The sequence below is a fragment of the Nicotiana tabacum genome, chromosome 22, assembly GCF_000715075.1.
Source record: "Nicotiana tabacum cultivar K326 chromosome 22, ASM71507v2, whole genome shotgun sequence".
In the NCBI taxonomy this organism is placed as follows: domain Eukaryota; kingdom Viridiplantae; phylum Streptophyta; class Magnoliopsida; order Solanales; family Solanaceae; genus Nicotiana; species Nicotiana tabacum.
The window spans coordinates 211,993,575-212,065,663 of record NC_134101.1 but is presented as its reverse complement, the minus strand read 5'-3'; the positions used below and the strand labels follow the sequence as shown (position 1 = coordinate 212,065,663).

The 72,089-nt window shown below is 37.2% G+C and overlaps 2 protein-coding genes and 1 pseudogene across 3 annotated transcripts; 2 read left to right on the top strand and 1 right to left on the bottom strand.

Moving 5' to 3' along the window:
• Window positions 1-41,247: 41,247 nt before the first annotated feature.
• On the top strand, window positions 41,248-62,799 carry LOC107804010 (beta-amyrin 28-monooxygenase CYP716A378-like). The gene is made up of 4 exons (XM_016627816.2): window positions 41,248-41,845; window positions 49,153-49,611; window positions 60,919-61,106; window positions 62,379-62,799. Exons 1-4 carry the CDS (start codon window positions 41,350-41,352, stop codon window positions 62,676-62,678), a joined length of 1,443 nt encoding a protein of 480 aa, XP_016483302.1. The 5' UTR covers window positions 41,248-41,349; the 3' UTR covers window positions 62,679-62,799.
• On the top strand, window positions 49,659-53,600 carry LOC107804011 (uncharacterized). Of its 2 annotated transcripts, XR_001652148.2 has the most exons (6): window positions 49,659-51,656; window positions 51,737-51,865; window positions 51,954-52,259; window positions 52,444-52,615; window positions 52,694-52,885; window positions 52,959-53,598. XR_001652148.2 is itself a non-coding variant. In XM_016627817.2 (5 exons), the coding sequence occupies exons 1-5, from the start codon at window positions 51,158-51,160 to the stop codon at window positions 52,776-52,778; spliced, it is 1,191 nt and encodes a 396-aa protein (XP_016483303.1). In that variant the 5' UTR covers window positions 49,659-51,157; the 3' UTR covers window positions 52,779-53,600. The 2 variants fall into 2 exon arrangements, 1 of the variants encoding a protein (XP_016483303.1); XM_016627817.2 differs by having other exon boundaries at window positions 52,694-53,600.
• Window positions 62,800-63,231: 432 nt separating the features above from the next.
• LOC107804012 (beta-amyrin 28-monooxygenase-like) lies at window positions 63,232-68,121 on the bottom strand (annotated as a pseudogene).
• Window positions 68,122-72,089: the final 3,968 nt, after the last annotated feature.

The window sequence follows — 72,089 nt, the reverse complement described above, 5'->3', positions numbered from 1 at the left end:
ACAAACCAACCAACCTTCTGCTATGAATATAACAAAATGAAGCCATCACATTAGCGTTAATGCATTTAACATAAGATAATCTCACTTTATGTGCAATGCACCTAGCCATAGTTATCAGTTCTAAAATAACTTCGAGGGTACAAAGGTAAATTGGTATCATCCCAATTTGTTCATTTCAACCTCTCTTTTCTTTGCTTTTCTAGCACTTGCTTGTTCATTTTCCTTCCTTTTTCCCCTTCTAATTATCACTCTTTTCTTTCCACTCATTTCTCACATCCCATAATTTCACTTTTTTTTTTCTTTTTTTTTCCTTTTTTTTAATAATAAAAATAATGATTCGATCGAACCCTATGTAGGTTGCCTACGTATCATGACCCCGCATGAATTAGATCTTTGCGTAGTTCTGGAAGAACGAGAATAAAGTATACAAACTAACAGTCTCTTTTTTTTTTATCTTAACGATTACTCTGAAGAGAAAAGAGAAAAAAAAGGAGCAAATCCCCCCTTTTTTTGTGAATTTTCTAGACTTAACGTTCTATGACATATTCTAAACTCAAGCTTAATGGGCATGTTTTTATTTATCCCTTTGAAACAAATACTCTATTAAGAAAATATCATAGAAGAGAAAAATATTTTTGATTCTTCTTTTTTTTTATGAAGAAAATCTAAAGAATAAACCACAGAAAATTGTTTTGAATTTTCATTTGATATCTTGACGCAAGATTTCGAAACAAGCAATAAAAATATTTTTGGATTTCAATTTTGATTGCCTAAAAGAGAAACTCTGAAAATAAACTAAAGATAAAGTATGTTGTCTTTTTTTCTTCTATGTACAATATCCTAAAGTTCTAATAAAAATAAAAAGAATTTTGTTTTCATTTTTTACTAATTTCAAAAGAAAATCTTTTTGAATTTTGGAATTAACACCTTAAAGAAAGCTTTTAAAGAAATACTAAAAGAAAATTCTCTTTTTTTTTGAATTTTGGTCCTAATATACTTAAAGGAAACATAAAAACAACTCATTTTAAGTCCTAAATATTAATTGCCTAAAGGAAAAACAGCCTCAATTTTTTTGTTTTTTCCATTTCTAGAATTAGTAATCTAAAGAAAACTTATAACAGAAATGCAAGATCTCTTCTTTTTGGATTTTTGAGTTACATCACATTTTTTCAAATATAAAGCAGAAAATACAATAACAAAAGACTTGACATTACTGTACAAAACTAGAAAGTAAAAGACGACATAAAATGAAGAACAGACTCAAAACATAAAAATAAAACAAACTCCTTCAGCAACTCCTGACTGAGCGATCCTGACTGGACGGTCACGGGGTGTCTGTCATGCTCAAACTCCGGTAAATAAATCCACACCTGTATGAGAAAACTTTAAACCAACACTATGTGAGACAATAACACTCCCTACTGGACACATGCAAGACATGATTGAGGCTATTTTTGCAAAATGATTTATTTGGCCAAAAGGTGGCTAGAAGTGCAAAATTTGGCTAAGACCTCGCAAAGCCAAGAACCTAAGATTTACTAGAAAGACCGGACCCTATGTGGGTTGCCACGCATCACGCCCCGAAAGACGAGAATCAGGTATGCGTAGTTCGGGCAGATTGGATATGAGCGAAAATTAAAAAAACAACTAATTTAGAGAAAATATATTTTTTGTCTTTTCCTTGAAAAGGATGAAACATGCAAAATCTTTTTTTGATTTTTTTTTCCTTTTTTTTTTGGAAAATGATGGAAAAATGCAAAATCTTTATGGATTTTTCATATATCTTTTTTTTGGTCTTTTTCTTGAAACAGTGTGAAAGAAAATTATAACTAGGCCCCACTTGCTTCATTACACACTTCACCCTCTCTCTTTTATTTTCACCCTCAATTATCATAGGTCCGGCAAATGTTCTTTTTACCCTTAAAAAATAAAACATGTAGCACATAAGATGCATCAAGATGGTCTGTTATTTTGGGTACACGTGTCCTAGACAGACCCAACCCATGTGTTGAGTCCCCATAAGTCAAATGCACATGATGCAAACAAGTGTTCCTACTAGGGATCCGGCATGAGGCTATATTATACTAGGTTTGAAAACCTGGGTTTATTGTTCTAGACCTGGCTTACCCGAGCGGACAGCTCGAGCCGAGGGGGCAGCGTACCGGGAATACAGAAGCTTCACCGGCTTTGCAACTTGCCGAACCTCGTTCTAAAATTGGAATGACTCTAACAGAAGAGAAGTCACACGAAGTGCACACTTCCCAGATGATTTAGAAGACTCAGAGAGAGGAGGGATTCGTAGCAATTTTATATACAGTTCACCAATATCAAAGTGGTAAAAATTAACATTTAGCACATTAGGCCCAAACATGTGAATAAAACCAGATAATAAATAAAGCCAATATAACATTTATTCTAAGCTCAAATTCTTGAACCCTGAACCGGAGATTCTGGGTTCGTTCCCCAGCGGAGTCGCCAGAGCTGTCACACCTCCTTTTTACCTACACCCCCGGAAGGGTATAAAGGAGTTTTTTCAATTTAAGTGACAATCGAAATGGGATTATTTATTTATTAAAAATTCAGAGTCGCCACTTGGGATAATTTATGGTGTCCCAAGTTACCGGTTCAAATCCCAAATCGAGGAAAAGATTGACACTGTATTACAGTCCGCAAACCAGAAATTCGGGTAAGGAATTCTGTTAACCCGGGAGAAGGTGTTAGGCATTCCCGAGTTCCGTGGTTCTAGCACGGTCGCTCAATTGTTATAGTTGGCCTATTATTTGATTTTAAAACACTTTTGAACCTATGTGCATTTTAACTTTAAACCGCTTTTAATTATTTTAAGGAAGATTTCAACGCCATTTAAAATATATCTTTGGACCGCGCCACATGAAATTCACCCGCAATCCGAAACACATCTTATTCAACGTTGTTAAAATTTGGATTTGGGTCACATGAAATTCACACCCGAGTTTAAGGAAGTCAATTATTAAAATAACGCGCCTAAAATGACTACGCGGTTGCAATTTGTGAGGGCCATGGAATTTTAACTAAACGGCACGCCTCGAATTCTAATGATCAATACAAGATTAATTAAATGAGGGTCATGCAATTATCATTTTTGTTTGGCATAGCACACCTCAATTCTAAATTAAAAGGATTAATCAAACTAAAATTTGGAGGGCCATAACTATAATTATTTTTCTAATGTGGCTTGCCCCAATTCATTTTAAGGAAACTAGTTGAAGGAAAGGCATTGAAGGGGTACTAATTACTGAAAATCGAGTCTACTTGGTAGCTGATCCTGCGTCAAATGACTAAGCTATTAAACGAGAATTGTTCCAACAAAGATGCCCACGCAAGGACGAATGATGGATTTAGCAAAATTAAACAAATTCAAGTCCATGAAATACACAAGTCTTTTTATGAATGCCTTCTAAGACTTGGCCTGGGAGGAGCCCATTTTTAAATGGACGAGAAGATCCAAAAAACGTGTGACAAACTGCCAAGTCTGTCATGAGCTTCCTCAATTGGGCCAACATTAGGCCCAGTTCTATGAATCCCCACATTCGCTTGACCAAATAAAGCCAATCAGTTGAAAACTATAGGAAGACAAGGAATTAAACTAATGAAATTATTTATGAACTTCAACTAATTAAACAAACTCAACAATTTCTGTCACCTAGTAATCCAAGAGAACATCACCACCCCAAGAAAAATCAAAATTCAATTAAGAAATAGTTTGAAAAATTCATTGGCGCATAACCAAGATCCAGCATGCTTTTCATACAAATCTTTTCATACCAAACAATGAATGTGCTGACTCAATACCATTTTGTTCAGTTTTATTATTTAACATGAACCACTACTAATTTCAAACCCATGCATGAAGTGATTAACCTACCAACCGAACAGGACCAAATAAGACGCAAAATTCAAGGCTTAATAGTTCCAAATGAGACAAGCATCAGGACCATTCTTGCTTTTACTCTTGTGACCCAAACACAGCAGTAGGCCTCATTGCTTGAAAATCAACACAACACTACCCTACAGCCCATAGACTTGTCCCTAATACTATCCATATCTCAATAGAAATGAATGTTATACAACAGAAAATGAAGATTGTAGCTTGAAACAGAGATAAGATTTAACTTTAGCGTTGCAGTTTCCATAATCAAAAGGGTGAACAAGTCAACTATACTACAAGAGATTTAAACATTATACTCCCATCCAGACAAACGAACTTCAGCTAACTTACAAACCCAAACTTGCTAAATTATGACACCGGGCTATCTTATAAATGAGATTAAAACAAGAAATATAAATGAACAACCAAAACATGTAAAGAAGGCATAAACTACATAGCAATCACAAGATTTTTGAAAGACAAAAACTGAATTTCAACATTTATCATTAGTCTTCCATGTCGAACATATATTTGCACTTCACATGCGATTCAGGATGCAAGAAGTACCTGGAAGTAAACGAAATAAGAAAAATGAAGAATCAGCAGTAATAGCAGCAGGAAATCAGCGACAGTTTTCAACCAGTTTCAAACCCAGAAAAATGAAATAACAGCCCAGGAAAACAGCTTTAATCCAAGCAAATGAACCCGACTTGATTTCAACTCATTTCAACTATCAACTATCCAGAATTTGTTTCAGGCCTAAGGAAACTTCAGAAATCACCAATAACTCAATGAAACAGTGTTATTCTTTAGAGTTCTCAGAATGTTCTCTTAACTCTTCTCAGTATTTTAGAGTCTTAGAATCTATGTATTTCAGAGTACCAGACTGTTCTCCTCCCTTTTTCAGTATTTTTAGAATCTCAGAATGTTCTCCTCCTTTAACTCTCTGTATTCTTCAGCCTTTTATAGGCAACCAATTAGTGCAATCCCCATTACGAGTGTCCCTTCCCTATTTTACTTATCCCCACTGACTTAGTTTCTAAATTAATCAATTAGTGTCATTTCCATTACCAATCCCCTTTTCCATTTTAATTATCTCCACTAGCCTAGTGCCTTTAATTAATTCAGTAATGCAATTTCTACCCGACCACTACTGAGAAGCTAAACACTTGAATTAAACTTACACTAATCAATTCTTATCGACAAGAAATTAATTAAATTATCAGATTAATGTTAGTTAAATCGACTAAATGATTAACAAGATATGACTGATAATACCATTAAGGAAACGAATAACATATTCACAATCAACAAAACCCATGGATGGAAGCTATTTTAAACCTACGGATTGGTCGAGTTTCAACTGAAATAGACCAGAAAAAGAAAAAAAGATGAGGAAGGATGAACAAGAGAATATTACTAATCGAGAATAAATAATAAACTCGGAAAACTTACCGGTCGGGCTCGAACTTGGAATTGGCACTCTGAATCAACCCAAAATAATACCAAACGTTTGTTCTTGGTGGAGAACAAACGAGCGTCATTATTTTGTGATGAAACAGGCTTCAATAAGCCCAGAAATCCAACAAAATGACCTTTCATGCACTGGTCAGAATTTAAGGTTCTAAGGCTCGAACTCAGATTCGATATTCGAAGAGTTCTAGGTGGATTCGAAGGAAATTGAGCGGGTATTTGGATTGAGGGGGTTTGGGGGTTCCGGGGTGTAAATTTGGCGGTGAACGGAGCCGGTGTCGCCACCCTAGGGAGGTGAGGGTATGGTGGCGGCTGGTCTCTAGGGTTTGGGTGAGGGAGATGAGAGATGAGATGGGGGGTTCTGAGAGGGGCGGGGTCTGTTTGGAGATTTATATACTGGGGTGGAATTGGATCCAGGCCGTTCGATCAAACGAGATCAACGGCTTGGATCATCTGACTAAATGGAACGACGACGTTTTAGACACCTTTGAGACCAGATCGGTCTCTGAAAAACGGGTCGAGGCCGGATACGGGCGATGGGGCACGTTCTAAACCGTTGGATGAACGATCTTTAACGACTCAGATTAAAGCATGTCCAAACGACGTCGTTTGGTTTAGTATGATGATGGCCTGGGTTTTGGGGCGAGTTTGGACCAGTTTTGATTGGGTTTTGAGGATAATTTTGGGCCTGTAGATTTAGGTTTGAAGAACAGCCCAAACTTTGATTTCTCACTTCTTTCCTCTTTCTTTCAAATTAATTCCCTCTTTTTCTTGTTTTATTTTTTCCAAAATTAAAATCCTAAATTAAGTTATAAAACCAAAATTAATCGTAAAAATACTAATTAATGCTAAGTGATAATTATCACGAATAATTAAATACTAAATTAAAAGAAAATCACACAATTTGACTAAAAATACAAAAAATATGTTATTATTTTTTGATTTTTTATTTTTTAAAACACCTAATTAATAATTAATCCAAAAAATGTAAAATCAAATCCTAAATGCAGATACTATATTTTTGTATTTTTTAATGCGTTAATAAAAAACATGTACACAAACATATGCAAATAATCAGGAAAATAGCATAATAATTCCTAAAAATAACACATAATTAAAGAAAAGACTTAATTTTGGGAATTCTTTTGGAGTAATTCGTGTGAGGCAAAAATCACGTGCTCACAATTGTCCTTAACTTTTGAGCTTGTTAGTCTAAGTTCAGGACCAAGTGTCCTTAACTTTTGAACTTATAACTATAAGTTCAGGACCAATCGTCCTTAACTTTTGAGATTGTTAGTCTAACTTCAGGACCTATTGTCCTTAACTTTTGAGCTTGTTAGTCTAAGTTCAGGACCTATTTTCCTTAACTTTTGAGCTTGTTAGTCTAAGTTCAGGACTTCAGGATCTATTATCCTTAACTTTTGAACTTGCAACTATAAGTTCAGGACCTATTGTCCATAACTTTTGAGCTTGTTAGTCTAAGTTCAGGACCAAGTGTCCTTAACTTTTGAACTTGTAACTCTAAGTTCAGGACCAAGTATCCTTAACTTTTGAACTTGGAACTCGAAGTTCAGGACTATCTATCCTTAATATCTGTGCTTGTAACTCTAAGTTAAGGACTAAATACAAAATAACATATATGGCGATAGTGTCTTTTAAGAATTTCAATTTGTAAACAAAGAAGATGGGTTTACGTGCAGTTGTTGGGAGAAAAGAAGATAAATTGAGTTCTAATTAAGTAATAAGTCTGGAATATGGTGCCTAAACAAAGTGCAGCTGTTGACTATTAATTGTGATAGGTTGGGAGAAGATAAAGATGAAGAATCTGAAAATGGCGTTTATTAAGAATAATATTCCTCATTTATTGAACGAATAGGAATGGAAGAAAGAAAGTGAAAAAGGAATAAGTAGACGAGTTCAGAAAGAATCTGAAAATGGCGTATTTCTGTTTGGGAAGAAAAGGGTAACACTGTCTTTTCATAGTAATTTTAATAGAATAGTGGCTACTTTTGCTCAGCATTAAAAATACTGGATAAAAAGTAAATACCACTTTAAAAAGTGGCTAGCCCACACAATTTTTACTTATTTTTATGGGATTGGGCTTTTTATCGAACGAGTTGGGGTGGGGGAAGTGCATGGTTAGCCACTAATAATACATGTATTTACTTTTAAGCCACTGTTTAAAATATCTTTAGTCTTTAGCTATTGTTTTTTTAATAAACTTTAAATACCTGGATGAAAATACCCTTTTTCTCACGTCCTTAACTTTTGAACTTAACTTCAGGACTACATGTCCTTAACTTTTGAACTTGTAACTCTAAGTTCAGGACTTCAGGTCTACATGTCCTTAACTTTTGAACTTGGAACTCTAAGTTCATGACTTCAGGTCTACATGTCCTTAACTTTTGAACTTGGAACTCTAAGTTCAGGACTTCAGGACTATATGTCCTTAACTTTTGAACTTAACTTCAAGACTTCAGGACTACATGTCCTTAACTTTTGAACTTGTAACTCTAAGTTCAGGACTTCGGGACCTATTGTCCTTAACTTTTGAGCTTGTTAGTCTAAGTTCAGGACCTATTGTCCTTAACTTTTGGGCTTCTTATCCTAAGTTCAAGACATATTGTCCTTAGCTTTTGAGCTTGTTAGTCTAAGTTTAAGACTTCAGGACCTATTGTCCTTAACTTTTGAGTTTGTTAGTCTAAGTTCAGGACTTCAGGACCTATCGTCCTTAACTCTTGAGCTTGTTAGTCTAAGTTCATGACTTATTGTCCTTAACTTTTGGGCTTCTTAGCCTAAGTTTAGTACCTATTGTCCTTAACTTTTGAACTTGTAACTATAAGTTCAGGACCTATTGTCCTTAACTTTTGAGCTTGTAAGTCTAAGTTCTGGACCAAGTGTCCTTAACTTTTGAAATCTTAGTTTCCATGGCAATAATTCCAAGATCTTTGGTTAACATGTAGAGACTTAGATATCTGTAATTAGAATAAAAAAAAAGTGAAAACTCAAATTGGTGAATTCTCGTTCAAATGGTCTAACACATTTTGTTGTGACCTTGCACATTTGCTTTTTTCTTTAAATGTCAATAAAAATGATATTCTGATAGAAAGCAAAGCATAATGAAAAAAAAAGGTAAAAATGTCTCGTGGAAAGAAAACGAAATTGAAAGTAGGATATCTCCTGGAAAGAAAATGAAAAACGAGTGGGTATCGAACTTGAAAGAGAAGCGAGGGTTTGGGAAGAAAAGCAATGGAAGAAAGGGTAAAAATATCTTTTCATATTAATTTTAATAGAGTAGTGGCTATTTTTGCTCAACATTAAAATTGCTGGATAAAAAATAAATATAACCTTAAATAGTGGCTACCCCACGCCATTTCTACGCCTACATTCTGGTATTTAGTGGGCCGGATTAGGTGGACGGGGCCGTGGGTGCGGGACTAGTCATGGTTGGGTTAAAAAAAAACTTTTTCTTTGTGAATTCAATTTTAATTGAATACTTGAGCTTGAAAAATAATTCTAAGGCTAAAAGTCTTTTATATTGAATAGAAATATAAACTTAGAATTGTTGAGTGTTAATTTGTAACTTTATGTTTTAAATTTAATACTTGCAAATTACATAGTATGATTTAGATACTAAAATTATATAACTCTAAAGGCCTTCTTCGGTTGGAATTGGAATAGCTTCTCCGAATTCTTCGGCGCTCTTACCGCTTCCTGCTGATTGGATGTCGGCATAATGTGCTTCCTCTTCTTTATTAATTTCTAAGTGGCCAAAATGTTTTCTATCCTTTTTGATTCGATCTCTAAGTAAAACCATAATTTTTAAAACATCTCACGCCAATTAATGTCTATGCTCTCCAATTTAAAACCTTCCAACACTAAAGCGTTTTCCAAAGCTAGAGATGATATTTGAATAGTCAATACATTCTGAGTCAACCTTACTCGCATAGGAAATTATCTTTGATGCACCCTCTAATAATTCAGCATATCTCCACGTCCGTTTTTGTCGTAAATAGTAGTTTCACGTTCTTGTAGAATATAAACATCAAATTCGTTAATTTCTGAAGAGCGCGACCCACTGAGCAACCTTTCTATAAGTAATGCATCACTAACATTGCTGGTAGAAAAAGTCATTTTTTAAAAGTATTAATTTTAGAAGAAGAAAAATGTGGAGCAGATGGTGAAGCAGTGGTTGGCAAGTGCAATTTGGCTTGATGGTACTAATATAAATATCCTTATTTAGTGCATCAGTAATTTCTAAGCATTCATAAATTATTTAAATACGTCTTCGTAAGTTTTTACTTTTATAATAAGGTTTAATGCAATTGCAATTAAGAAAATAGGAAATGTAGAAAAAATAACAATAATAACAGCAACAACAATAAATTCAGTATGTTCCCGTATGTTCCCAACAGGTGGAGTCGGGGGAGGGTAGTTTGTACGCAGACCTTACCCCTACCTAATCCAGGTAGAGAGGTGTTTCCAATAGATCCTCGGCTCGGAAAGGGTGAGAAGAAGAAGAAGAAAAGCAAGAAAGGAAGAGAGAAGAAAAGGAGGGAGATAAATGATAAGTAGTACTAGAGGCGAATTTAGGATTTCTAGTATATGAGTGTATTACTAAAAAGGAGGAAAAAATCTATCTTGTAGGATTTGATCTCTATGCCTCTTGGACAATAACTCAACATTCAACCAAGTGCATCATTCAATCTTCTTGGAGCATGTGTGCCAACAGTTAATATTATACTAATTTCAAAAATATGTATATAAAATATTTAATTTTACGGAGAGACCATGGGTTCACGTGCCCCATAATTAAACCTATAAATCCGCCCCTGAGTAGTACCGAATGATTGCAATAGGGGATACAATAACTGAGGCGAACAAAACCACATAATGTAGTAAAAATCTAAGAATATGAAGGGACATGCGTGCTACTATAACTATGGATGAACAACTAAGAAACTACCCACTAACATTCTACCCTAATCCTCGACCTACACACCCTCCTATCAAGGGTCATGTCTTCAATGAGCTGAAGCAACACCATGTCCTCCTGTCCAATCACCTCCCCATTACTTGGGAAAAAAGAAAAAACATACTTTCTAAATTTTTAAATCATGACATCAGCACATCTTTGTATTTTGGTTTCTTATTATATTCAACAAATGTCCCATATATATATATAGATAGATATAAAAGTCCCCTTAAACTTGTTCGGAAAATTGAATTGCATACTGCAACTTTACGGATATTTATTTACCCCATATTCTTGTTTAATATGGAATAAATACCACCCCAAATGTGAACGTAACAAAAAAAAAATCTAAAGGCTCGTAATTTTTTTTTTTTTAAAAAAAGATGGTGGGCCCACTAATATGTGTACTATTCAATAAAAATAATAGATAAAAAAAAATAAAGATGGCACCCTAGTCCTTTCTCCTTCTGCTGAGTCCTTTCTTTCCTCTCCTTCTTCCCCATCCTCTCAAGCTCGCCATATCTGCTCCTCAATCCTCATTTTCTTTTTTCTTCTTTTTTTAATTTTTTCCTTTCTTCTTCTAGATAAATCGAGAGCTAGCAAAAATAGCATTTTTCTAAATTGAAATCCTCAAGACTTGTTAGCAAATGATCTCTATTTTTCTTGACCAAATACAATAATTATTTTTTTAATCCTTTATCTGGTATCACAAAGAACGAGAACAGCAATACATGTAAATCGATTGACCATTACACATCTAATGGTATTTGGGCAAAAATTATCGAACTTTGTCCATATTAGAACTGGAGTTAAAATGAAAAATATCCTTTAATATTTCACCGAGAACAAGAACAAACTACAGAAACATAAATCAAGAAAATGAAAATGAAAATGGAATCTTTTTCCCGGATGCCATTTTCGTGCTTGTTGATTTTAGGGAGTAATTAGTGTGTGAAAATATAAGTAAAGGAAAAAAAAAGAATCACGAATAAACAAAAAAAACGAAAAAGAATAAAAATAAAAAATATAAATTTTGTTTACCTAAAAATGTAATAAGTTTATAAATAACTTTCCAATTGTCATTTAAGAGCTCGTTTGGACATAAATTTTTTTTTCCTTTTTTCCAAAAAAATTTTTCTTTTTTCCGAAATCATCGTTTGTTCATAAAATTTCCAATTTTCATTTGAAGATGCATTTTGGAAATTTTCGAAAATTTGAAAAACTCCAAAAAACTGTATTTCAAAATTCACTCACAAAACTTCAAAACAACCCAAAATTATATCCATGTCCAAACATAAATATAAATTTCAAATACCATTTTCACTTGGAAAAAAATCTCCCCCTATTTTGAAATTTTACAATTTTTATGTCCAAACGCCCACTAAAAGATGATCACTAGGATTAGCATTATGGGTATTAAAAACTAATTATGAAAGCCTTCTATTTTCGTAAGCAACTATTAACTATTCATACAAAGAATTTCATCTTGTTTTGAATTTCAGTGAAATTTTCCTACAAGGCAGGTTACAATCATGGCACCTTTGCTTAAATTCTTTAGGTCCCGCTAGTTTTGGAGATTTAAAAATATAATAGATAACAAGTTAGATTTTATGAAGAGTAGAGCTAAATAAATCTAGGTTATTCTTTACAGTTTACAACTAAGTTATAAATATTATATGCACATCTAATGTGAAAAATATCAGGAAAATGTCAAATCCATTTAGTTTTTTAATAGCACTAATATTACTAAAGCATTATATGAAGAAATAGTAATAACTTTATCACTAATTGCATAATATTCCCTCTATTTTAATTTATGTGGCTTAATTTGGAGTACGAGAGTGAAAATTCTTAATATGACCATGAAATTAGACATAAATTTTTCAAATTTATTAAAATAAAAAATTTACATATTTAGAAACTACATATAAAGTAATATAAGTCATAATACTTTATATTTTAAAATAATTATAAATTATTTAAGAAACTTGTGGTCAAATATGAATCTCGTAGACTTCCCAATTAGTGATGCAGACACATCAATCGGAAAGATAGAGTAATCAACAATTTCAAAAATATTTTTGAAAGTAAATGTTCCATTATGTCTTTCATCAATATATGTATACATTAAAATGCATTTTTTCATTACTCAATTTTTATCTATCAAACGACATGTAACAATTAAGTAGTCAGGCCTATTAGTACTATGACCTATGTCTGAAGCGATAACAACTTTATAATCCATGGGCACCGGTGTATGTTCTTTGAATATTTAGGAGAAAATGACACTTCAAAGCCATGGGCGAAGCCACCTTTAGCAAAGGGTGGTCAACTGATCATCCTTCGCCGAAATATTATGAAAAATTACACTGTGTATATAAGTAAAATATTAATTTTAGATATATAAAACCTATATTGAACACCCTTTGTGAGAATTGTTTTTCTACTTCTTTCAAGTTTGAACACCCTTGGAAACATTTCTGGCTTCGCCACTGTTCAAAGCCCCATTTAAAGTTTTAAAGACTAAAATGCTCTCAGTCTTTAAAAATAACGTGACTTGCCCCAAAGTTACGCGAAATTTCTGCATTTTTTTTTGAATTTCTTGCAAAATCGCGAATTCTCGCTTCTAAATCTTCATTAGGTTTCAATTTCGTTTCTCCTCCTCTAAAATTTGGCTTTGTCAAGCTTTAATTTCGAGAAAAAAATGTTGAAGTCTTATGGGTAGAAAATAAATTCTTAAGCGTGCAAGATCTTTCCATCCAATTCCACCTTCACCACAGGTTTCTAATATTGATATGGATGTCTAAAATCAGTCATTTATAATGGCCAAGTCTTATATGAAAGAGGCTCCAACCATCCATGCAAATAGAGAATCATCTTCGACAAATGGATCTCAACCAATTAGTTTGGGAAGAACGTATTCTCAAAGGGCTAAGACACGAGATATTGATGGTTCTCCAAGTTCTAAACAACAACAAATCGATGTTTCTCAAACTGATCTGAAAACCCACTTAAGTGGTCATGCAAATGGAGAATCATCTTCAACAAATGGTTCTTCAGCAAAGTCAAATGGATCTGGAGAAGATAGTTTGAGAAGAATGCGTTCTAAAAGTGCTAAGGAACGTGAAATCGGTGGTTCTCCAAGTTCTAAGCAACGAAAACTCGATGTTTCTCAAACTGATTTGAGGCCTACAAAAAAGAGGAAGGTTTTTGTGGTATTCGTCAGAAAATATGCCAAACCCCCTTCAAAGGTAAATATTTGAAGGTATTCGAAGTTTTATGTATGTTCGCGCTTACTTTTTAAGAGCTAGTTCCTCTAATATGTACCATGTGATATAATTATATATGTGCGTCTATTTAAATTCAGCGTAATGCAAGCGATAAGTCGAAACTTGGTATTTATATTTGAGATTGTTAGCGATTTGAGAAGAAAATTATCAACAACACAAGTTAGGCTTTTTAGGTCAACTTGTTTTGGGTATTTGTTGGATTTGCCTAGAATAGAAATACAATAGCAGTTGATATATTCTTTGTTGACGATGGAGGTTGAAAAAGAAAATGAGGCTGAAATGCAGTTTGTTGTAAATGGAGTTAAGCGACGTTTTGATTTGTCCGAGTTTGCTTGTGTAACTTGATTAAAATGTACCTGTGATATAGGGATCCCTACTCGTCCTAAAGGAAAGAAGAACCATTTGATTGAAAAGTACTTTGCGGATTACCCTTCTCTTGCTAAGAAATACCTTTTGGATTATTTTCTTAATAAAACATTTGAGTCTGATGAAGATGTTGTGAAGGTGGCAGTGCTCTATGTGATAAACCCCTTCCTCTTATTTATTTATTTATTTATTAAGAACACCAAATTAGTTGATATGAATTACTTTGACTTGGTTGAGAAAGGTGATTATAACAGTTATCCATGAGGAAGAGCTGTATACAAGGCTACCTTGGAATCAATATCTAGCATTTTGGATAAGCAAGGCACAATATTATCGAATTTCTGGGTTTCCTCTGGCTATTCAGATATGGTTCTATGAACGTTGGAGATATATGCATAATAGTGTCATTGTTTCAGTGTGGGAATAAATCTCCACGAATTCTTAGATGGAAGGTCACAAGGTAGCTAAAGTTTGAGGAATTATATGAGAAAGTGTATGATTTTTCTTCCGACAAGGTAAATTAGTTTCTTGTTTTTAGGTATTTCAGTTAATAGTGATATATCATGTGATGTACTCATTTATATTTATGGTATATCAAGTCACTGGTATAACTATGACTTTTTCCTATGTAAAATAGTATACCATTAGTAGATACTTCTTTTTTACTAATGTATTAAATGTTTGTTTCAGTTAATAGTGGTATATCATGTGATATACTCATTTGTATTTCTGGTATACCAAGTCACTGGTATAACTGTGACTATTTCTTATGTAAAATAGTGTATCATCAGTAAATACTTTTTCTTAAAACTAACTTATTAGATGTTTGTTTATGTAGTTGAATTTAAGGAATATATCTCTGATGACTTGGAGAATGACACGACAGATAATGTTGATCAGAAAAACCCTAGTTCAAATGATGACTTTATTGATAATCCACCTGAGAGCTCAAAAGGCAGGCAAATGGCATGTGAAAGGCAAGGGAAAACTGCAGTTAACTTGGACAATAAGATGACAGATAATGACTTTATCAATCCTCTACCTCAAACATAAAAAATGCAAAGCAAAGTTGTAAATGACTTGGAGAAGGAGGAGGTAGAGAATATTCATGACAAACGTCATAGTTCATGAAATATCTTTGTCGACCCTCCACTTGAAAAAATAAAAAAAATAGTATTAAGTTAAAAATGTCTTGCCTGTAGGTATAATTGGGATATTCAGTTTAAGATTTTGGTAGATGTCCAAGTGGAATTGAAGAAAGAAGTATTGTCATTAAAGAAGGAATATAAAGATGAACTAGTGGTTTTAAAGAATAATCTTGCCGAAAAATTTATGGAGGTGTTCGATGCCATTGATTCGATTAAGAAGAGCAATTCAGAGGTATACTAGTATTCCTTGTTATATTGTTTTTCTATTTTTGGTAGCTCTAAAGTTAATAAGACTTTTTTGAAATTACTGATGTAGCGCCAATACAATAGAGATGCCGAAAAAGATGAAGATGGTGATACTAATCAGGATGCAGTCGATGAAAACAAAGAGAAAGAAGGTATATATGGCACACCCCAACCTTGGGAGGTGTAACCGGTACGCGACGCTCGAAGGATCATGCAAACCAACATTCATACTTAACCTTTTAAGTCATAAAAATTGGGCCAACGAGGCCTTTAAGCAGCAATACTAGAAATTAAGATGAACACAACTGACTAGGAAAGGAATGTTAATATTTATACAACTTTACAATTGTTATCAACATGGTCATAACCTACCCTTCAACACAACCAAACACTAGTCTGTAAGCCTCTAAGAGTACCAAGAGAATATACATATACACAACTTGTTTGGGCCCCACCGTATCCAAAATGATTAGAACACATGCTTTAGTACCTATCGACTTTTGTACAGCTATTGCATAGAAGTGGAGAGAGATAACCAACAACTGAAACACGACCCTATTGAGGAAGAGCATCCCAATTGTACCTGAACTCAAGAGATCTTGGTTGTACCCGACCACAAAGAGGCTCAGTGGTGTTTTATAGCATATTATTCTGTGGTCGGCCTTACAGAAAGCTCAGTCGTATCCGGACACACAAGGGCTCAGTAGTTTATCATATTGTGTCTCCTCATACCCAAATGATCAGTGATTGTACAATAGGTGACGTACCCAGTTTCGTCTATAACACTGCTCAGTACAGTAAAATAGATATATTTACATATAAGTGCAATGCAAAATCAATTCCAAGAGAACATTAAGTTTAGACTTAGAATGAATTATATGTTCTGATCTCAGAGTACCAACTGGGAACATATTAGACTTTGAGAGAAATGCTATCGACAATAATGTATAAGAACAGGGACAACGTAATTGAGAGGGGCTCAGAACAATCAAATCCTTACAATACATGAATCCTTAGAGGAAGAGAGTGAGAGAGAGATAGAGAGAGAAACTTACACCCGATCATGACAAGAAAAAAAGTTGCCTTACATACCTAGTTGCAGAACTAGCTACGCTTTTATGATGGTTACTCTGCCTCCAACAAATCTCCAGAATCAATACAACAAGATAATAAAACCTGGTTTCTGGTGTTTTACCTTAACTTGTTGGCAATTTGTACACTGAGCAACGTATTCAACAATGCTCCTCTTCATATCGTTCCACCAGTATAGTTGTCGAAGATCGTGGTACATCTTGGTTTATCCTGGATGAATAGTATATCGGGACCGATCAATCTCTTCCATGATCTACTCTCGAAGTCCTCCGACATCGGTCACTCATATTCGTTCTTTATATCTAAGGACCCTATCCTCAGATAAATCAAACACGTGTTTCCTTTAAGAGGAAATTCTTTCTCTTATTTTTACCAAGGCTGGGTCTTCGAATCCTCATGCCTTCACTTTATCTACTAATGGGGATTCAATAACATTTTGAACTATGTCTCCTTTGTTATCGGCATCGATCAATCGTACACTTAAGTTAGCCAACCGTTACAAATCTTTAGCCATTTTCAAATTAGGATTTTCCACGTGTCGTAGAATGCCCATGGATTTCCGACTTAATGCATCAGCCACGACGTTTGCCTTCCCAAGGTGGTACAAAATATCAACATCGTAATCTTTCAACAACTTGAGCCATATCCACTATCTCAGATTTAATTCTTTCTTCTTAAATCTGTACCGCAAGCGCTTGTGATCGGTGAATATGTCATCATGAACTCCATACAAATAGTGGCGCCATATTTTCAAGACAAATATAACAGTTTCTAGCTCCAAGTCATGAGTGGGGTAGTTCTACTCGTGTTTCCTTAAAGCGACAACTTTCCCGTGTTACATTAGAACGCTATCCAATCCCATTTTAGAGGCATCACAATATATAACGTACCTCTCGGGTCATTTAGGGAGAGTTAGAACTAGCGTCGAGGTCAACCTATCCTTTAGATCTTGGAAGATCTTTTCATAAATGTTGGTCCATCGAAATTTAGTTGCCTTGTGCGTCAACTTTGTTAGTGGAGCAACTATGGATGAAATTTTTTCATAAACCTTCGGTAGTAACCGGCTAAGCCCAAGAAGTTGCGTACCTCAGTAGGAGTTATAGGCCTTGTCCAATTCTTAACTACTTCAACCTTTTGATTATCAACTTTGATACCCTCACTCGACACCACATGCCCAAGAAAAACCACCAATTTCAACAAGAAACTCACACTTTGAAAGCTTGGCGTACAACTTGTGATTCCAGAGCATGTGTAGGACCTTTCATAAATGCTCTGTGTGTTTTTCTTCAGATCGAGAATATACCAAAATATCATCTATGAACATGATCACAAAGATATCCAAAAATGGCCTAAATACTCGGTTCATCAGATCCATAAAGGTAGCATGTGCAATGGTTAGGCCAAAGGACTAACAAGAAATTTATAATGGTCGTATCTGCTCTGAAAGACTATCTTCGGAACATATTCTTCCTTGATTCTTAACCGATGATACCCAAATCTGAGATCGATCTTCGAAAAATATTTGGCGTCTTGCAATTGATAGAATAAATCATCGATCCTTGGAAGAGGATACTTGTTCTTAATGGTGACCTTATTCAGCTGTCAATAATGAATGCACATTCTCAATGAACCATCTTTCTTTTGAACAAATAATACTGGGGCTCCCCACGGGGAAGTACTGGGTTAGATAGAACCCTTATCCAAAAGATCCTTTAGTTGAGCTTTCAGTTCCTTCAACTCGATAGGAGCCATCCTATATGAAGGGATAGATATCGATTGGGTATCGGGTGGCACATCAATAGAAAAATCGATTTCTCTCTTGGAGGGATACTCGGGAGCTCGTTAGGGAACACATCGGAAAACTCACTAACAACTGGAATCGACCGAAGGATTGGAGGCTTCACCTCCGCATCCCGTACCCACACCAGATGATAAAAACATCCCTGCATGATCATCCTTCAAGCCTTAATGTAAGAGATAAACTTCCTTTTTAGCGTTGCAACATCACCCTTCCATTCGATAACGGGCCTACCTAGAAAGTTAAAGCGAACAACTTTCTTCCAACAATCTACTGTTGCATAGCAATAGGCTAGCCACTCCATGCACATCAATTTCTATCATTTCTAATTCACTAAAATTATCTAAGGTATGGTGATCATGAATTATCACATTACAACCTTGATATACCCTCTTAACTACCATGGACTCGACCATGGGCGTGGACACTTCAAATGGTTGTCGTAATAATTCAGGTTCTTTGTCATATTTTCCAGCAATAAATGGAGTAATATATGACAAGGTAGAACCTAGATCTATCAAAGCATACCCGTTAGTAGAGAATACAGATAGTATACATGTGACCATGTCTAGTGATGACTCTAGGTTCTATCACCCTGACAATGCATAAATGTGGTTCTGTTGTCCGCCTGAGCTAGTCACTCCACCTCTACCTCTTCCCATCGGTGGTTGCATACCTTGCTTACGAGGATGTACTGTTGATGAAGAAGCTGTTGTTGATCCTGTTGGCAGTATCACGCCACCCATATTTATCTCTGGGCAAAAGCGCATGATATGATCGGGCTTCTTACAAGAATAACACATATCTGAACACTGTCAGCAATGCCCAAAATGATTCCAACCATATCGGTCACAATGCAGTACTGGGGGCCTCATCTTACTAGGGTCTCTACCTTATTTGTGGGCTTTGTCCTCGAGGATACTGACCCTGATCGAAGTAGGTGATCTGATTACGACACTGAACCTGGAATGATGACGTCGCACTATCCATCAATTGAGATGGATGCCGAGGAAATAGAGGTATAAACTCACCTCGTGACTCTCCCATATCACATGTAGACTGAGCTCTCTTATACTAGCCTCGATCATGCTCTCGAGTATCTCATTGTTGCCTCTTACGATCCTTCAAGTTCTGTGCATAGGCTTATACACGCGCAATATCCATAATCGGATTGAAATAAGCTATGGTACATTCATTTATCAGATGTGGTCCCAAACTGCCCACAAATCGATGCACCTGATCTCTCATCTCAACCACCACCGAGGGAGAATACTTATTCAAGGAGTTAAATAGCATGCTATACTCCTGGACACTCATATTAACTTGCTCCAACAGTAAGATTTTATCTTATCTTGCTCGATGGATCTCAACAGGCAAATACTGCTGCAAGAATGCCTCAAAAAAGTCCCATCATCCTGCTGCTAGGGAAAGAGATCCCCTAGACTGTTCCCAAGTCTCATACCAAATCACGGTTATATCCCGCAATCTGTAAGAGGCAAGCTCTACAGACTCTGTATCAATGACATGCATAACTCGTCGGGTCCACTGCATTTGATCTAGAAAATTCTAGGGATCTTTACTTGGATTTGTTCCTGTGAATATTAGGAATCCAAATTTATGAAATCTCAAACCCTCGTACTGTCTACTCTATCTAAGGTACTGTGGTCCTCTCATTAGGCCTGAGAGGCCACTAATCGAGTCAAAAACTGTACTACAATTCTCATATCCAAATCCTGCTCAGAAAGAACCGAGGGAGGAGTATGAGGAATATTAGTTTCCCTATGCTGTTGCGGGGGTGGTGGTGTTATCCTCGAAACCTGAGTACCAGCCTCATCATGTGGTCCATGTTGATGCATAGGGGTAGGTGGCACATGACTGGTACCTTTTTCTGCTTTTTTCATTCAATCCTTGAACAATTGCATGACGTCTTGTGATAGGAATCAATATAAGCATAAACAAGATAGGATTGGAGGTGAATACTTATGACTTAGCTCTATCGCACGATCCAAATTAGAAAGAAGGGCATTCATCCTAGATATCCTATAGCCTCCTATTTATAAGTATGATACACAACATACCTATAAAAAAGACTCTACTAGATATGGCTTGTAGACTTCCTAGGACACGACCTGCTTTGATACAAAAATTTTGACACCCCAACTTGGGAGGTGCAACCCTACACTACGCTCGAAGTCTCGTGCGAACTGACGTTCATACTTACTCTTTTTAGTCATAAAACCTGGGCCAGTGGGGCCTCTAAGAAGCAATATTGGAAATTAAGATGCACACAACTGACTGGGAAAGTACCGTTAATATTTATACAACTTTACAACTATTATCAACATGGTCATAACCCACCTTTACATATAATCAAACACTAGTCTGCAAGCCTCTAAGAGTACCGAGAGAATATACATATACACAACTTGGTCCGAACAGGGCCCCACCATACCCAAAATTATTAGAACACATGCGTCAGTACCTATCGATTTTTGAATAGCTACTCCGGAGAAGTGGATAGCGATAACCAACAGCTAATTCATGCACCTACTGGGGAGGGGCGCCACCGGGTCTATCTGTACCTGTGGGCATGAACACATCACCCAAAAGAAAGGGGCGTCAGTATGGAAAATATAATGAGTATGCAAGACTAAGGAGATATGTAATCCAAAACATAACATAAGAAACAAGATTTCATGATTTCAACCTGATTACCGAAGACCAGCCACCGATGGGTGTAAACTGTAGAAACCATCACACTTTAAGTATGCAAGTTTTATAAAGGTTAAACACTCATGGAGACTATGCATTAATTATAATATAATAATACTCCGTCACTCTTTGGGGCACATAATTCATATCATATCCGTCCTCGTAGAGGACTCGTAAAGTTTATTTCTTCTATTACATCGAACTCGGCCTCAAAGGGTACGGGTTGTACTCGAACTCAAGAGATCTTGGTTGTACCCGACCACAAAAGGGCTATGTGGTATTTTATAGCATATTATTCTGTGGCCGGCCTCATAGAGAGCTCGATCGTACCCGGCCACACAAGGGCTTAGTTGTACCCGGCCATTCAATGGCTCAGTAGTATATCATATTGTGTCTCTTCGTACCCAACTGATCAGGGATTGCACACAGGTGCCATATCGACCATCTATAATGCTGCTCGGTAAAGTAAAATAGATACATATACGTATAAGTGCAATGTAGAATCAATTTCAAGCATTAAGTTTAAACTCAGAATGAATTATACGTTCCGATCTCAAAGTACCAACTAGGAACATTTTAGACTTTGAGAGAAATATTATCGACAATAATGCACAAGAACATGGACAACGTCATCGAGAGGGACTCAAAACAACCAAATCCTTAAAATACAAGTGCAACACCCCATATTTTCATTCTACAATGAATATTAAGTGAATTGATGTAAGCTGGAGAGCTTAAGGATCTTTACAATGATGGGCTAAAACAAGTGTTAAGGAAGTACCGTGAGGGTTGGAGGTTAAACGAATTGAAGATGTTATAACCCATAATTTTGGGGTAAACAAGGTATGCTTAATATCCTAAGGAGGTAATGTTTTAATGTAATTGAATCATATAATATTTGTATGTTTAGTTTTTAAGCCAAACAAGTTGTAAAACAAAACACGGCAAAAGTTGTCGCACGTAACATTTATAATTTGACCTAAATTTGGGTCAATTTTCACTGAGCTTTTATCTAAATATACTTTGAGTTACGGGGAGATACACTTATAAAATTGAATATCTACGAGTCTAATTTATAACTCATTAAACTATTCATCAATACGATATAGCAATAGAGAGATAATCGCATTTTTGCGAGACTACGCAAGCAGCTTCCTTTGGACCCACAAAGTCGGTTGAAGCTTACCTTGTTATATAAAGTGATAACTATCATCTATAAATATCATTTTCGACAAAATCAAACCTTCAAGCAGCTCTAAAGTTTCTCTAAGCATATCCTAAAGATTCATACACAAATCCAAGGCCAAACCACCTAAGTTCTTCATCAAAAGTGTTGTAGAAGCGGTGGAGATTACTTATATGATGTTGTTGATGTGTTGTGAGTTCTTTCAAGTTTAAGGAGAGTTGTTCTTGGAGTTTTTCTTGCTATTTAAAGGTAATCTCTTCTTCTCCTACATAAGTTTGATCATATCTAAGCCTTAGCTAATTTTTTTGAAGCTAGAAGTTATGAGTTGACGGTCAAAAGACGTAAAGAAGTTGTGATACCATGTTAGACTGTTTTGATGTGTTCTTATGATGTTGTTGTGGATGAAGTATATATATATATATATATATATATATATATATATATATATATATATATATATATATATATATATATATATATGTGTGTGTGTGTGTGTGTGTGTGTGTGTGTGTGTGTGTGTGTGTGTGTGTGTGTAGAGAGAGAGAGAGAGAGAGAGAGAGAGAGAGGGTGTTGTTAATATGTAACTTGATGATAAGAAGAGGTGTAGATTATTGTTTTGTTGCTATTTAAGGACCAAGCTTGTCACTCAATGTATCGTAAGCTAGCTATTTCTAAGCATAATGTTGGCCTTATTGTTGTTGTTATATTATATTGTTGGGTAGTTCTCGTATTGTTAAGTTGTTGGATATATGGATTAAGGTTGGCCTGTTGTTATTAATGTTGTGACCTTGAGGGAGGTGAAAGAAACGAGGGAGATGTTGTCCGATTTGCCGTAGAACAAGCTTGTCTCGTTGTAGCTAGTTGATGTGTTACTATTGTTGATAGTAGTATTATTTTCATTGGTGTAGATTATATTGAAAAGGAGACTTTCCTACCATCTTCGCCGAATGATCGACTTAAAAGTATGTAAGGATTTCCCTTTCTTATTCCAGCATGATTCCATAACGATGTCACCCTTATAGGAAGTTCAAGGGGACGAGTCCTAGCGTATGTTCTATGTTGACGGGTTAAGAGCCTCTAATAGTTCAAAATTAAATATAGATAAGAAATGAGTTACTCGTAGTTGTAATCCATGGATGATTCCTAGAAATAAGTAGAGACCTCAAGGAACTTATGATGAGTCTACGTCGAGAAATATAGCTTTTATTTAATGGTAAATTATAAATGGCTCACAAGTAGAAATCACGTATAGAACCTACGATCTTATGAAATGTCTGAACTAGGTTTCATTGATTAGTGAAGGTAGCTATGGAAAATCCCTAATGCTAATAATAGAGATATGTAGATTAAGAGATGTGATAAGTTGCTTAACAAGAATCTCCCCGTAAATATAAAGGTTGTGAATGAGAAAACTGACGAATGAAGAATAGATCGTATGTAGAAGAACGTAAGGTTGCATAAATTATGAAATACATTGTACTACCTAACTAGAATAATCGTGCACAAAAGGAAATAGTAATGATATTCCATACATTAAAAGAAGTAGAGATTGAGTTAACGAATGCGATGAGTCGCTTGAAACAGTATGAAATACAAGCCTTACAATGTACCGAATGAATTTGTAAAGGTAAGATTATACAATCTCGAAAGCCTTTTACTAGTATGTCACGATGGATGTGTAAATCTAAGAATAGTTATGAGTTTCCTTAAAGCCAATGAGTACGGGTTACAAGTTGCCCGTTACGAAGTGAGAGTTACCGAAAGTAGTAGAAGAAGTTATACGTTATAGATATGAGTACCTAGCTTGTAAGATATTGACTGTTGCATGTTGTTGTTATGTTATTTATGCATAAGTATGTTTCCTATGAATGGTCTATTAACGCATAAGGGGATAATGAAGGTTAATATATGGATGGTCTATGAAACGTATGGGTAAGGTAAAGGTTGGCTATGGATGGTCCCATGTGTACGCATAGTTCGACCCAAATATTTTCAGTCGTACTGACGGTCTGCTTTGCTACGTGTACGTGCCACCAGATAGTAATGTTATAGTGTGCCTTACGGAAGGTCTACCTTGCTACGAGTAAGAACCACATTGTATTCTTATAATAAGTGAAAACGATGATGCAACAAGAGATCACCGAGCAACTGTTGATAGAAATACTTCAGAATCTTATGATATGTTGAGTTTTTCAATCAGATTGAAGGACCAAGGGGTCCAAGTGATAGCGATCTAGTAAGTCGATCTACAGTACATGGTAAGCTTACTCTTATTCTTATCATTCAGCAAACTATTTTTGTATTCATTCATGCTTTTTAATTTTCAGAATTTATTTGTTTGTATTGCTTTCTGCCTTACATACTTGGTACATCTCATTGTACTAACATCCCATTGTTGGGGCGCTGCACTTCATGCCTACAGCTGTAAGTAATCAGTTTGACGAGCCCTCAAAGTAGACAGGATTGATATTTAGCGAGAAATCGGTAAGACTCCATTTCATCCGGAGTATAGCCGAGTCTAGAGGTCATGATATCGGATTTTGTTATAGACTTACGGGTAGGTCAGGGCCCTATCCCAATGATATTTTAATGTCAGATATTCTTAGAGGCTTTGTAGATACAGGTTCAGTATGTACAGTATGTTAGTGGCCTTGTCGGCCCTCATTTATGTTTTCTTTTTGGGTTGTCCGGTATTGATACTCATAGTGGCCTCCTCGGCCCGAACATGTATTTATGTTTTGAGTATGATGGCTAGCTGATATGATGCTTGGCCGCCTACGATATATTACGAGTTGCAGCCATGTTTTCTATGTATGTTCTAGGTTACGTCTAGCATTCAAGAGTTGCAAAGTGGTTCGCTCGGGCCAGTACGACACCGAGTGCCAGCCACACCTCACTTAGGTTGGGGTGTGACAAATTGATATCAGAGCAGGTTTGTCCTAGGGAGTCTACAAAGCCACTTCTAGTAGAGTCTTGTTTATAGATGTGTTGTGCACCACATTTATAAATAGGAAGCTACAAGGCATTTAGGATTGGTTACCCATCTTTCTGATCAAGATCGTATAGTATAGATCCGAGTCACAAGGAGTCAATGTCTAACTCATATTCGATATATTGTACAGAGATACCTGATACAAGAATGGCTACAACTAGTCATAAAGGTAAAGTTGTTGAGAGGGGAGGCATTAGTAGATCGCCGGCGGTTTATGTAGATCCGTTAGAGTTTCGAGTTGATTCACCTTCCTGAGTATCCCCTACTCCACTAGCACCAGAGGAGCTTTATAGAGCACCAGTACCGCCACCAGTCCCTACTGATCAGGATCTTAGGAGTGATGTGCATCTTTTGACCCAGTTAGTAGCTACACAATGATAGACTAGCATTCCAGCTAGGCATATCCTAAAGATTCATACACAAATCCAAGGCCAAACCACCTAAGTTCTTCATCAAAAGTGTTGTAGAAGTGGTGGAGATCACTTATATGATGTTGTTGATGTGTTGTGAGTTCTTTCAAGTTTAAGGAGAGTTTTTCCTGTTGTTTAAAGGTAATCTATTTTTCTCCTACATAAGTTTGATCATATCTAAGCAGTAGATAAGTTGTTTGAAGCTAGAAGTTATGAGTTGACGGTCAAAAGACGTATAGAAGTTGTGATACCATGTTGGACTGTTTTGAGGTGTTTTTATGATGTTGTTGTGGCTAGAGTTTTGAGAGATAATATATATATATATATATATATATATATATATATATATATATATATATATATATATATATATATATATATATGTGTGTGTGTGTGTGTGTGTGTGTGTGTGTGTGTGTGTGTGTGTATGTGTGTGTGGGTGGGTGTGCGTGTGTGTGTTGTCAATATGTATCTTGATGAGAAGAAGAAGTGTAGATTATTATTTTGTTGCTATTTAAGGACCGAGCTTGTCGCTCAATGCATCGTATGCTAGCTATTCCTAAGCTTAATGTTTGCCCTATTGTTGTTGTTATATTGTATTATTGGGCAGCTCTCATTTTGTTAAGCTGCTGAATATATGGATTAAGAGTGGCATGTTGTTGTTAATTTTGTGACCTTGAGGGAGGTGAAAGAAATGGGGGAGATGTTGTCCGATTTGCCGTAGAACAAGCTTGTCCCGTGGTTGCGAGTTGATGTATTACTATTATTGATAGTAGTGTTATTTTCATTGGTGTAGATATATTGAAGAGGAGACTTTTCCACCATTTTCGTGGAAGGATCGACTTAAAGGTATGTAAGGCTTTCCCTTTCTTATTCTAGCATGATTCCATAACAATGTCACCCTTATAAGAGGTTCAAGGAGACGATTCCTAGCTATGTTCTATGTTGACGGGTTAAGAGCCTCTAATAGTTCAAAAGTAAATATAGATAAGAAATGAGTTACTCGTAGTTGTAATCCATGGATGATTCTTAGAAATAAGTAGAACCTCAGGGAACTTATGCTGAGTCTACTTCGAGAAATATAGCTTTTGTTTAATAGTAAATTATAAATGGCTCACGAGTAGAAATCACGTATAGAACCTATGATCTTATGAAATGTCCGAAATAGATTTCAATTGTTAGTGAAGGTAGCTACGGAAGATCCCTAATGTTAATAAGAGAGATATGTAGATTAAGAGATGTGATAGGTTGCTTAACAAGAATCTACCCGTAAATTTAAATGTTGTGAATGAGAAAACTAACAAATGAAGAATAGATCATAGGTAGAAGAACGTACGGTCACATAAATTATGAAATGCATTGTACTACCTAACTAGAATAATCGTGCGCAGGAGGAAATAGTAATGATATTCCATACATTAAAGGAAGTAGAGATTGAGTTAACGAATGCAATAAGTCGCTTGAAACAGTATGAAATATGAGCCTTACGATGTACCAAATAAATTTGTAAAGGTAAGATTATACAAATCTCGAAAGCATTTTACTAGTATTCACGATGGATGTGTAAATCTGAGAATTGTTATGAGTTTCCTCAAAGCTAATGAGTAGGGATTACGAGTTGCCTGATACGAAGTGAGAGTTACCGAAAGTAGTAGAAGAAGTTATACGTTATAGACACGAGTACCTAGCTTGTAAGATATTGACTGTTGCATGTTGTTTTAATGTTATTTATGCATAACTATATTCCCTATGGAAGGTTTATTAACGCATAGGGGGATAACGAAGGTTAACCTATGGATGTTCTATGAAACGCATAGGTAAGGTAAAGGTTGGCTATGGGCGGTCCCATGTGTACGCATAGTCTGACCCGAATATTTTGAGCCGTACGGACGATCTGCTTTGCTACGTGTACGTGCCACCAGATAGTAATGTTATAGTGTGCCTTACGGAAGGTCTACCTTGCTACGAGTAAGAACCACATTGTATTCTTATAATAAGTGAAAACGATGATGCAACAAGAGATCACCGAGCAACTGTTGATAGAAATACTTCAGAATCTTATGATATGTTGAGTTTTTCAATCAGATTGAAGGACCAAGTGATAGCGATCTAGTAAGTCGATCTACAGTACATGGTAAGCTTACTCTTATTCTTATCATTCAGCAAACTATTTTTGTATTCATTCATGCTTTTTAATTTTCAGAATTTATTTATTTGTATTGCTTTCTGCCTTACATACTTGGTACATCTCATTGTACTAATGTCCCATTGCTGGGGCGCTGCATTTCATGCCTGCAGGTGCAAGTAATTAGTTTGACGATCCCTCAAAGTAGACAGGATTGATATTCAGCGGAAAATCGGTAAGACTCCATCTCTTCCAGAGTATAGCCGAGTCTCGAGTTCATGATATCAAATTTTTGTATAGACTTATGGGTAGGTTGGGGCCCTGTCCCGATGATATTTTGATGTCAGATATTCTTAGAGGCTTTGTAGACACAGGTTCAGTATATACAGTATGTTAGTCGCCTAGTCGGCCTAATTTATGTTTTCTTTTTGGGTTGTCCGATATTGATACTCATAGTGGCCTCCTCGGCCCGAACATGTATTGATGTTTTGAGTATGATGGCTAGCTGATATGACGCTTGGCCGCCTACGATATATTACGAGTTGCGGCCATGTTGGCCTATGTATGTTCTGAGTTACGTCCAACATTCAAGAGTTGAAAAGTGGTTCGCTTGGGCTAGTACGGCACTGAGTGCCAGCCACACCTCACCTAAGTTAGGGTGTAACAAATTGGTATTAGAGGAAGAGAGTGAGAGAGAGAAACTTATACCCAATCATACCAATAAAGAAAGTTGTCTTACATACCTTGTTGAAGAACTAGTTACACTTCTATTATGTTTAATCCGCGTCCAACAATCACTAGAATCAATACAACAAGATAATAGAGGTTACAGTGACGATTCCAAGATCCTTCATACGCGATCCTACTAGATTCACTTTCGACTGCCTTAGACTATTTGGGAAATTCTAAAGGGGGTTTGAGAGCATTTTTGGGTGAACTAGTGTTGGTGATATTTTCTAGAATGAGTGAGAAAGAGCTACATTTATATATATATATATATCACACTAAAAATTAGGAAATTATGTCGTTGCTACATGCAAAATGGGTCGCCCTGCCCCGGTGGAAGCACCCGGTAAGACAGTTGGTGTTCCCTTAAAGAAACATGTAGCTACCTTCTGTTTGATAACGTGCCGCCATCAGGTTGGTTGTGCTTAAAACTCATAAATCTTCCAACTTCCTTTGTGGGGTGTAACAGTATACTAATATACTGTTGTATTATATGTTGCTCTATATTTGTGGTTCAACATATTGATTATTTCATGTTAGTTGCGATTTTTTAACCTGTTCTATATTAAGAATTTTAAAAATGTTTCAGTGTCTGGCTATGGAGAGGATGCCCATGATATCAATAAGAAAATGGCAATAATAATGAAGATGTGAATTTAGAAAGGAACAAGAAAGGGACTTCTAGTATTTAACTATATAGTTCTATAATATTTTTTTATGTTTATCTTTCTAACAACTTGATGTATTTTATGCGGCACCTAGGTTAGTTGATGTTGGAGTTGGTAAAACGACTTTAGGAAATGTGGATGATGATAAGTGGTTTGAAATGTGTGATTCAGAGGCTCATGAATTAACAAGTGAGCTTGGTAAACAAACAACAACTGAAGATCTTCTATCTTGTCAGATGCCTAAACAATTAAGTGATGAAGATGTCCAGTTGTTGAGATTCGTAAACAATCAACAACGGAAATGTTTACAAATTACTAGGTTGAGATGAGCGACTCTCAAATTGAGTCTCAGATTCATAAACTAACTTCTGAGATTGCGAACCAGTCCATAGGTGTAGGTCCTGTAATGTGTTCTATGCCAAATTGTTCTACACGTGAAGGTGCTGCAACGTCTTCTTTGCCGATTCAGTCAACATGTGAAGAGGTTCAAGCTTATGTGATTTCAGATGGCTCAAGTCAAGAAGATGCAAAAAGAATAAGAGAACCTGTTGTACCTCGTGCTGTTGTGAAATGGGATCACACTTTTAAAACCTCAATTACAGAAGAAGTTCCTCTATTATTTAGTCATGAGTTTTTTCAGTTTGTTGAAAGAAAGTTAACTATAACTCGTAGGTAATGTTGCAGTTCTACTGATGGTTGATTGTATTTTTTATAATAGTTTCGACCAATTTATTTATATATTTATTAAAACCCTCAGGAAGAAGGTGTATGGAAAGAAGGATGATATACTTGAGGAAGAGTTTGATCTTGAAGTTGCATACATAGCTCAGAGGACGTGATTTTTTGAACTACACTATGTTGATATAGGTGTCAGTTTGATGGTATGTCAACGTACATTTTTTTTTCATTTTGTTTAGTTGACATGTGTGTGTATGTATTGGAGTAATGACTTCTTCTTTTGCAGTATATTGATGTGATATTCTACTACCTCCGAAAGAAAGCTAAATATGAAAATATTAGGATGACAATGACTGGCAATTTTTTCAGTTGTAGCATTCAATAGTTGGTTACTAAATCAACTTCAAGGAGCACAAATATAAGAAACAAGATGCTCGACTTGACAGAGAAATTAAAAAAGTATATGCTTGGGTATTATATTCTTTGTAACACCCAATGGGTTGACGTTGATTATGTGCTTATGTCAATTAATGTGAAAACTATATGGGTATTGGGCCTCCTGTCTTTCCATGGTGGGTGCATTTACATATATGACTCTATGAGATATTCAAGTCATGATACAATTCTTCTTGAAGCGTTGTAGTCATTTGATGTCTTAATACCATTGTTGCTGGCCACTACTCTATTTTATGAGCAAAAACATGACATAACAAGGGATCACTCTCATTATTTTGGAAAAGAGAATCTAGTTGATCCATTTTCTCTTTTACCAGTAAGTGAGTTGACTGAATAGGAAGAAATGTATGTGGTTATGTTGTTTTATATAATCTTCTTTAGATTTTACTATTTTATTGTTATCTTATTTATTTTTTATTTATGTTTTAGTATATAGTGATTGCGGTGTATATTTTTGTGCATTTACGGATTATATCGTTGAAGGTGAGAAGATTCCTGCAAATAATGACACCTTTGATTGTGAACGTTTACGAACCAGATTTGGAACATTATTATACCATTATGAAAAGAGAAAGTATGTGAATATCAGATTAATAAAGATGAGATACTGCACAAGGCCGACCCAAGGGTAAAGCTGCTAAAGCAGCTACTTTGGGCCTCATAATTTTTGGGGCCCCAAATTTTCCTAAAATGTTATATATTAATTTAATTTTTAGAAGAATATTTAGTGTTTTAAATGAGAAATTACAGATTTTTATTGTAGAAAAAGTAAGATTAGATTATTTATCATAAATTGAGATTTTTTTATATATATATTGAAATTATTTTCTAGACCATAAATTGAGAAAGAATTCGATTATTATTCGTAATTCAAAAAAAAAGGTTGAAACTTTAATACAATCCCGCAACGTGCCGTTGATAAAATTTTAGCAAATAATAAAAACCTTAATTAGAAGGTATATCTCAAGAGAAACTAAATGGATTAGATAAAATTATTAATAACTTTGCATAAGTAAAGCTAGAAATATAGAATTTAAATGATATTACATATGAACTTTTTTCTTTTATATAAAAGAAAATAAGGCCTCTCACTCAAATTTTGCTTTAGGCCTTCATATTTATTGAGCCGCCCCTGATACTGCAAGATTGGATAAACTTTGTATTTCAAAAAGGCGCGACAGGAGGAGCAAGAAGTAGTTCTTAGGTTGTAGGTGCCAGTGATGGTGTTGATTAATTAGTACTCTCATACTTTGGAAAAGTAATATAATAGTTGTGAGCATTGTAAAATTACTGATGTACCATGGAAAATTTCTGATTTTTTGGTTCTGAGTATGGTATATGCTAACATCTTCTAAACTTCTTTTTAGCAACCTTAAATTTAGTCTTTTGTGTTGTACTTGTGCTCCTTGTGCAACTGTTACCTTATACTAATATCATAATTTTTTCTATGCTTCTATACTTTTTTTGGTCTATTAATGTTAAAAATATACCAAGACCACTGGGAATATCGGTTATTATAGTACACTATGTTATTATACTAAAATACATACTGGAAATACCAGTAATGATCAAGGATACCGGGAATACCAGTTATTGTAGTACACTCTATATCTATACCAAAGACTCACAAGGAAATACCAGTCATCATGATGGTATACTACTGGAAATAGTTGTATACCAACACTATGGGAATGCCAGTGATCATGGTATGATATGTTATACCGGGGGAATATACTGTAAAGTATACTATCATTACTTGGAATAGTAGTATACCAACACTATGGTATCCTAAAGTGTTAGTATCATGGTATACTAGTAACTATAGTATACTCTATAGTATATCAACTATAATGAGAATAACATTAACCACGCTATACGAAGAGTAGTAGTATACCAACATTATGGGGGAATACAACTAACTATGGAATACTATAATGGGAACACCATTGGTATACTTTGTAGTATACCTACGATAATAGTATACCAACATTATAGGGAAATACCACTATGGTATACTTTGAAGCATACTATCATTACTTGAAAAAGTAGTATACCATAACTATGGGATTACCAGTAACCATGGTATACAAAAAATAGTAGTATACCAATATTATGGGAGAATACCAGTAACCATGGTATGCTCTCTAGTATATTAACACTACTAAGAGTACCAGTAATCGTAATATACTATGTAGTATACCTAGATTGGGAATAATGGTATACTCCACATTATACCAAGACCCCAACAATGCCAATAAACCTGGTATACTACAGAGTATACCAAGACCTTGGTAATACCAGTAATCATGGTATTACTGGTATACTTTGTAGTATAACAGTTATAGTGGAAATACCAATAACCATGGTATACTAAAAATAGTAGTATACTAATATTTTGGGGAAATACCTGTAACCATGGTATACTCTGTAGTATAGTAACACTACTGAGAATATCAATAATTGTAGTATACTCTATAATACCAAGATTGGAAATAATGGTATACTCTATAGTATACCAAGACCCCTGGCAATGCCACTAAGCCTAGTATACAACATAGTCTATAGTATACTCTATAGTATACCAATATTGGGAATAATGGTATACTCTATAGTATACCAAGACCCCGACAATGCCACTAAAACTAGTATACTACAGAGCATACCAACACCCCTGGTAATACCAGTAATCGTGGTATTACTAGTATACTTTGTAGTACACTAACTGTAATGGGAATACCAGTAACCACGATATACTTAGTAGTATACTATCATTACTTGGAAAAATAGTATACCAACACTATGGGAATACCATAGTGTTGGTATTCCCATAGTGTTGGTATCATGATATACCTGTAACCAGAGTATACTAACAATAATAGGAATACTAGTAACCATAGTATACGAAGAATAGTATTATACCAATATTATGAGGCAATACCAGTAACCATGGTATATTGTGAATATCTTGTAAAATATCAGTAATCATAGTATAACATGATTGTAATCACAGTATTCACGGTATACAATTTCTAATCTCCTTCACCTAAATAGTAAACTTAGTATACAACAGAGTATATCAAGACCCCTGGTAATACTAGTAATCGTGGTATTACTGGTATACTTTGTAGTATACCAAAGACCTCTATGAATACCAATAATCGTGGTATTCTACAAAAAATACGAAGAATAGTGGCACACCAATAGTATGGAGAATAGCAATAATGATGGTATATACTGTAGAATACCAAGACAATTTGGAATAATTAGAATAATGGTATTCTCTATCGGAAAATAGTTGGATATATTAGCACATCATCTCATTAATTGATAAATAAATTGAAAAAAAGAAAATAAGGTGAGATAAATAAAACCAATATATTGCTTGAACATTATTCCAAAAAAGTATATATAAGTAAGAGGCAGTTCAGAGTTTGCCTAGACCATCTTCTACAACTGAGATCTACAGTTTTCTAGGATTGGCTGGGTATTATCGTCGTTTTGTGGAGGGGTTTTCATCTACCGCAGCTCCTTTGACTCGATTGACCTAGAAGGGTGCCCCATTCAGGTGGTCTAACGAGTAAGAGGAGAGCTTTCAAAAGCTCAAGATTGCCTTGACCACAATTCCAGTTTTGGTTTTACCTTCAGCATCGGGTTCAAATACAATTTATTGTGATGCTTCATGGATTGGCATTGGTCGTATATTGAAAGAGGGTAGAGTCATTGCTTATGATTCATATCTATTGAAGCCCCATGAGAAGAACTACCCAGTACATGATTTAGAGTTGACAGCCATTGTTCACACGTTGAAGATTTTGACGTTCATGAGGTTGGATGTTTCGGAGCCTACCCGGGTTTTTTCTTGCGTGATTTCACGGTCTTCTTTGTTTGAGCGCATTAAGGTATGTCAATATGATGATCCCCACTTATTTGTTCTGAAGGACATGGTCTAGCACGGTGATGCCAATGAGGTGACTATTGGTGATGATGGGGTGTTGAGGATGCAACGCCGAATCTGTATTCTGAATGTAGATGGGTTGCATCAGTTGATTCTTAAGGAGGCCCATAGTTTGCGTTATTCCATTCATTAGGGTGTCGCAAAGATGTACTACAACCTGATACAACACTAATGGTGGAGAAGAACGAAGAAAGATATTATGGAGTATGTGGCTCGATGTTTGAATTGTCAGTAGGTGATTAGAGACCGGGTGGGTTGCTTCAGCAATTTGATATTCCAGAGTGGAAGTGGGAGTGTATCACCATGGATTTCGTAGTTGGACTTCTATAGACCTTGAAGAAATTTGACACATTGTGGGTTAGTGTCGACAGACTGACCAAGTCTGCATAGTTCATTCTAGTCGTGACCACCTATTCTTCAGAGTAGCTTGCTCAGATTTATATTTGGGAGATCGTTCGTATTCACAGTGTTCCGGTGTCTATTATGTCCGATCGAGGCACATAGTTCACATTGCATTTTTGGAGAGTAGTGTAGCGAGAGTTAGGCACACAGATTGAATTGAGTACATTATTTCACCCCCAAATGGACGGACAGTTCAAGCACATTATCCAAGGATATGCTACGTGTCTGTGTCATCGACTTTGGAGTTTTAGGGGACCGGTTTCTTCCATTAACAAAATTTGCCTACAATAACAACAACTTTCAGTCGAGTATTAATATGGATCCTTATGAGGCTTTATATGAGGGTAGGTTGTTGGGCACTGACTTGGTATGATGATTTGGAGAAGGTAGAATTGATTCAGAAACAGTTTCGTACAACTCAGTCTAGGCAGAAGAGTTATGCTGATTAGAGAGTTCGTGTTATGAAATTTATGGTGTGTGAGAGAGTTCTGCTCAGTGTTTCGCCCATGAAGGGTGTAATGAGGTTCGGGAATAAGGCAAGTTGAGTCCTCGATAATTGGTCCTTTTGAGATTCTTGAGAGAGTGGGTGGGGTGGCCTACAAACTTACATTGCCACCCAGCTTATTAGGAGTTCACTCGGTGTTTCATGTCTTCATACTCCGAAAGTACTATAGTGATCCGTCTTATGTATTAGATTTCAGCTTAGTGCAAGTGGACAAGGATTTGACTTATGTTAAAGAGCTGGTGGCTATCTTGGATTGGTAGATTCGGAAGTTTAGGTCGAAGAACACTGCTTTAGTGAAGGTTCAATGAAGGGGTCAACCAATCGAGGAGGCAACTTAGAAGATCGAGCATGATATGCGCAGCCGTTATTCTCACCTTTTTGGCACTTTACGTATGTCTCTATACTCGTTCGAGGATGAACATTTATTTAAGAGGAGGAGAATGTAACGACCCAGTCAGTCGTTTCAAGTCTCTTAGACTCGATTCCCTTATTCGATGCTTTATATGTGTATTTATTGTTATGCGACTTGCGGGATTAATTGGTGTGATTTCGGGAGAGTTTTGGATCAATTTGGGACACTAGTCCTTTGGTTGAAGACTTTATTAGTAAGAGTTGATCGGAGTTCGACTTTTGGGTAGACAACTATGGAATGATATTTTGATGGATCCAACAGCTCTGTATGATAATTTTGGACTTAGGCGTATGTCAAGATGTGAATTTGGAGGTTCGTAGGTTGTTTCGGCTTGAATTGGCGAAAGTTAGAAAGTTGAAGGCTTGGAAGGTTGATAGGTTTGACCGAGGGTTGACTTTATTGATATCGGGTCAGGATTGTGGTTTCGAGAGTTGGTATAGGTCCGTTATGTCATTTGAGACTTGCATGCAAAATTTGAGGTTATTTCGAGTTGATTTTATATTGTTCAACGTGAGTTGGGTAAGTTGGATGTTCATTAGTTCATTAGGCTCGAATTGAAGTGTGATTCTTAGTTTTGATGTTGTTTGGTATGATTTGAGGCCTCGAATAGGCTCGTGTTATGTTTGCTATTGGTGGGTACATTTAGACGGGGTTCCAAGGGCCTCAGGTGTGTTTCGGGTTGAGTTCGGATTAATTGTGGACTAAGAGGAATTGTTGAAAGTTTGCAGAGATCTGTTCCTTTTGCACCAGCGTTGTTTGGGCCGCAGGTGCGGCTCCGTAGACATGGCTAGTTGGCCGCATATGCAGTGATTGGCTAGGGCAGCTAGGTCCCCAGGTGCGGACATGGAAGTGCAAATGCGCAATCGCAGATACGGAATGTATCTGCAGAAGCGGATTTGAGCTGGTTGAGCAGGGAGAGCAAGTGTGGTGCTTTGTCCGCAGAACCGGAAGTGCATGTGCGTATTTTGGTCCGCAAAAGCAAAATTTCTGGGTCTTAAGCAAAGTCCGCATCTACGATGCATATTTCGCAAATACGGGATCACAGATGCGACTGAAGGACCACAGAAGCGGAAAGCCTGGATAGAATATGACTTGGTCGAGGGTTTTTATTTAATTTATCATGCTTTGAGTTAGAGAGCTCGGTTTTGGATGATTTTGAAGGATATTTTCACGATTTGGATTGGGGTAAGTATTTTTTACTTGGATTTATTATTAATTTATGATTTCAACCTTGGTTTTAGTGTTTGATTAGTGATTGAATTGAAGAAATTGGAGATTTTGGTAAAATCTTTTCTAAAATATAAATTGATGATTTGAAAGCCGATTTGAGGTCGGAATTGGATAATTTTGATATGGTTGGACTTATATTGGAATGGGTGTTCCTAATTTGTGAGTTTGGTCGAGTTCCGAGGCATGGGCGCGGGGTTGATTTTTTGAGTTGATTTTTTGATTTTCATTGAAGATCGAATCTTTATTATCCGGAATTGCTTTCTATAGTTTTTATGTACGATATTAAGTTATTTTGACTAGATTCGAGCCATCCGGAGTTAGATTTGTGCGGGAAGGTCTTGGTAATGGACTGCTTTAGCTTGTTTGAGGTGATTTAGGTTTTTTTGAGGTAAGTATCTTGTCTAACCTTGTGTGAGGGAAATACCCCTTAGGTATTAGCCCTAATTATTGATTTCTATGATGTGTTAAGTGACGTGTACATGATGTGACGAGCGTGTATACTGACACTATGTGCAGTTTTGACCGGAATAGACCGTAGGCTATTAATATGTCTTAATAAGATAATGAACTTTATATGAAACTTGTACAATTACTTTATGACTATTTGATCATGTTCATTTCATTGACTTAGCCATAGACATGCTTTATCTACTGAACATCCTTCCGCTTCTATGATTATGTACTCGTGCACGGTTGTTGGAAGTTATGAACTTATACTTTAATGACACTTTGGTACTATTGTTGTGATATTGTGGTACTTGACATTTATTGTTTTGCGGTACCGTGGCACTTGTGGACATGTTAAGCGAATTGATTAGGGGTGACATCACGAGGTTTTGCCGTGCGATTTATTTGTCTATGATTGTGCGCGTGGGCCAAAATAAGGGTGGCATTATCTCGGGCTGCCCACGTGGCATAATAAGGGTGGCTATAAGCGCATGTGGTGAAATAAGGGTGTCATATCATTTTATGTGCACATGAGGTATAATAAGGGTGGCATTTAATGATGTTATGTGATATTTCAGGGTGTCTTCTTGTTGTTGTGATTGTGTTGAGACGGGGTTGGTGTTTCATTCTCATAATTGTGTCTGAAAGCTTACGTGTTGCACTTACCTGAGTTAATGACAATATTTGACATTTTATCAAATGTCTTACCTCTATTTTGACGTTTTCGTGATCAAGATGAGTTTTACTACAACGAGTTATTATTACCTTTTCTAAAAGGGATTATGATTATTGTTTTCAGTTATATTCCAATTATCAGTTTTCTTCAATATATTCATTGCACGGGTTATTTATCTAGTGAGTATCACATGATTTCAACCTCGTCTCCACTCCACCGAGGTTAGTCTTGATACTTATTGGGTACCGATTGTGGTGTACATACGCTACACTTCTGCATATCTTTTTGTATAAATCCAGATACCTCGGATCGGACTGATCGACAATAAAGCTTAGCACTCACCAGAGACTTCAAGGTATTCCTGCATGATCCGACCGCATGTCTCGGAGTCATCCTCCTGTTTCACTTCTACTGTTTATGTATTTCAGACAGTACTGTATTTTGATATTGATCTTGTATATTCAGTTAGAGCTTGTGACTGTATACTACCTAGTTCTAGGATATTATGTTGAGTATTTGCCATGTTGGCCTGTATTACTCTTTTTTCTGTATTAATCTTAGACTCTTTTAATTTATGTTTTTATTGCATAAAATAATGTTGAGTGACCGGCTTACCTAGTTGGAAGACGAGGGGCCATCACCACTTCCAAGTAAGAATTTTGGGTCGTGACAGAAAACATGAGACTTCTTTAGCCTTGATGCTTTAAAACCCCAAGAACAATTATGATATATGTAATCAATGAAGCAATTGTTATTGTATAGGTATGATGTTAGTTTCTAACATATGCCAATTAAAATATGGTATATTATCACAACTTTGAAAGTTAACAATAAACAGTAAACATAACTTGTTGAAACTAAGACAAAGAATACTACCTCAGGCAAAGCAGATACATCATTAGCTAGTATCTTTGATGACAAAATCAAGTGTTGGTAAACTTATTCAAATCCTAATCTCATACATACCTTCTCGAATATGATTTTTGAACTTTGAATTGGAAACTATTCTTGATTGCATGGTATTTCATCACATTACGTATGCTCTCTTTATCTTTGAATAACTGACCCACTTTAACCTTTTTGTGTAAAGAATTTGTAATTATATTCATATCATTGACTTTCATATTCTTATCACTCTCTAATTTCCCAATTGTTAACATATCAACAACTTCATCTTCATAGTGTGATGTTGCTTTCGCGGTCATGCTTTGTATTCTTAGCCTTGGCACTGCAACTGATCTTATAGTCGAACAACTCGCATATGCATTATTCTCCTTGAATGTAAGATACAGGGGAAAAGTTGTTACATTTGAATTTGACTATTTCAACTTGATATACATCTTCAAAGCTATATCATTGTTTACTGTTAATGGTGGATAATCGTCTTTAACAATATACTTGATATCAACTGTAGTCGTATACTCCTTATGAAGAGAGTTTGCAATCTAGAACTGAAAATCATCGAAATTACAATTCGATTTGATTAACATTCCATCAACTTCAAAATCTATAAATTCGATTATCATCAGACCAATATCCATTATGCTGTAGCAACATAGGTATTCAACCATTGTTATTTCAGCTTTGAATAAAAAAATTAATCCGAAATTTGTTAAAGCGTCAACTTCCCCAAAAAATTTCTCCCAAATTCTTCTGTTCACCAACAAACGCAAAGACAGTAGGAAAGCAACGTACATATTTCAGCCATTATTATATTTCATCTTTGAATCAAAAAATTTCTCCCAAATTTGTCGGAGCTTCAATTTTCTCCCAATGTCCTCTTCTCACCAACAAACGTGCAGACAGTAGGAAAATTCTTAGGTTTTATTTGGGTTTGCAATTTATATAATCCATACGCATCGAGAAATGCGCAGAAAATCACGTGTATATCGTGTTAGGGGAAAGATGGGTATCGGGTGGAAAGATTTTGGGGGTATCGACGGTAATTAGAGATTTTAGGGGTATGACTTGTTATTAAACGTTAATAGTGGAGTATATCTGTCCTTCCCCTTATATTTATTCTATCGTCCGTAACTAATTTCGGATAATGGGTCAAAAATGAATAAAAAGACCTATTTTCTTATCTATGTTTGAAATCATAATATGATCTCTCATGATTTTCTTTGGAATCTGAGCCACACCTGTATCGAGGAAAATCAATATTACACTTGAAATTAATTATATGGCTGACATGTCAAGACACGTGGATTATTAGAAGAGTGACAGGTTGCAAAGAATACTTAAAGAGACGCGAGTCTTAATAGGTACGAGCGAAGTGTCCAGAGGACAAGAAGGAACGGTCACTCGGTTCTCTTGATAATTTGAAGAGACACCGGTGGAATGAACCAAGACAACAAAAAGTACAGATTCATTAAATCTTCAATTAATGAGCATAAACGATAGGAAACGTCATAGAATCTTCACGAAACAGTTACGATTGCCAATTATAACGTTTTATTAGTGTCATTTAATGCTCATAATGACTCTATTATGAGAGGAAAGAAATATTGTACTTAGAAATAGCTATAAAAGGGAGAGAAATAACACTTGTATGGACACACTGATTATTATTGGAATATACTTATTTACATTGCTTTATATTGCTTACTCGGCTACTTCTCAGTCTAATTTTTCCTTTCTCGTTACACAATTATTTCTTTATTTGATTATCAGTAACCCGAGTTCTTCTAAAAATAAGCTTTGACCGAAATTTCTATTTTCTGGTTAAACAACACCTATGTGCCATATTGCTACTCTTTGCAATATAGAACTAATGCAAATAATCAGAATCAAATGGAGAGATAACCAAATTATACTCTGTTTGTTTGAGTATGTGCGGTATTATTCGTTTTTAGCCAATTTTTAAAAAAGAAAGATACTTTCTTTAGAAATAATTTAAATTTAACTTCATTATCTTTTTACTATTAACATAATTTTGTATGATATATTTAAGACGATAAAATCTATAAGTCTTTCTTTCTATTTTAAATTTCATGCAATTAAATATGTTTACATAAATTATATAAAGGGAATATATGAGAGAGAAAAGACCTATAATTTAGAATTAATTTTGGGAAAGAAGTTTCATATTTTATGTATAGTTTGAGAGTAATATACTTGTCAAACAAACAACCAAAGGATGTGGTGCAACGGCGCGGATGAGGCTGCTCTTCCGTTAATCAGAGTTTTTGAGTTCAAACCCTGGGTATGAAAAAATATTTGGTAAGGAGTGGTACTTCCCGAATGGGGCTATATCTGGCACAAATTCAAATAGTCGGGCTCCAATGCAAATACCGGACACCGATGGGAAACAAAAAAAATACTTGTCAAACACAAGAGAGCAGAAAAGAGGAGTCTCTTTAAACAACTCAAAGCTCTTATATATAATTAGCCGTCATCGGCCGCTTTGAGAAAATATCTGTATATATCTCCTTTTGTCAACGATCTTTGAAGCGAAAAGAAATACTACTCTCAATGGAAATAGTAATTAGCTTTTCAATTTTTATTACGTTTACTCTAAGTCTTCTCTTCCTTTTCAATTTATTTATAAGGAACAGAACAAAAACGTCAAATCTTCCTCCCGGCAGCTACGGATGGCCAGTGATCGGAGAAACTGTGGAGTTTCTCCGATCAAGACGGGATGAAAGCCCAGAGAAATTCGTGACGGACAGAATAGAGAAGTATCAATCTCAGATTTTCAAAACTTGTCTAGTGGGTGAAAAAGTTGCTGTGTTATGTGGCCCTGCTGGAAACAAGTTCTTGTTTGGAAATGAGAATAAGTTGGTCAACGTTTGGTGGCCAAGTTCTGTGAGGCAGCTGCTTGGATCGTGTTTGTCTACTATTTCTGGGGAAGAAGCTAAGCTCATGAGGAAAATGTTGTTCTATTTTGTTAGCCCAGATGCTTTCTCTAAGCTATATATTAAAACCATGGAGTTGAGCACTCGGCAACATATCAGGAATCATTGGCAAGGTACACTAAATACTTCTCTGTATTACATTCAGGTTAGTTTTAAGGGGTCGTTTGGTTGTTGGTTTGGAATAATTAATCAGAATGAAAGTATCTCATGGAAGATAATACAGTCAAACTCCTCTATAACAGCCTCGTTCGTTCCGGATATTGTTGGATGTTATAGCGAATTACTGTTATAGATAACACATATTATAACAAAACATGACATTTGATTCTAAAAAACGTGGCTTTTATAGTGAAGTGCTCGGTAAATACTTAGCCACACCGAATGTTAACACCAAACTATATTAACTCACTATGGTTAATTAATTTAATTAGATAAGAATGCATATAATTTACCATGGTTAAATGATTGAAGTCCATATGTAAGATACATATCATTTATCTATTAGTTACGTGTAAACACCCGTAAATTATTACCGGGGAAAAGTGTTAGAGAAAATTGTACATCGTTAAACTTGCATAATTAAAGAGACGTGCGAAAATTTTCTTAGTTTAATTCCAGGCAGTATATTGACGTCTTGTAATTTATAATGTGCTTTGAAAGACCTCCACTAACACACAAGTAGTGTTAGCACAAGTTGAAATATTTATGTTGTGTGTGATGACCCGCCATGTCATCATGCCACATAGGTGCCATTTGATATATATTAATGCCATGTGGAAGCTTACATAAGAAGAAGGCTAGCATTTGTGAAAAGATTCTAGAGAGGTATGGACATTTCCTTAGGAAGAACCTAGATCCTTATGGATTTGCTAGGAAAGTCCTTGGAATCTTCTAGGCTTGTAGAAAATTCTAGAAAAAGCCCTTATCTTGTAAATATCAGAGACTTGTGTAATAATTAATATTTACACACTAGCCCCTAGGAAACTAGTATATAAAGGGGGTCATTCATTTGTAATTCATCAATCAAGCAAACAATTCAAGTTATCTCTAATACAAAGCCTCCTTTAACAATTCTCTTGTGTTCTTTCTTCCATTCTCTTAGCGATCTTGAGTGTAGTAAGGCTGACTTGACATAGCAAGAACGTGAGCAAGTTGTGCAAGATCGTGAGCGAGTTGTCAAGTGACGCACGTGTACTTAGTTAACAACTAAGGACGTGACAACGTGGTATCAGAGCGAAGGTTTCAACTAAGGGAATGGCGAACGACGGAGAAATTAACGCTGCCAACACCCAAGCCAACATCATCCAGGATGCTGCTGGCAAGATTGGTCGTAGCAAAAGGAGGAACGCTACCAACAAGAGCCAGGAGGTGCCACCTGAGGTTGTGTCAAATGAAGGGCTTACATCCCAAGAACCATCTGCCACTGAGGCGAGCGAGGATGAAGTGGAGGTCCTTCCAGAGTACGTCTCGCTCGGTAAAGAGTGGGTGATAAAGATGAACGCGGGGATGGACGCCGTGGAGATCTTTGGCTAACGTTTGGGGAAGGTGGAAGACACCCTTAACGTTCTTGAGGGGCACACTCTTGAAGAGATTGAGAGTATCCGAAATGACTTGGAGGGACGTACACAGACTGAGATGGAACTAAGGCAAACCATCACTGCCTTAGAGTGCAGACTCATGGAGGCTTTGAGTACTATCGATGCTATGAAGGCAAAGATAGAGTCACTCGAGGAGCATGTCAATGTTGGCGTGACCGAGATAGCCAGCAATGTTATGGTGACGAGGGAGGCCAAGATCGAGGCTCCCAAACCCCCGGTGTTCAAAGGTGTTCGTGATGCACAAGAAGTGGAAAACTTCCTTTGGCACTTGGAGAACTACTTCAGACACGGCAAAGTGAGGGACGACGAGGCCAAGGTAAACACTGCGGTATTGTACCTCTCAGAGACTGCCATGCTTTGGTGGAGAAGGAAGATGGCTGACGTGGATAAAGGTCTATGTACTATTAGCACATGGGATCAGTTCAAAATGGAGTTCAAGCGACAGTTTTTTCCAAACAATGTCTTGTACGAGGAAAGGCGCAAGCTTAGGGAATTGAAGAAAACAGGGAGCATACGTAACTATGTCAAGGAGTTCACTACCCTTATGCTTCAAATCCCCAACCTGACCAATGATGACTTGTTGTTCCACTTCATGGACGGGTTGCAAAATTGGGCTAAGCAGGAGTTGCAACGCCGACAAGTCACTAATATAGACCAGGCCATAGTGTAGGCCGAATCATTGATGGACTTCAGGCATGACAAGCACGACAAAGGCAATGGCAAGGAGTCAAAGGTTAACAATGTCAAAGGTGGGGGAGACCGTGGCAAAGGCAAGGAGATACAACAACAATACTCCAAGACTCAAGATTTCAAAAAGTCGAGTGGCCGTCACGGCTACGCCGAGAAGAAGGCACAGGTCGAGAATAAGGGATGCTATATATGCGGAGGGCCACATGGCTTCAGGAATTGTCCTGACCTCAAGAGCCTCAGTGCCATGGTACGTGAGCGGAAGGAGCAGCCACAAGGAGAGAGTCCGGGAACCGCACAGTTGGGTATGATCAGATTATGTGGTGCTGTCACGAAGCAAGCTATCCAACCTACCGAGAATGGCAATCAGTACGTGGATTTCACCATCAACAACAAGCCCGTTCGTGCAATGGTGGACACTGGAGCAACTCATAATTTCGTGACCGAGGCTGCCGCAAAGAGACTGGAATTGAAGCTTGCTCCAACCAACTCTCGCGTCAAGACCGTGAATGCCGAGATACAGAATGCTCGTGGGGTATCTAATGGAGTTGGTGTCAAATTGGGAACTTGGAAAGGTATGACAAACTTTACCGTAACCGCTATGGATATCTTTGACATCATACTGGGGCAAGAGTTCTTTAGACATTGTCATACTTTAATCGACCCCTACCTCCAACGTCTCTTGGTTATGGAGCGAGAAGGAGTTTTCATGGTACCTACAATGACTATGCCACACGGACAAAGCCAAACACAACTCTCAGCTATGCAGGTTGTTAAGGGGATCAAGAAGGGGGAGCCGACGTTCGTGGTAACCATCACAAGTCTGGAGGAAAACAAGAGTTTTCAAGAGACAGTGCCACCTTGCATAGAGTAGTTGCTTGAAGAAAACAAAGATGTCATGCCCGAGGAGTTGCCTAAGCACTTGCCGCCTAGGCGAGAGGTGGATCACAAGATTGAGTTGGAGCCAGGGGCTAAGCCACCCGCATTTGCCCCATATCGTATGGCACCTCCCGAGCTAGAGGAGCTTAGGAAACAATTGAAGGAGCTGCTAGATGTTGGTCACATTCGCCCATCAAAGGCACCTTTTGGCGCACCAGTATTGTTCCAGAAGAAGAAGGATGGATCGTTGCATTTGTGCATAGACTATCGAGCACTTAATAAGGTCACCGTGAAGAATAAATACCCGATCCCGCTCATTGCTGACTTGTTTGATAGACTTGGGCAAGCCAAGTACTTTACCAAGGTGGATCTTCGAAAGGGCTACTACCAGGTTCGCATTGCGGAAGGGGATGAGCCAAAGACAACATGTGTGACGAGATATGGAGCCTTTGAGTGGTTGGTGATGCCCTTCGGCTTAACCAATGCACCGGCCACATTTTGCACCCTTATGAACAAGATCTTCCATCCCTACCTTGACCAGTTCGTGGTAGTCTACCTAGACGACATAGTCATCTACATCAACACCTTGGAGGAGCACATGGAGCACTTAAGGAAGGTTTTCCAAGTCTTGCGAGAGAACGAGCTATACATCAAGAGGGAGAAATGTGAGTTCGCGCAATCAAAGGTGCACTTCTTGGGCCATGTCATTAGCAATGGCGAGCTATGCATGGACGATGCTAAGGTACGTGTTATCCAGGAGTGGGAGGCACCCATAAAGGTAACTGAGTTGAGATCCTTCCATGGACTTGTTAACTACTAGCGTCGGTTCATCAGTGGATACTCAACAAAGGCTGCACCATTAACTGAGTTACTAAAGAAGAACAAGCCATGGGTTTGGACGGAGCATTGTCAAAAGGCGTTTGAAGGCCTTAAGATAGCTGTAACAGAGGAGCCAGTCTTGGCGTTACCTGACTTTGCCAAGACATTTGAGGTGCACACAGATGCCTCAGACTTCACAATTGGGGGTGTCCTGATGCAGGATAAGCATCCCATAGCATTTGAGAGTCGCAAGTTAAATGAGACGGAGCGACGTTACACGGTGCAAGAGAAGGAAATGACTACCATTGTGCATTGCCTTCGTGCATGGAGACATTACCTGCTCGGGTCGAGGTTCGTGGTCAAGACTGATAATGTGGCTACTAGCTACTTTCTGACACAGAAGAAGCTCACACCAAAGCAGGCTAGGTGGCAGGATTTCTTGGCCGAGTTTGATTATGCGCTGGAGTATAAGCCGGGAAAAGGTAATGTTGTAGCCGATGCCTTGAGCCGCAAAGCCGAGCTTGCTGCAATCACTTCAACGAGATGGGACATTCGGGAGGCTATAAAAGAAGGCATGCAGCATGATCTAGCAGCCAAACAGCTTATCGAGTTAGCCAACAAAGGCAAGACGAGACGGTTTTGGATAGAAGACGATCTACTACTTACCACAAGTCGGGGGGTCTACGTGCCTAAGTTTGGAGACATTAGACGGCGGATCATAAGGGAGAGTCATGATACAATGTGGGCTGGTCATCCAGGCCAACGTCGCACCAGGGCCTTAGTTGAGTCAATCTACTATTGGCCACGCATGCGAGATGATATAGAATGTTATGTGCAGACTTGTCTAGTATGTCAGCAGGACAAGGTGGAGCAACAACAGCCCGGAGGACTTTTGGAGCCACTACCAGTTGCAGAGCGTCCATGGGAGAGCGTGACTATGGACTTTATTACTTGCCTACCGAAGTCCGATGGTTATGGTACTATTATGGTGGTCGTGGATAGATTTTCCAAATATGCCACCTTCATGCCCGCCTCACCGGGTTGCACAGCTAAGGAAGCCGCCAAGCTATTCTTTAAGAACGTGGTAAAGTATTGGGGCTTACCAAGGCATATCATCAGTGATCGAGACCCCCGCTTCACTGGGAACTTTTGGAGAGAGTTGTTCGACATACTTGGCACGGAACTGCACTTTTCTACTAGTTTTCACGCACAGACGGATGGACAAACGGAACGGGTCAATGCTTTACTAGAATGCTACTTGAGGCATTATGTAAGCGCGCATCAGAAAGATTGGGCAAGGCTCATAGATATTGCCCAATTCTCTTATAACTTGTAGCGGAGTGAGTCCACGTGGCGGATACCATTTGAGCTAGCCACAGGCCAACAACCACAAACTCCACATTCATTACCAGCCGCGTTCGAGGGAAAGAGTTTAGGGGCTTATCATATGGCCAAAGGATGGGAGGAGCAGCTCGACACTACTAAGTCTTACTTGGATAAGGCAGCTAAGAAGATGAAGAAGTTTGCGGACCGTAAGCGACGTCCCACGGACTATAGAGTTGGGGACATGGTCATGGTGAAGTTTAACCCAAGACAGTTCAAAGCACTACGGGGCATGCATCAGAATTTGATTCGCAAGTATGAGGGGCCATTTAAGATCGTCGCCAAGGTAGGCGAGATCTCATACAAGTTTGACATGCCATCGTATCTTAAGATCTACCCTGTCTTCCATGCTAGCATGCTTAAGCCATATCATGAAGATAAGGATGATCCGAGTAGGGGCCAATCAAGTCGAGCGCCAATGACTATCACCGCCTCGCATGATCGGGAGATTGAGGCTATCATAGATTACCAAGCCAGGCGAAAACAAGGGCAAAAAGCCACCACTATGTTCCTCGTCCATTGGAAAGGGCAATCACTGGAGGAGGCCATGTGGGAACGATATGAAGACTTGTGGCAATTCAAAGATAAGATCCAAGAGTTTATGCAACAGCATTGCGCCGCGGTCGTCGCAATATTAGATGGGGGAGAGTGTGATGACCCGCCATGTCATCATGCCACATAGGCGCCATTTGGCATATATTAATGCCATGTGGAAGCTTACATAAGAAGAAGACTAGCATTTGTGAGAAGATTCTAGAGAGGTATGGACATTTCCTTAAGAAGAACCTAGATCCTTATGGATTTGCTAGGAAAGTCCTTGGAATCTTCTAGGCTTGTAGAGAATTTTAGAAAAAGCCTTTATCTTGTAAATATCAGGGACTTGTGTAATAATTAATATTTACGCACTAGCCCCTAGGAAACTAGTATATAAAGGGGGCCATTCATTTGTAATTCATCAATCAAGCAAACAATTCAAGTTATCTCTAATACAAAGCCTCCTTTAACAATTCTCTTGTGTTCTTTCTTCCATTCTCTTAGCGATCTTGAGTGTAGTAAGGCTGACTTGACATAGCAAGAACGTGAGCAAGTTGTGCAAGATCGTGAGCGAGTTGTCAAGTGTCACACGTGTACTTAGTTAACAACTAAGGACGTGACATGTGTGTCTCACTTGGACGGTTGGAGGACCTCAACTAACCAAAGCAAAAGATAAGTAAAATATTTCATAGGCAATTATATCATTATTATAGTAGGTGTTTAAAAAGTTTGACAAGGTCATGCTTTCTGAAATATACTTTGAGACTTAATTATCTAAAAAAAATTCATATATAGATTCATCAAGATTGATTTTTTAGATATTAAATGTTTGAGTATATATATAAGATTCTTATATAGTTTGAAGAGCTTTAGTTTACAAAACTTCAACAACAAAATATTGAATGTGAAATTGTTGTAGTTTGAAAATGCTTTAATAACTCGCTTTACAACATTCCAGTATCCAAAGTTAATGATTAGAGATATTGAAAATCTGTGAGGTTTTTTCGTAGAGTTAATACTTCTGAAATCTCATTTCAATTCTTCATTTGCAATATTGGCCACTAGTATACGTTACTTTGAGGGCATTTGAGCTGATGTTCACTTTTAGTTCTCGTAATATGTTACCTTTAATTAGACTAAATGTCACGTGTTGAATTTCTCGAATTCAATGCTAAGTGGGCGTTTGGACATAAGAATTGTAAAATTTCCCAAAAAAAAAAGTAAATTTTTTTTTTACGTAAAAATGGTATTTAAAAATTAGAATTGTGTTTGGACATGAATACAATTCGGACCTGTATTTGAATTTTTGTGAGTAAATTTTGAAAAATAGATTTTTGGAGTTTTTCATGAAAAATTCCGAAATTTAACTTCGAGTAAAATTTGAAATTTTCATGAACAAACACTAATTCCGAGAAAACGTGAAAATTTTTCGAAAAAAAAAGTTAAAAATTCCTTATGGCCAAACGGGCCCCAAATGTATATATGGATACAAATGTTGAAGTTTATTTGTCTACATGAAGGTAAAGAGGAGTTGAAAGTCTTCCCAACTATCAAGTTACACACCTTTGACTTGGCATGTCGCCTATTCATGAGCCTAGAAGACACAAATCGCATATCAAATCTCTTCAATCTGTTCAATATTTTCTTGAAAGGAGTTTTATCAGTGGCTCTGAATTTCCCTGGAACGAGATTTTATCATGCAAAGAAAGCAACAAATGCCATACGGAAAGAACTCATCTTGATTGTCAAGCAGAGAAGAGAGGCCTTAGAACAGAAATTATTAGTTTCTCCTCCCCAAGATCTTCTGTCACATTTGCTTCTATTTCCGGACGAGAACGGTAAATTCATGTCTGAACTGGAGTTAGCAAATAACATACTGTTGCTGCTCTTTGCTGGCCATGATACTACCAGTGTTACTTTAACATTGGTGATGAAGTATCTTGGAGAGTTGCCTCATGTTTACGACAAAGTTTTGCAAGGTCAGTATATCATGTGTAATTATCCACCCCACCCCACCCCTCTCCACCCAAAAAATGTGAATATATATAAGAGTATTGAAGTGTCATCTAAAAGTTCAAAGATGTTAGAATTTTTTTTGGTGGAATGAAAAAATTTATTCATCTCCAAAACAAGTACAACGAAAGGGAATACAATGAAAGAAAACAATGAAGTAGCTCACTCTAACTTCTACCTATATAAAGAACGGTACATGTATATATATTCCTACCCCCTATCTGTCTATCTATATATATCTTCTAGCCATCTTCTATCCTTGCCCTTATTCTCACATCATTCGAACTTTGCATTCTTCTTTGATTTGCTCACATACTCTGTGCGGTCTAGGGATTGAACTCTACCATAAGGCTTCATTCCTCCCTTTCCACACATGATAGGTAGTCGTTGCCAAGGCTGCAAAAGCAAATTCTCTACTTAGCTCGCCTCCCATTTTCCTTGCTACTCTTCTTCATAGGAGCTGTCCTTCAACGTTTGTAATTCTGACCTTTAGTCACTGTAGTATTGTAGTTATGCATCTTCTTGAGAATTGGCAGTCATAGAATAAATGTTCAATAGTCTCTAATGCATTAACACATATGCCTCTACGCACCAACCTGTCCTTTGTAAGTAGCTTTTTCTGCATAGTCAACCAGCATATAAAGCTATGTTTTGGCATGTTTTGTTTGCTCCAGACTCATCTTCCTGATTGGCAATTGTCCAGAGTTCCCTTCAACCGTGCATATCCTTTTTGGATTGTATACTTCCCTGTAGCTGACTGCCATCCCTCATGAACATAGCCTCCTGCCAGTTTATCTCTAACATGACAATTTTTCTTCCAGTTATAGCTACTATCCATTGCTACATTGTATTGCCACCAATCCACATTTTTGAGGTAGATATGGTTAATCCACTTAACCCATAGTGAGTCAGTCTTATGAATTATATCCCAAATATATTTCCCAATAGTTGCCTCATTCCATGCTACACAATCCCTTATACTTATTCCTCCTTCTTGTTTTGGTCGACACACAAAAGATGTTAGAATTAGGTCACATTTTTAATAACTTAAGGCTCGTTCGATACGAGGGATGAAAGATAATTAATCCCGGGATAAAATTTGAGAGATGAGTTTATCTCATAGTTGGTCGGGATAAAATCACGATATAACTAATATCCCGGATTAGTTATCCCGAGATTGTAGTGTTATTTTTATCCCTATAAGAGAATGGGATAACAATCCTTGGGATAATTAATCCTGGGATAAATTGTTTCTCAACCAAACGACTCCTTAATGTCTTAACATGACACCTCACGTGTGGGGCATGTCAGATTTTATGGTTCTAACACGTAGAATTTATTTTTTTGGGTGGTAGTGAACTTCGAAGATAAAACATCTTATCTACTCTAATATCACGTTAAAATAAGGCTTATAATTAACTTGTTTAAAATTTAAAATCGAAGGACTTTACCATCGATACCACTTCATCCACACCGGGCCGATGTGAACACGTGTCCCGATACATTAATGTCATGACCAACATGGAGACGGTAAAGACAGACTGCCAATGGAACGAGGTAGTGAAGGCGGAGATTCCCAGCCCTGATGAAAATATAACGGATCACAAGGCTGGCTTCCTTCATGGGTATACTTACCCGTTCACTTTGGGTCCTATCGATTCCTCTAAATCCTCTCCCCTGGAGATAGATCCGGTTATCCTTGATTTTTGTGACAAATATCAAGTGACGCTCGGTCAAATATATCCTTATTTATGGAGGATAGTCTTGATGCTTCGCCATTTCACCGAAGGGGTTGCGGGCGAGACCTTTACCCTCAACCATTTGATTAGGTTGTATAGCCCTCGATTTTATCGAGGTTTGATCAGGCTTCACCACCGATCCAAAAAATTATTTTTATCGAGCACTGACGAGGGAAAGGATCGAGGATGGATGAGTAGGTTCATCCGGGTGAGGAACTCGAACATCATTCCGACCGGGAGGATGCCTTTCCCTGAGAAGTGGAACACACAGCGTAAGCATTTTTCCCTTAGTCATGTTTTGTGATTTTCTTTCCTTTCTTCCAGAATAATGACCTCTTTCTGTTTCCTGCAGCCACCGCTTGGTACCCCGAAGCGGTTTCGAATTTACTGGGGTGGATCAAACTGTTGGACACTGCGTTCCCGTATCTTGTTCGGTCTTGGTCCGACCTGGCTAAGGAGCGATGGGTGGCCAAGAATCATGGTAGAGCTTCCTTACCACCTATGTCTTAGATTTACATTTCTCCCTGTATCTTTTGTGCTGACAAATTATGGTTACTGCACTCGTGTAGGCCTTGGCGAGAATATGCTAATGAGGTCGCCCCCTGATGGCGAGATGGAGGCTTCGGAGCCCGGCAAAGGCAAGAAGAGGAAAGCTAAGGCGGCTGCCGATCCTTCCATGGCAAAGAAACCCAAGTCACTTGAGCATCGAGCCGTTACTAGGACCTCGGCTTCAACTTCCAGAGCAAGTCCCGGTGCTGAGGATGAGGATGATGATGATGATAACGAGTGCCGGTTGGCACAGAGGACAAGGTCGAGAGCGGGAGCCTCGCAGGTTCCTCGACCGGAGGCTGCTGAATCGAGAACGACCGGCTCAGGTTGGTCCCGTAGTTCGAAGATGCTCGAGATGGGTGTCAATGTGGCCTCGGATCCCATGACCGAGCTCGGCACAATTTCCATTGGGGGAACATTGCCGCTGACCCTGAAGGGTCGAGCCCGGAGCTTTTCAGGAGCAGGAGTTTCCCCTCGGAGACATCGGTGACATAGATGATTTCATTTCAGGTTTTCAGTTCTCGTCAGGGGAACTAAGGGATGCTCAAGATGTGAACGCCGCCAAAGTCGGGGGTCCTTTCAAGGGGGAGGCACGCCTGGACATATTCTTGACGATGTTAGCGGGAACGTCGATCTTGACGCTCCTGGCTCTGTCAAGGCAGCGGAGAGGTTCATGTAGCAGGTGATAGTTGCTTTAAGTATATTTCTTTTAGTCTCGAGTATCTTTCTTCATTCTTCTAACTCTTCTGTTTTGCTGTAGTGTAAGGAGATGTATGATCATTCCTTTTCCAGGCTTAACGAGGAGCTTTCATGCCGCGAAAAGGAGCTTGAGAGGCTGTCCCTGAGACTGCGAGAGTCGGAGGCCCGTTCCGCCCGAAAGGAGAAAGAGTCAGGCGAGCTCCGGGCTACTTTGGAGGGAGCACTCCGAGAAAAGGCCGCCCTTGTCGAGCAAGTATTTTGTTATGCATGAGTCTTTCATTTGCTCCCATAATTCAATACTGACTGGTTTACTTTTCCCTTCGTAGATCGATCAAAGGGATTCGCTGATTGGGCAAAAGGATGTGGAGATCCTCAGGCTAAAGGAACAAAACGAGGTGGCTGCCTCGGAGTTGGCATCGACCCACGATCTTCTCCAAAATGCTCGAAAGGAGGTTGTTGCGCTGACTACGGCCAAGTCCGAGATCGAAGGGAAGGTTGCCACTTAACTACAGGACGCAGCCACAACGAATCAAATAGCCCGTAAGATATTGATAGGGGATGTGCAAAAACTGGCACAGGCTATCGAGCATGCTAGAGCGAAGGCGATGAGGGAAGACTTGGAGGGGGTCGGAACCAGAGGTGTCGATCTTTCGACCGAGATTGAGGAAGCCCGAGAATTAGAGAGAAAGTCGGTGTTTTTTATCATCCCAGACTTTGATCCTGGAGATGGTTCGGAGGATAGTGGCGATGAAGAGTAGGCCTTGTGTCGCTTTTCCCCCTTTTTTCTTTTTCTTTCTGTGCATGTACTCCCAAGGGAGTGAGTCTTGTAAAGACGTCTCTTGTAAATATATTTTGGCAATGAAAAAAGGGTTTTTCTGCCCCAAGTCTTTCCATTCTTTATATATTGCTACTCTGGCGGAGCTAATCTTTGAATTGTAATATTAATCCTTTGGAGCCCATTGTTGGAGTAATCGAGACCCCTGAAATCGGGTCCTATATCGAATTTAGGTTGATAGCTTCTTTGGGGCCGATGCTTGTGATGGCAAGAAGCCTCCGAGGTCTCGATACCTCTCGACTCTCGTGGGGTAGTAGTATTCATGTGATTTGATAAAGGGGGCCCCGGGGTGATCCCGGGTGGTCTCGCCAGTACATTTCCTAAGGAAAAAGTGACGTTACCATGGCCAGGATTAATTGGCCTTATGGGTAGGCTAGCAATCGCTGCTTTGCCCCTATATATTCATTCACTTGCTTCCTCAGTAGAGATTCTATTACTCTGAGTAACTATTTCTTCCATAGAGCTTGGTGCTTTGCGCTAGTTCTCCCGTTGTTTCAACTCAAATTCTTTCCCCAAATCTATATTCTCCTCCTCTTATTTTATCGTAGCCATGACTGCTACGTTGATATCCTCCCATCAAGTAGAGGGGAGTTCTACTTCTGTTTCACATCTGGTCGGTGGTACACCGCCGCTACCCGGTGAGCGGGCCTTGAGGTGCTTTGTCTCGAGGAAAGACTTTACGTTGGAGAGACCTTCCAACGTTTAAGGACATTGAGAGCATGCACGAGGTTCATCTCATCAGTAGGGGAGGACACCTCGAAATGATTAGAAAAGATTGCGGATGGGGAGAAGGAGTGGTGCTACAAGTACCTTCCTTTGAGGAGAGCATCATGGCCTACGTCGATGGGTTTCTGAGCATATATACATACACTTTTATGTCGGGTCCCCCCGACCGGGTCGTGCTCGAGTTCTGTCAGAGATATTAGGTTACCTTGGCGCAGGCTCACCCGTCCCTTTGGAAGATAGTGCAGACGATAAGATACTTTGTAGAGAAGGCGGGGCTCGACTTTACCCTCAGTCATCTCATGAGGTTATATCGGTGGCTATGTTATCGGGGTTTGATTACTCTGCAGCATCGATCTACACGGTCTCCTATCGTTGATGGTAAAGAGAACGAAGACCGAGGATGGATGAGCTGATTCATTCGAGCACAAACGATCAATATCATTCCTGGAGAGTTTCTTCGATTTCCTGAGAAATGGAATTTCACACGTAGGTGTCATACCTGTATTTTTATGGTTTTGTCTGGAGGCGGGCTCCATAACGACACTTTTCTGTTTCATTTCTTTGTAGCGGCTCCTTGGTTGCCAAGCGAGGTCCCGAATTTGGCCGAGTGGTCTCGTAAATTGGCCGCTTGCTCGACCTATGATAAGCGTAGGTGGCAAGACCTGTCCAAGGGGAGATGGGAGGCAAAGCATCATGGTAGGAACTTGATGGCTTGTTTCCCCAAAATGGTACTTTTCTTTTTAGCATACTAACTTAGCCGCCGCAGGTATTGGAGATTTCTCTCAGATGAGGCCATGCCCTCTAGGGGAGGAGGAGAGACTGCCGACCTCGAGGTCGAGGGTCGATGATAAACGGAAAGGATCTCCGAGGTGTGAGGAAGCTTGTAGCGGGGTGAGTCCTTCTTAGCAGTTCAAGAGAGGCGATTCGACCGATCATTTGGTTTCGGAGGCTTCCGTTCTCGAAAGAACATTCCCCGTTTCTGCTGATGGCGCTTCAAAGAGTGAGAAGCATGTAGTGCCTTCTTCTTCTCCTAACAAAGGCGCTTCGGGGGACACTAAGCCATCGGACATGGCTCGGTCTTCGGTGAGGCTCAGCGGCTCGGTTTTATGGTAAGTTTGGTAACCAGTATAGGACTATTCCGGTTTCACACTCTACCTTTCTCATTGGATTTTCTTTCGCAGGCCTTTGACAGGCTCAAATCTGAGCTACTTCGCTATGAGGTTCGGTTGCGGAAAGCGTCAGATAGGGAGAAATCCCTTAAGCTTCTTTGTGTGAAAAAAGGAAGCGAGCTGGTATCCCTGCGGTGTGAGGCGGATCGAAGCCGGGGCTTCGAGAGCTACCTCGAGAGACAGGTATCTTGTATTTCGTGTTGACGTATGATCCTTCTTCCATTTTCGAAGGTTAATGTTTAGATATTTCAGTTGGAGAGCAAAACGGAAGAGTTGGAACAACTCTAGGGCGAAGTTGGCAGGGTCATATGTTAGTTCGATGAGCTGCAGGCCCATGTAAATGCCCAAATTGCGGCCAAGGAGAGTGCTTTGGCCAAAGTTTCCACCCTGGAAATGCAAATCCGGACTGTTCGTGCGAGTGATTCTGCGCGGGCGAACATGATCGCAAGGCTCGAGTCTGAGCTTTTAAGGGCGAAGACCAAGGTGGTGAATGCCCGGGCTGAGGCTGTGATGAGCAGCACTAGGACGGATCAGAAAACGGCGGCCTATTTGAAGAGTGCTACCACTACTAGAGCTGAGCTAAGGTGGATTCTCGTGCGAGCAGCAGTAAAGAGTACGCAAAGTGCAAATCTCGGAAGGAAACTCTCGAGGAAGTTCATGCCAGGGGTTTCGATATTTTGGAGGAGATCGAGCAAGCTAAAGTGGAGGAGTATGATGCCAAGGTCCTTCTGTCCGATGCCGAAGATGGCGGGACGGGGCCGTCGGGCCATAGTCCCCAAGGGGGACATTTATTTTCTTTCTTTGTCTTTGTATATTGTGCTTCCACAGTATGCTGTAAATGGAGTTTGTATTTTATTACATGTATGTACAAGGGGGAAACCTCGCAATTTTTGTATCTTCCGGGTTCCTCTTTGCCGAGATTTCGGCCAGATCAATCGACTTTTAAGTTGGTAGGAATCTTTAGATTCGTGATACGGCCCTGGGTCTCGTTGGGTTGGCTCGTAGGCTCTTACGTTCTTGGTCGATGTGACCTTTTATGTGGGCCGGTGATAATGGCTCTTATTCCTTGGGCCGGTGCGGCCTTTTTTAGTGTGGGTTGGCGACAATGGCTCTTACGCCTTGCTCTTAGGCATATTTAGTCAACTATTTTGGGTTCAGTCTCTGAATCGGGTTACGGTTTGAGCTCATTCGACCCTCAAGTTTTGTATTTGTGTGGGTTGGCGACGATGGCTCTTGCGCCTTAGGTCGAAGCGACCTTTTATGTGTGTGTCCCTGAGGCTCATTAGGCTGGCGACAATGGCTCTTACGCGTTTGGTCGATGCGACCATTTATGTAGGCTTTATTTTTCCCTCGATAAAGATAAATAATGTTTTCCTGACTCTTCGATGGCTTAATAAAAAACCTCGATTATGAGTCATTATATGACGATGATCGAGCACCTCGGGAGGTTTGGCTCGGAGGCTAAGTATCTCAAAGCCGATGTTTAGGAGCTGACATGGTCGAAGCTCTTTTGCCTGTATCGAGGGTAGCCTATTTAACTGGTTCTTTTCGAAGTAGATTCGAAGTAATTGAAGGAATGTGATTTTGTAGCGATGGTCGAGCATCCCCGAGTCGCATTAGTTCGGCTGGTACAACCGTGTTACCGGAGTCATTTGTGTTCGGCCAGAGCCTTTGATTCCCGAATGAGATAGTTTCGGCATCTATATCGAGGGTATGCCTTTTTAGGGGTCTTACAAGTTCAATATATAGCCGAAACTTTGAGATCAGGTTTATGCCTTTAGTAAGGTCTTACAAGTTTTACATGTCTTTGAGGTCTTACAGTTTTGGATAGTTAGTACAAGTATTGTTCATGCCTTGCTTTAGGTCTTACAGATATTGTCACTTGGTAAAAGTGTGGTTCATGCCTTGTTTGAGGTCTTATAGATATTGTTGTTGCCTTACGTAGATCTTACGAGATCGAGTCTACCCACTTGGGGTCTTACGACCTCGGTTTTTAATGAATGGTAATTGGCGACAGTCCCCGAGTCATCGAGGGTACCTAGGCTCGGAAGTCGTTACTTGTAAATTTTGTATTGCCTCATTGAGGGCTTATAATTTCGGAGATCCTGACCCTGAGGTCGTGCATTTTTTGAGATTTTGACGCCAGTCCCCAAGTATTCGGGGCACTTTCGGCCTTGGAGACATTTCATGATTTTCATGTTGCCTCATTGAGGGCTTATGAGCTTGGAGTCTCGACCCGAAGGTCATTCAGGTGTTGAATTATTGACGCCAGTCCCCGAGTATTTGGGACGTTTTTGGCGGAGAAGTCATTTTTGCGGAGGTGCCGAGCTTCTTTTGGAGTGCGAGATGCTTTGATAAAAGATATTCTTCAATTTTTTGGTACAAGTGTACGTATTTTTGGTATCGGGGGCCTGGCTATACGGACACGGTTCGTTCGAGTGTTTGGCTCAGTACATCATTTTCCTATTGGGACCCTATTTGGCGTTTTGGCTTTTTCGAGCGGATGGCCTTCCGAGGGGGATTCCCCCTAGTGTTCGAGGTTGATTTCAAAAGAAGCCTTGAATACTTGTTGGATTTTCCTAAGGTAGCATATAGATGTTGCCTCGTTAAAAATCTTGCCGGTAAAACCCTTCTCGGGATGAAACTCGGTCGAAGGAAAAGAGTGCAACAGATGCTTTAAAATCTTAAGGTCTTTGAGTTGGGTCAATGTTTTGACTGCTTTGGTCGGGCGCCTTGGAATTCGTTTGGAGGATGTGGTATGGTCCCTTATTCGGATACAACCGAGGGTGTGTCTCGCGGCTGCTATTTTTTCGTCGATTTATCTCTTAGTCCCTCTACTGGAGGCGAATTTGGTGTTTCGGCTAGTGGCGGTCGTCTCAAAAGATCGTGTGGATGACATGTTGCGACTTGTCTGCTTTGTTCTTTTTGGTTGTTTCCCTTTCTCGAAACTGGTTTTTGGCTCGGTCGTTAAGGAATTCCCGAAGATGGCCATTGTCGAGTAACCGGGCCACTTCCTCCCAGAGTTGCCGGCAATCTTCGGTCTTGTGTCCGTGCGTGTTGTGAAACTCGCATACTAGATTATAGTTCCTTTGTGAAAGATCCGATTGTACAGGTCTGGGCCATCTGGCGTCTCTGATTTTGCTGATGGCGAACACGATGTCTGACATATCGACGTTGAAGTTGTACTTTGTTAAGCGAGGCGCCTCTGTTGGCCCCGCATTCCTATCGAATCCAGCTCTGTTGATGAGCCCCCAAGGATTTTGCCCTCGGACTATCCTTCGATCGTTGCGAGGTGGGTTGCGCCTTGGGGTGTTCCTTCTATCTTCGGTGTATGGTTGATATCTTTCTTTGCTTGGCTTTGGCTCATTTGCCAAGAGCCTACTTAAGTATACTGAGCCCGAGGGGGCTCCCAACTGTTCGTCCTCGACCCTAATTTTTGATTGGTATCGGTTGTGGATGTCCGACCAAGTCACGGCGGGATATTCGACCAGATTCTCTTTCAGCTGCTTCGAAGCCACCGAGCTTCATTCATTCAGACCTTGAGTGAAGACCTGCACCGCCCAGTCGTCAGAGACTGGTGGTGGTTCCATTCGTTCCGTTTGGAAGCGAGATACGAACTCTCGCGGCATTTCGTTCTCCCTCTGCTTGATCTTGAACACGTCAGACTTCCTCGTTGCTACTTTGATGGCATCAGCATGTGCCTTTATGAAGGAGTCTGCCAGCATGGCAAATGAGTCTATGGAGTTGGGAGCTAGGTTGTGATACCACATCATGACCCCCTTCGAGAGTGTTTTTCGGAACTTTTTCAGTAAGACGGACTCGATCTCGTCGTGCTTTATGTCGTTGCCCTTCACTGCGCAAGTGTAAGCAGTAACCTGCTCATTGGGGTTTGAGGTCCCGTTGTATTTTGGGAGTTCTTGCATTCTGAACTTCTTTGGAATGGGTTTTGGAGCCGCTTCCTCTGGGAACGGCCTTTGCACGAACTTCTTCGAATCCATACCTTCCAGAACCAGGGGTGCGCCCGGGGTTTGGTCGACCCTGGAGTTGTAGGTCTCGACCTTCTTGTCGTTGGCTTCTATAATTTTCTCACCTGATTCGATTCTCCTGGTGAGGTCCTCGAGCATTTTTATGATGACAGGGTCGGCTATAGACCCGTTATTGCTTGATCTCTCCGGTACCTGTTTGGCTGGGGGAGCTGTCCCTGGTGCTACCATGCTAGGAGTTTTCTGGTGACTTTGCAGCTGAGCAATAGCTAGCTGTTGTGCATGCAACATTTCAAAAATAACATGAAGGCTAACCTCACGTTCTTCCCTAGTTGGGGTTTTCTGAGCTTCTTGTGGATCTCTTTGACGCACACTCCTATCGGTATGCAAGCTTATATCGACCCATTGGGTGTCACGTGAGACCGCGTCCACGGGGATCGGTTTCGGCGCATTCCCAGGGTTTTGTGGTGGCACACCAATACCTGGAACATCCACACCGTTTTCTCCGTGGTCCTCAAGATTGTTGCTTTCACCTCCATTCACCAAGTTAGACATTTTGACCTGCAATCGAGGATCTTGGACAAGAAAAAGCGTGAAAGATAACTTGCGTTGTGTAGCTAAACCAGCAAGAAAATAATCAGTATTATTTTTAGCCCCACGGTGGGTGCCAAACTATTTACCGTGAAAATGGTAATAACAATTAAATTTGATTATGGGACTCTAAAAATACGTGATCTATTTTTATGCTGGTTGTTAAAGCAGTTGATGCTAGATATGTGAAGATAAAGGTGAAAGGATAGGCTGATAACCGAACCTTTAGGTCAGTTATCGGGGCCTCGAGCTTGTCGATTTAGGGCCTCGAGATCGATTCCGGAGCTCGACTGAGAGCTATCGAAGACAGTCAAAATGTGGCTAACAGTTATAATAAAATCAACGAAGGCTCTTTATGGCTAATGATAAGCGATAAATGATGAATGAATATGAAGATAATAAATAGAAGCAATAATATCAAGAGAATATGTTAGAGAGCAAATAGAGAGTTCTTGTTTATTTCGTGTGATGCAACCGAAGCAACAGGCCTTTATAAAATGATAGGGATTCCCTTTATATAGGAGGGGAATCCCAACATAGTACAAAATACATTAATGATAAAAAAAAACGGAGATGAGACAGCTAGAAGACATACTGATTAAGGGTTAGGGTAGTCCTGTCAGTCCTAGCCACGTGCCTTGGGAACTCCCCATTTCTACCGTGGCCGAGGTCAACGTTGTCCCAAGATCGGGCTTCGACGAACCTCGAGGGAGGAGACTCGATCATAACCTTGTAGCCTCGAGACTTCGAGATGATTTTCTGAGGTGCCTCGATGTCGAGAAATTGGGCTCTCCGATTTCACCGTATACAACTTTTTTCTTTTTGGGTGGTAGTGAAATTCGAAGATAAAACTTCTTATCTACTCTAATATCACGTTAAAATAAGGCTTATAATTAACTTGTTTAATTATATTATGATGGCCTGGGACAGCTCTCCCGATGAAAGTAGTTGTATTATTAATTTGTCTTGATAATGAGAACAGAACAAAAGGAGATTGCAACATCAAAAGAGGTAAGGGAATACTTGAATTGGGATGATATACAGAAGATGAAGCATACATGGGATGTAGTGTCTGAAGTTCTCAGGCTAACATCACCAATCACTGGAAGTTTCAGAGAAGCACTAGTAGATTTGAACTATCAAGGTTACATCATTCCCAAAGGATGGAAGGTACTTCATTACTTTTACACTTTTACTTGATCAAAAGATTATATGGTTTAAATTGGAAGTGTAAAATTTTTAAGTCTAAAACTCAATGGCATAGATGATATTCACTTGCTCTTGAACTCTATTCCCTTCAATTATACATCTTCAACATGCTTTGGAACCGTTTGATCAAGGTTAATTTCTAAGTTTTCTTAAACCGCCTGACGGGTAAAATTACCAAGAACAAACAATGTAGTAATACATTCCCCCCTCCCCCCCCCCCCAAGTTATACCAAGGAAAATTCTAATCATTTTTGCACGTTTACTTTAGGTTAGGGGTGTACATGGACTGGGTTGGTTCGGTTTTTATCAAAACCAAACCAAACCAATTATATCGGTTTGGATTTGTTTGATTTTGACGAGTTTTTCGGATTTTCGGATTTTTTATTACTTAAATATTATTTCAATCATCTTTTTTAATTGATAAATAAATATATGTTTAGTAAAAATTTAAAAAATTGACAAATATATTATCTATTAAATATACTTTTGGGAGAATTTACTTAGTAATACATGATAGTTATTTTTTTAGTCGTCTGATAATAAGTTTTCGTTGATATACACTTTCAAGGTTAACCGAATTTAGTAATTAAACATAAAAATCAATATGATACCTAAATAATAACAAGCACTTCAAATTCGACAAAGATGTAAGAATTTAATAGATCTTGACATATAAATATGGAAGAACAAAGAGGTTGACGCATTTCAGTAATACTTGATAAGAAAGTGATCATACAACCCATTATTTAAAGTTAATAAATATGGATCATTTCATATTTTATTAAATATTATATCCCATAAGAGAATCCCAAATATTTTTAGATTTTTTTAAAAGAAAATGCTATATAAAATCTTAAAAGTATATATAAAAATTATATATTTATACGTCGGTTTGGTTTGGATTTTTTTACTCAATACCAAATCAAATCAAACCAAACCTAGTGAATTTTTTAATCGGTTTGGTTTGGCTTTTCGGTTTGGTGACTTCTAGTGCGAGAAAAACTTCCTTTTTTTCATATAATATTGGATTGACACGGAAAGTAACATGGACAGTGATAATTTATATAATTGATTTCAACTTATTTGGTATTGAGGCGCATTTGATGGCCGGACCAAAGTGCATGTTCACTCTTTTAGCTTAGATTATGATTTGCAATGTATTCTCGTTATAATTGAAAAGCATAATTCACTTGCTATGCAAATCTTAAATGATGGCTTGATATGATGCAACAGCTATATTGGAACGGCGCTGTAACACACATGGATCCTAAGTTCTTTCCAAACACCAAAAAGTTTGATCCTTCAAGATTTGAAGGAGCAGGGCCGACGCCATTTTCATATGTTCCATTTGGGGGAGGGCCTAGAATGTGCTTGGGAAAAGAGTTTGCGCGGCTGGAGATTCTTGTTTTTATCCACAATGTAGTCAAAGATTTCAGATGGAAACTATTGATTCCGAATGAGAAAATAGAATATGATCCCATGCCCACCCCAATTGAAGGACTTCCAGTCCTTCTTCAACCTCACAGCTCTTAGATTCTTCTTTAGTTTCCTTCTCATTCTGATTGATGTTAAGAGAAAAGAAGGTACTATCAGAAACAAATGTTCAGTTCTGTATGAGATACTTAAAAGGTAAAATTAAGAAACCTTCTGATGAGTGTGGATGGATCTTCATCTCATATTCAACATCTTTTTTTTCTCTCTCTCTAGTTTATCATTTTGGTAAAACTCAAGCAGTCATGATATGTTCAAGCAAAAGATAGCAGTAAATTCGAATGATTTTGTCACAGTTCATGTCACGGCTATAGTTGAATTATAAACAAGGAGGAAGTTAAACTAAACTAATCGATTGATTAGGTCTATTAATATTTGAAAATTAAAATCATTGATCCACGAAGATTCGTGAAGTAATGTTATCTTGAAAAATCATATGGAGTTCAGACGACTTAGATCCTATTGAGAAAATCTGTCAAATAGGCTTGGATATAGATTTCCAGAAATTTTTGTCAATTACACATAACACAAATACAAAAGAGGTTTGAGATCCATTACTTCCTGTAGTAGCTTTTATAAAATCTACACAACATAAATGCAAAAAGGAGGTGTGTGATTCATGTGGCTCAATATATATGTTTTCCTCCAAAATTTAAAAATGTATGAGTTCCTATGCCAAACTCAAAGTTAATATACAATAACAATTGGTTTCACAGAAAAATAATTATAGATATTTAATGATTTTCTTAAAAAATATACAAGGATAGAGATAAAGCTACAGGATTCACGTGAACCAATAACTTATAAGCTAGGTCTCGCCCTATGCTTTTATGTATCTCCATTAAAAGTAAGGATCAACCTCAAGGCTTGTGAGTTTGAAGCTTAATAGGAAGTCCTTCAACAGGGGTAGCCATTGGATCATATATAATTCTCTCATCAGGAACAACTAATTTCCATCTAAATTTCCTGACAATGATGTGCAGAAACACCATCACCTCCAACCGAGCGAACTCTTTCCCTATGCACATTCGGGGTCCTCCCCCGAATGTAATGTATGAAAATGGAGCAGGTCCAGCTCCTTCAAATCTTGATGGATCAAAGCTTGTTGCATTAGGGTAATACTCTGGATCCAGACTGGTTAAAGTAGTGTTCCAGTAGAACTGTTTCAACATCATATAAGTTGTTACTGTGTTTAAATTCTATGTGCTGATGGGTGCATAAAATTATTCACAATAATTCACTTTAAAACTATTAAGGTAAATTTTTATAGTTCAGTGACACAATAATGAATTTTTTACACTATCATATATATTACATGTAGTATTTTTATGTTTGTCGTTGTATATAAGCTAAACTCATGTCAAAATTCTCGTAAATATTCGTGTTTAATTATTGAACACTATCAACATAAAATAAAATTTTATAGGGGTCCGGTGAAGGATCAGACCACAAAGGTCTATCGTGCGCAACCTTACCTTACATTTTTGCAAGAGGCTGTTTCCACGGCTTGAACCTGTGACCTCCTGGTCAGATGGCAGCAACTTTACCAGTTACGCCAAGACTCCCCTTCATATGTGAAATTATTAATTTGAAAAATAAGGTAGGTAAGCTCGTACAATTGATTAAATTACTCCGATACTATATAAAGCAAATTATATTGTCTGTTATATAAATAAAATCCAAAAAACATCAATGGATTATCAAATAATGTGATAAAAATGATGAAGAACCTACTAGATAAACTATACTGATGATATAAGAATTTTTTTTTACACTATCTGTGTTAAATTAATGGTTTGTGAATTTAGTTGGATAAGTGTGTGCATGAAAACATTATCGAAGACGGGGTAGAAGAAGTTTGTACCTTCCATCCCTTAGGGATGTGATAACCTTCATAATTTATATCCATAATAGCTTCTCGATAAGCTCCTATTATAGGTTGTTTCAGCCTCATAGCTTCACAAAGTACGTTCCACGAATACTTCATCTTCTGTATATCATCCCAGTTCAAAGACTCCCCTTCTTTTTTCGCTGAAGCTATCTTAATATGCTCTGCTTGTCAGACTCCCATAAATACAAAAAATCAGCAAATAAATTAATAAATAAATAGATAAAACGGTTAAAAATATTCCTCCACTGTAGGAGTAATGAAATATCTTAACTTCATTATTCATTACTTTTTGGGACTATTTATACTCTTGTCGTTAGCAAATCGTCTTGTACTTACCCTTGATCATAACGAAGTTCCAGTGTAGACCCTAACCAAAGTATAATTGAAGGTAATTTTAAACCATAGTGACCAGGGACGGATGTATGTCTAACAAAGTGGTGTCGCGCGACACCGCTCCGTCGGAAAATTATATTAAATATATGTATTAATGCTGTGAGGAAACGGATAAGTAAGAAAAAATGACACCAGTTGACATAAATTGTCTTTTGCTGTGTTGGTTATATGCTTGATTTTGCTTTGGAAGGTCAACAGTTCAAACCTAAATTTTTTGCAAATAATTGAGAGAGCTACTAAAAAAACCAATAGACTAAGACTATTTCTTGTCTAGGAGTATAATAATCAAAGTTATTATTCCCGCTCTTTTATAAATTTCGACATTGGTTACAAAAATTCCTGCGTACGTCCCGATTGTGACCTTTTTCTGAAGTATTTTGACATGTGGAATTCGGACATTCTACACTAGAATTTCGTTAAGTTCAAGGACAAATACGAGATAGTAATTTGTTTGCTGTGAATTTATAAATGACCACAAAGTATAACAGATAATAAAATGAAAATATTTCGTATACAAAAAACATAAATTAAAATATTTCATATAACGAGATAAAGAACTGACCTTGTAGAATGTTTTCATAAACTTGAGGGTGCTCTCCCAGTCTCTTAATGAGTAAAGTAAGAGCAACAGTAGAAGTGTCATGGCCAGCAAAGAGCAGCAACAATATGTTATTAACAATAAGAATTTCAGACATGAACTTTCCATTTTCATCTGGGGTGGAAAGCAAATGAGACAAAATATCTTGTGAAGGTGAAGCTATCTTCTGTTCCAATTCTTCTCTTCTTTTTTCTGACTATTTGCAATAGTTCTTTCCTGATGGTAGCTACAGCTCTATTTGCCTTGTGAAAAGTTGTACCAGGTAAATTTACAGGGATTGTTATTAATCCTTTCAAGAAAATGTTGAAAAGTGCAGAAAGCTTTTCAATTTCATTGTGGTCTTCAATGCTCATGAATAGCTGACATGCCACTTTGAAAGTGTATAGTTTGAGAAGATGGTACACCTTCACCTGCTCTTTACCTTCATAAATAAAAGGCACACACAAAAAAAAGATTAAATACAATAGTTATTGCTATATCGGATAGGTTGTTAGAGGAGTTCTTACGTTGGTAATATCGACTGATTCCCAATATTAGACCCTCCTTTAATTTGGGAATACTGGATATGACAAAAGTTAATTTTCAGAAAAATATTTTTCATAAAAAGTTAAACTTCAGGTGTTTGTGTAACAGTCAAAAGGGAAAAGACCTCCCTCACTTTTGAAAAAGTTATTTTCCTTACAAGTATCTAAGTTTTAATTTAACAATATATTCTGATTTGTTAATATTATATTATATTTAACTTTTCATATATATGTTTTTCTGAAAATATTCTCCAGTAGCTAATCAAACACCGGAATATACAAACTTAAGCTATTCTAGGAAAAAATAAAGCAATGAACCAACAACTTAACTACGTAGTCTGAACACCATAGACTATAGAAGTTAGAATCCAAGAATTGTTAAGCTAATTTGTTCAAGAATGCCATATTGTAGTCTTAGTTTCAGATGTGTTTCGGAATCTCATAAGTTTGGCTTGTGGCTGTGCGATGGAGTGTTGCAACAATAGCAAGAAATAAGCCTCAATCTCAAGTAGTAAACTAGAATCAGCCAGTTATAAGAATTTTTAATTTGTTCTATTCAAACCAATTCAATATTATAATTTCTCTTTCCCGATAACACTTTTTCAGATATTTCCTCTGTAAAGAATGCTTTCTTGAGCTTTTTCCCCATTCCTTTTGGTTTGGGGATGACAATTACTACGTCTCGAGTAGGATATCGGTGATCTCTATTCACCTATATAATTTCAAAATCTGCTTTCAAGCAACTTCGTTTTCTATGCGAGAGTGGACCAAAAAAAAAGGAATAGTATCATGCGTCATTAGTATACATTAAAGAAAATGGCTTCCTCACTTAAACAAACTTCCTCATCTTCTCTTTACTTTCTCTAATCTTTACCGTTCCTACATTTTTACTAGTCTATTTGTTCTAATTTATGTGATATTCTTTCTTTTAGTTAGTCCCAAAAGAAATGACACATTTCTTTTATTTAGTAACACTTCAACTTTAAACTTTCTATTTTATCCTTAATGTGATGATTTATATTCATAGAGCTTTTTATGAGCTGTTTTATATCACATGTTTCAAAAGTGTTTCATTCATTCTTAAACTCTTGCTCATCAAATAAACTGTAAGGGAGAGAATAGTATATAAGTCTCAAACAAGACTAAGTGGGCGTTTGGATATAAGAATTATAAAATTTCGAAAAAAGTGAAATATTTTTTAAGTTGAAAATGACATTTGAAAATTAGAGTTGTGTTTTGACACAAATACAATTTGGAGCTACTTTTGAATTTTGTAAGTGTTTTAAAGCAAAAATTTTGATAACAACTTTTTAGAGTTTTTCAAATGTCTGAAAAATTCCGAAATTCAAATTCAAGTGAAAATTGAAATGTCCAAATACTAATTTTGAAAAAAAAAAGTGAATTTTTTTTAAAAGAGAATCTTTTTTTATGGCCAAAGGGGCCCTAAAATATTGTGTGATGGAGGTGTTACCTTCCCAATACTTGTCGACATGGTCCAAGGCGACAACTTCCATGGTTTTGGTGTAGAGTCTCGAAAAAGCATCAGGACTAATAAAATAAGAAAGCATCTTCCTCATGAGTTTGGCTTCATCTCCAACACTAGTAATCAAACAACGTCCTAACAATTTTCTAATAGTTACAGGCCACCAAACATTGACTTTCTTATTTTCATTGCTAAATAAGAACTTATTTCCCCCAGCACCCCCAATTACAACCACATTCTCCCCCATTATCGAAGTCTTGAAGATTTTAGACTTGTATTTCTCTATTCTCTCTTTAACGAATTTCTCTGGCTTGCCTTCTTTGTTTGCTCTTAGAAAATCCAGTGTTTCTCCAACAATTGGCCATCCGCTGCTTCCAGGTGGAAAATTCAGTGTCTTTTTCTTCCTTCTGAGAAAGAAAATTATCAAAATTGTGATTTGTAAAAGCAATATGAAAACAGATGAGAAGTTAATTGTAGCCATGTTTGAGAATGAATGCGGTCTGAATTTTTTTTTATCGATTATAAATAGCTTTTACTATAGTTTCTACTATGTTAGAGAACATTCCATGGCTTACATAAATAATAAATAATGCTTATTCTGAACCAGAAGTAAGAGCAGATATTTTAACATGGAATCTTTCTTATCTCCATAACCTTATTCCGTGCAAATAGATACAAATTCAAAATTTTAACTGAATTCTACCACTGATTGTTTGATTTAAGCGAGTTCAAAATTTATTATTTATATTTATTTAATAAATATTTTAATATTTATACAATATTTGAGCTCAAGCTAATGGGTTCGTATGAACGTATAAGAGAGAGACAAAAAAATTATAGGCCCTTTTCATCCAATTTATATGACATACGTTGCTTTTTAATATTCAAACTTCTTAATTTTGATTATGTATTTGGCCATAAAATCTGTAAGTTTTTCAAAATAAAATATATACATTTGAAAACTACGTTAAAAAATACTATTAATCATAATAATTAAAAATTCAAAATAGTTAAAAGTCATATGAAAATATTATTGTCAAAGAATAATTTGTTTGGCAATCAAAATTCAAACAGCATCACATAAAATGAGAGGAAGAGAGTATAACCTAATCACTTTTTTCAAAGCCCGGAGAGCAAAAAAAAGGCTAAAAATAATTTAATATCCTTCTGTCATTTTACAATTGGAGATAATATTACTAATTACATTTAATATTAAAAGTCTCCTTTTTTATTTTTTTCTTACGTTTTCTGTTTTTCCTTTTTTTCTTTCTTTCTTTCCTCTTTTTCACCACACATTCTTTCGAGATAACTTTAGTGTGCTAGTATAAATTAGGTATCTATCTCTATATATATATATATATAGTTTACTAGATTTAGTGTACGTGTGTTGCACGTGTATTATACGTTATGCACAAAAGAGCATATTTTAATTAGGTAGAATAAGAATGAATTACGTATAAAAGTAACTGATGATGCAACAAATATTTAAATGGTAAACTGTCTAAAATAGTACATATTTAATTGAATAAGAATGAATTAAGTATAATAGCAATTGACGATGCAAAAAAATTATTACATTAAAGAAATAGTTGTATTCAGCGTGTAGACACTAAATTGAATGGTACAACGAAGCTTGGATGTGGTAATGTATATTATCAAAAAATTAATAAGGCGAACAGAAATAAAATATTATTTATATATTTAGTGAAAGATTACTGGATGAAATCTAAATAACTTACCAAAATTTGTTCGATTGGTGCACTTTGATGCCTCATCGAATGAAATAAAATTATTTGAAAAACCAATGGCCGACAAGTGAGTATTGCTTTCTTCAACTAAAGTTTTCACCTTAAATCTAATCTCAAGCTCCTTGTGCGATGATTGGAAATTAGGATTGGCACTATTGATGTATCCGTTTATGATGTAACAAATCTTATTTTGTTGTAAATAATTTTTCCACTTCTCAATATAACCATTGAAAAGTATAGCGTGAATTTTTGTTCCCGGTAAAAAGTTTCACTTTAAGCTAATCTAATGGTTAAAACTATAATATGAAAAGACATGAAATAAAATATTGATACAAAATAAAAATTACCTATTCATTAACTAATGTCACAATTTTTCGGGTACCTTGATTTGTTTTATTGTTGAACTCTTTTACTATTCAAACACTAACACTCGTATTATCCAACACGAATCAGATACTCTTAGACTATTAATTGGGACATACTGGTCTTGACAATTCCTTTTCACTGGCCATTCAAGTGTACCTAAAATAAAGCATGCATAAGAGTTTTATAAGTTATCAAAGTGACTAATTCAATAATTGATTATTTTTATGATATAAGGAAGATTGTTTACCTGAACAGATGTAATTGTTGAAATCTAAGTGATTCAAGCATGTCAATTGCAAATAATGCAAATCATGTAGTATTAATATTACACAGAATTAAAGGAGATAGTCTAATTTTAATTTTTTTAAAACAAGCAACTTGAGCTGGCATAGCAATAAGTATTATTTATCATATAGCAAAGAAAAAAAATACTAATTTAAGTAATAAGACTTAGATCGAATGTCTTATCGATTTTTGTGATGAATTGCAATTGTTCGATAATATGTATTAAATTTGTAAATTACGTGAGATGTGAAATTAGCCACGTCCAAAACATGAAACAAAAACTATATAATAACAATTTGTTGATGCAACAATAAAGATAAATTGTTGATGCAACAATAAAGATAAATTGTTGATGCAACAATAAAATCTGGTACATGCAAACGTGCTTGCAAAATATGAAGTAATAAAATATGTTGATATTAGTAAAAGATACAAAACCTGAAATTATGGTGTTGGAATAGGGCGAAGCTTGACAATTAAATTGTGACATTGTAGCTTTTTTTATAGAAATATTTTGGTACACAAATTGATACATAAAAGGAATTATATGCTCGTGGAGAATCTAACTACAAAATTTCCTAGTTTAGATAATTTAATGACAAATAAAGTCATTTATTGAAAGTTGAACAAAGTAGTAAAAGTTTAAGAAAAAAACGTTATTAACTATTCTAGTGTATGAAAAAATTACCAAATATTTACTACTCCAAAGAATAAAGGGAATTTAACCAAAGTCCAATAGACATACGGTCATTTAATGAGAGTGAACCAAGTAGCGAAAGTGCAAGAAATTCTTTTTATTTACTTTCCTTGTGTAAGAAACATGAAGACAAGTTTTACCAAATAATTAAGGCAAACAAATGAAGTCATAGGGAAGCGAAAGTTTATGGAAACTTTTTTATTAACTTTCCTATGAAACATTATACTAAATAATTAAAGCAAAATTAATAACAAATAATTGTGGCAAAAATTTACCAAATAATCTCGTTAACATTCCAAGATTGTTAAATTTTTATTAAATATTAATGAAATACTTAAATTACTATATTGTCCAATGTGAACGCTATGTTTTAAAGAGTAAAAAAGGCGAACGACATTTTACTAAAGACCTTCGTGCTTTTAATATAATATAGATTAAAGCAAGAAAGTTATCATATATAATTGGCATTGTGGTTAAGCCAAGTGGCATACGGAAAAAAAAAGCCACTTGGCATTTTAGGATAAATAATTTGGAAAAACTTAATGACAATCTATATAAAGTATTCGAATTGATAATCCAATTCTAATCAATGAAATTTCCAAATGGCAACTTTGTACCATAATAAGAAAGGAGCTTATTTTTGGAATCTGTTCGCAAGTACATTTATTAATTGGATTTTCATCCAATTAAAATTAAGTACTTAACAAATTAAATTAATAGCATTGCTTTAGTATAATCAAATTAATTGAATTTTACATGTATACAAATTGAAAGCCAAACCTCTTAGCATCGATTTATATTTTTGAAGAAAAAAATAAAAATATTTTAGTAGTGTAAAGTTATTCCCAAACTACATTTTATATTTATACCGGTTTCAAATTACACAAAGATCAAAATTACACAAATGAATTTGAGCTAAATTAAATAAATGGAGGTGACCATCTAATCTAAGATAGGTGATTTTATAGATGATTTTGAGTTGAATTTTATTTTCTGTATGTTTAGGAACTAGAAATCATGGAAGGACCTTTTGAGTTATGTATATTTTGAAAAAAAAAAATTATAATTTAGTTTTCAATGTGATAGTTAGTGATAATTTGAAGATAAAAATATTTGAATAAAGGAAGGAGAGATTCTTCTCTAATGGCACTATATTTTAAGAGGCTGAAGGTTCACTCGAATATATATATATATATATATATATATATATATATATATATATATATATATATATATATATATATATATATATATATATATATATATATATATATATATATATATATATATATATATATATATGTGTGTCAATTAGAATGAAAATAGATTGGGATAGGGTAAACACATAGATGAATATAATTACACTATTTGGGATTGCTATTTACACAAAATAAAGTGAATCATAACATCATAAGATAAGATTCATTTAATTAAGATTTACATATAAGAACTCATCTTTTTTTAGTAC

What these genes read in the sequence shown, in the direction of transcription:
- LOC107804011 (XM_016627817.2), top strand. Translation starts at nt 51,158, where the DNA reads ATGACCAACATGGAGACGGTAAAGACAGACTGCCAATGGAACGAGGTA. An exon ending in ATGGGTGGCCAAGAATCATG is followed by an intron (nt 51,866 to 51,953) that starts GTAGAGCTTCCT and finishes GCACTCGTGTAG; the next exon opens with GCCTTGGCGAGAATATGCTA. An exon ending in CGGAGAGGTTCATGTAGCAG is followed by an intron (nt 52,616 to 52,693) that starts GTGATAGTTGCT and finishes GTTTTGCTGTAG; the next exon opens with TGTAAGGAGATGTATGATCA.
- LOC107804010 (XM_016627816.2), top strand. Translation starts at nt 41,350, where the DNA reads ATGGAAATAGTAATTAGCTTTTCAATTTTTATTACGTTTACTCTAAGT. An exon ending in TATCAGGAATCATTGGCAAG is followed by an intron (nt 41,846 to 49,152) that starts GTACACTAAATA and finishes GTCTACATGAAG; the next exon opens with GTAAAGAGGAGTTGAAAGTC. An exon ending in TTACGACAAAGTTTTGCAAG is followed by an intron (nt 49,612 to 60,918) that starts GTCAGTATATCA and finishes TAATGAGAACAG; the next exon opens with AACAAAAGGAGATTGCAACA.